This window comes from Sabethes cyaneus, chromosome 3 (assembly GCF_943734655.1).
Source record: "Sabethes cyaneus chromosome 3, idSabCyanKW18_F2, whole genome shotgun sequence".
Classification (NCBI taxonomy): Eukaryota; Metazoa; Arthropoda; class Insecta; order Diptera; family Culicidae; genus Sabethes; species Sabethes cyaneus.
Window position 1 is genome coordinate 57804844 of NC_071355.1, and position 72089 is coordinate 57876932.

General features: G+C 40.7%; 1 protein-coding gene across 1 annotated transcript; it reads right to left on the minus strand.

Annotated features, from left to right (window-relative positions):
• Positions 1-19083: 19083 nt before the first annotated feature.
• Positions 19084-54403, minus strand: LOC128742259 (uncharacterized). The gene is made up of 13 exons (XM_053838559.1): positions 54290-54403; positions 53912-54217; positions 53708-53848; positions 53383-53535; positions 53136-53266; positions 43997-44150; positions 43534-43934; positions 43143-43472; positions 42818-43061; positions 41829-42056; positions 32622-34218; positions 22858-23171; positions 19084-19959 (listed from the first exon to the last, which is right to left on the minus strand). Exons 1-13 carry the CDS (start codon positions 54401-54403, stop codon positions 19084-19086), a joined length of 4989 nt encoding a protein of 1662 aa, XP_053694534.1.
• Positions 54404-72089: the final 17686 nt, after the last annotated feature.

Consider the following 72089-nt stretch of genomic DNA (forward strand, 5'->3'; position numbering starts at 1 on the left):
AAGCCAGTTATTTAAAGTTGACTAGTGATACAGATCATGCAAAAATTGTCAAAATGCGAAATCATCACCAATCATTCAATTTTATCTGCAGCTACTACTTGGTGGTTTCTAAAAAGGTCGATTGATGGACGATATTCAGATTTGGTCTGAAACATTACTTGGAGCTTGTCATGATAATTATGTGCCTCTGTACCTTGTAGTTTTTACTTACCAAAACTTCACAACTGGTTAGAATTAATATTTAAAAAAAACATAATATTATTATTTGTGGCGAAAATCAATCTCTTACCTTAATTTAATTTTAAAATTACTTTTAGTTTTAACTTATGTGATAAAATGGGAGAAGTATCGAAATAGATCCGATTGACTCGCCATTTTTCTTCTGATGAGACTGCATCATGTATCTGATATATATTTCAATATCTAATGACAAGATTAAGGAAAGTAAAGAGCCGCCTTTCTTTTCTTTTTACAGAGTTTCTTTTACTAACTTTTACTTCACTGCCTGTCGATGGGGCTCGTAGACGTTAATCGTGCGATAATTTTAATGCATCATTTCCATTCGTGACAGTAGTGGTTAAAAACGGCAAGATTAAAGCCTTCCAGCAACTGAAAAGAGCCCGCTGGCTGCGTGTGACATCTGTTCAGGTAAGTTGGTATTGTAGAGAAACCGAACATGTGGGTTTCTTCCTACCAATTAAGTGTTTAACTGTCGTTTATCTGCTTTGAACAATCGATTTTTTTCCGTAAGTCGCTTCCTAGGCTGCAGCTTCTGCATTACCCGTCGTCGGGGACGGCTGTCTATTGGAATCTCTCCATTTGCTGGAAAACGTGCACTCATGCAGCCCTGTGCGGGTTCCAAAGTATCGGTTCAAGTTTAACCAGTTTTTCGTCGCCCTACCGCGCACTCCATAGCGTTCCGTTGGGATTTGAACTTGAAGTTCTGACGGCCGCGCGCCGTCTCGGTGGAAACGGGATTTTCCCGTAGAAGGTGCAGTCGGAGGCTGTCGTAGCGCAGCGATCGATGGACTAGGATGGCGGGAGGCTGCTATAACTGGTCGGTATAAATATTTCGCTTAACGCATTATTACATAAAAATGCCCATAAATAAATAAATATAAATAATGGTCACTGTAGGCAGTGGGAGCAGCGCGGCTCAGGAGGAGGCGTTGATATGAGGATTTGATATGACAGGTAGAAATTCAGGGTTTTTATTCATGTTGATTGGAAGCCATTACTTGACCTTTGATTTTTTTTATTATTATTAAGAATGAAGAACGAGCTGAACCTTAAGTTGGAACTAGTATTGAGTACAATTAGTTTTATTAATAAAAACCTTAATCCAGCTCTCAATTAAATCGAAAGCATCATCTAGCATATTCCTTACTTACTTCGTAGAGACTGCATTGCCAACCGACGCGCCGAAGATCCAGGTTGCACCGATAGATGCTTAAGCCTGACTGTGCGTGCAAGTTCAGACTGCTAGGTCTGATATGGGGATGACCGCGCATCCCATTGATGGTAGTTACAACCTGCCGCTGCAGTTTACGATTGAATGTTTTTTTCCACGCCGCACCGCCTTAAAGTAGTTTTTATCTCGCTAGTTCGCAGCAAACTGCAAATTTCTGGAACAAGTTGTGGAATAGTTTAGCACACTCATAACCCTCATTAAAGTACAGAAAAATAATAATTCATTACGATTGCTAGCAGTATCGGAGCGCTCAAGAATGGGCAAAGTGGAGGGAAATTCCTATAATTCTTTTTTAATTACAGCTAACAGTTTGAATCCGTGTGTGAACAACGCTTATACTAGCGTTTGTTTCATGCTTGGCCTGATCAATGAAGGCAGAGCATAAATAATGTTTATCTTGAATGATATAGCTTGAATTGTCGCCAGCAGTAAACTATAATAACACATTTTCTTCATTCAATAACTATACACACTCGTCGTCCTGTCAGGTAAAATTTGTTATTATAAGCATCATCTAAATTATCAATGCCATTTATAAGACCAAAAGACAGTATTCTATTTGATACTAAAAAAAGAAATTTTAAAAGATTCTAACGATTCTAAGGATTTATTTGCTGTTAATTAATTTTGGCTTTAATTGTTAGAGGTTCATATCTCTAGAGTAAATGAATGTAAAGTTGATAAAATTGATTAATTAATACATTATGTTTTCAATCGACTGCATTTAGTTTTTAATTATTGATATTCAGAGAGGTAATCTTCAGAGGAATTCACCGAGACGAAAACTTGATGTTTTCCCGGCGTTTCGAAATTTTGTTGGTGTCTTTTTCAAACGATACTGTGGTGAAATACTTTTTTAATGTTAGTGTGATGTTGCTTACATTCATATTCATTGCTTACATATCGTTTACATCTTTTGTCTTACCAATATATTATTGTGTTAAGGTAATACATTTTGTTATTGGTAGAAATATGACTTTAATACCTGATTGTGTTGTCATATCGCATTCTTCTATATCTAACAGCCGTATGAAGAATTTGTATCCAGTGTACTCGGTCCTGAGCTACTCGTCCCCAATTTGTTAAGCGTCTTGATACACGCAAATCGGCTTCAACCTGGTCGAGCCATCTAGCACGTTGAGCTCCTCTATTCCTGGTGCCGGTGTGGTTCTTGAAGAGAACGGATATCACTGTACACTATGGCTACCATAGTTTTCAGCTTCAGAAACGGTTGGCTTCATGGTAACTTTTCTCAGATGTTCCACAGTGTTCCGTCCTAAGTTGTACATGATAGGATACAGCATAAATTGATTCACAAAAAATAAGTGAGATTAGCTGCTCATAGCTGCTCTCGCCCGAGTTACACCCCCTTAAAGATTACATGTAAAAATTAAAAAACCAGTGACAGCTGCTAAAGGGAGAAGATAGAGCTCTACTGTCTTCGACGAAAATATGCAATTTAATGTGATTAATAATTTCTTAGAACACTTGAAAAGCATACGAAGCATTATTAAAGAGCTAGATCGTAAAAACTGTTTTGAAGGGTGTCCCTAAGAGTTTGGCTCTATAACTTTTTTCATGTAAGAGATAGAAATCAGTAGTATTCAACAAAGTTTCTCAAAAATAGTTTTGCTACAGCTTTTCTGTAGGTAGCAATCATTTCTGACTTAAAATAGGGAAAATATTTTTTGTATCTGATTAGGGACACCCTAATGTCCGAATATTTTTTCACCACTAGAAAGTGCTTTATCAATGAAGAAACTTTTCTGAAGTAACTATTATGCTATGTCTTAAGGTTTCGATGCTATTACACAGAGAACAGATTAACAGGCTCGAAGGAAGTAATCGAATTTTTGTGTGTAAAATCTGTCGGTAGCGCCCTCCAGAAATAGTTTGCCAAACGCATCAAAAAACATCCATGTACCTTTATCAATATTTCTTTGTGCTGGATTTACATAGCAGCGATGGCAGCGACATCAAGATTTAGTTTGCCACTTACTGCTCGAGGGGTGCTCTATTGAAGGATTACTCGTAGATTAAATAGAAACCTTTTACACACTTTTTGTCGATTACCTGGTAGTCTGTTCTCTGTGGCTATTACTTATGTCTCACTGTTTTGAAGCCGTCCCACTGTGCACTGTGTGTCCCAACAACACAAAAGACAGCTTTTTCAATAATTTTCGAAGATTTTCTCAGTGATTTAATAAAGCAACGATGTGTTTCAATGTTATTTGCTTTGACAACACTGTTCTGATCGTTTGTACTCGGATCGTTTGTACTGCTATATGTTTACCTCTTTTGTTCTCCCACCATCCTTATGAACAGCGAGTGAGACGTCAAACTCGCAGTTTCCCATAAGAACACCAGAGAATAAAAGAGACGACGAATACCGTTTGCCGAACGGTGCGGTGAGTGTATGCCCCGATAAACAATTTAGACAGATGGCATTTTACGCATCTATGCCGATACGCTATGCCGATTACGCATCAGATGCCGATTAGTAGGTCGCGGATAGGAACGCGAACTTACTGAATAGGGGGAAAAGTTCGAGGGATTTTTTAACGGGACGTAAAAAATTCAGATTTCAGGATTGCTTAAAATAGCACCTTGCGGGTGAAAATGGGTTCGGTGTGTTCAAAATTAGTTCTGCCGCTCCAACGTTTAAAGCGAAAAATCAAAAGTTTAGCTCAACAATAGTGTCTTCCAATGGTAACAGCTTGAAGAACTAAAGATAGCAAGAAGGTTGGTATGCTGATATCCCCCACTTAGTCAACCCATCGCTTGTAATATGGTAAAACAATCAGTGACCCGCTTAGACTGCTTAAAACTAGTTCTTTACCCTATATGAGACTAACCTGGATATTCGAAAATTTTCTTGTAAAGCCAGTAATATCGAAAATTAAGATATAAAAAATACCTTTTTAGCAAATTTAATATAATGCCAATGGTGCTCATATACAACCATAATTTAATTTATATCGAAAAATACTATGAAAATACGAGATTTATGGCTCGAAAACTACGTGACAACTTGAACTTATTATACCTGAAAATAAAAATCAGGGATAATGAAACGAGCCAACGCTCCTCTTACTAAGCATTTCCTCTTACCAACGCCAATATGCAGAGATTTAGCGCCCTACACGCTTAGTATTTAAAACATATTTTTGTAGCATAAAAACATTAATTCAATAAGAAACATCCTACAATTTATTATTGTTTAATAATATATCAATTAAGGGTCGATTGTATTCAATGTATGTATAATGAATCACAATAGATCAGAATAATGGTCGCGGTGGTAAGTCCCCAACACGGGAATAAATGTATGATGTACGTGTGTGTATATACATATTTATGTATGTGTAATATATGTCTGTATGTATGTATGAACGTATGTATGCGTGTAATCTATAAGGTTTTGCACGGGCGAGCATAACCTCACTTCTTTGACGTCTATCAGTGGTTTGTTTACATGGACTTAGAACATGGGTTAACATCTTGAAGCTGAATATTGCTTAAGGCCTTAACGGCAAGTCAGAAAAGCACAAAAACTGCCATTCCGAGTAGTTTGGAGGGCGACACTGCTGGATAATACGCTTTTAAAACGTTTAACTCCAATTTATGCATATCGCGTTCGCCTAACAAATAGTAAACAAACCACGAGTGGATGTCAAATGGGTGAATTGAGTTCATTCCGGTTCATTCGTGACGTCACCTTGCAAAACCTTATTTCGCGTGTCTATGTATTTGAATTTCAACTTGCTATATCGTGCAAGATGTACTTTGCGACGGCAGAGCCATCTACGGCAGAAAAGAAGAGGCTCAAAGGAAATAATCGCGCACCTCTCACGGATGGTAAGCGTTGACGGCGACGTGCTGGAAGTGGTAAAGGTAGATGAATTCGTGAATTTGGGATCACTTATGACCGCAGACAACAACGCTAGTAAGGATATCCAGCGACGCATTCAAGCGGGAAATCAAACCTTCGGAAAGCGGAGAGTAGCGGAATGAATCATAAGTTACAGGCACTACTTTGAGAGATTTCCATTGTACTTCTGGCAAAAGCCGGTTGGCTACCAGTCGGTTCGGTAGGAACTTTTCAAATATTTTTTTTTCTGAGGTTGCTTTGGAGATCTCTTGACGAAAATTTGATTTTTTTGTAGACAAATATAGTACTTTCTTTTTAAAGTTGTTTTGTTTGCCCTGAAATTAAAAAAAATGGCACTATTCCATTTCCAATTTTTTCTTAAATATTTAGTAACTGAAATATATGAAATATACATCCTAGCGACAAACAGTCTTTAGAGACAAGTATTTCAACTTACTGAATAACTTTGTAAAACATTTGAATTTTAACAATTTGAATTTAACAATAAACAATTTGATTTTGAATGAACATTTTACGCCAGACTGAAAGCGAAGTCTAGGAGAATTGGGCTAAAAATAAATGCGTCGAAGACCAAATACATGAAAGGAAGAGGCTCAAAGGAAACAAACGCGCGCCTCACACGAACGGTAACCGTCCTGAAAGCGGAGAGTGGCGGAGGCGTATGAATCACGAGCTACAGGCACTGCTTGGAGAGACTCCCGTCGTACATCTAGCGAAAGTTAGCAGGCTACGGTGGGCCGGACACGTCGTAAGCATGCCGGACGACAGTGTGACGAAAATAGTCCTCTTCAAAAACCCCACCGACACCAGACAGGGGGGCCCAACGTGCACGATGGCTTGACCAGATCGAAAGCGATTTGCGACTTCTGAGACGAGTAGGGAATTAGCGACGAGTGGCCCAAGACCGAGTTGAATGGAGACGAATGCTTGAAACAGCACGAGCCACCCCGGCTCTATGCTGCTGAAGAAGAAGATGCTCTTTTTAAACAAATCATTACCTTTCGCAACAAATATTCAGCATTCAACCAAGTTGCCTATTTTAGTGTGTTACCTTTCGTTTGTTACCAAAATCGTTAAAATCGGTTCAGTCGTTCAAAAGTGATTTTAAAAATACTTTGGCAATACGACGCATTTTTGGGCTTCTCTATCTCATAAAGCGGCGCCCCAAATGCCAAATACAAAAATACAGGTCTTCATTTCTGCTCGCTAACTAGCTAACTAGTGGCCATGATGACACTGGGCGAGTTGGCAATCAGCTCACAAACTCACTTGCTAGCAACCAGTAACCTCGCCTAATGTAATTGAGGCTTGAACTGTAACTCAACAGGCTGCTAAACGTGAAAAGAAAAATAGTATACCTATACCTAGAATATAGAAGCCGAATAATATTGTTGAAAACCTTTGCAAGACAGCTTCGCGTCACTTTGTCACCTCATAAAACCGAATGTCAACACACTTTGGCATGTCCATCTTGTGAAGGACACTCGATTGGCAGTCAACGTACACATTTTTCCTTTCCGTCCTTGTACCCTTTCGGGAAGTAGCCACCGTTGGTTGTCACTAGAATTGGCTGGCCTCAGAAAGTCATCTCGTTGCAAGCAACGAGTACACTTCCAGAACGTAGTAACTATAGCGTCACTCAAAAGGGGCTGCAGATTTTTTTTGCTACTGTTTTGAGTTGACATCAATTTGCGGTAGGGCTGCTCACAACTAAATAATTGATTTTGTTGCTGGTCAACAACCAAACAGCAACATTTCAAGGAGCCAACATCTCTAGCGTCACGTTCATCAGTTGTTCGGCATATTTGATTCTTCGGAGGATGTTCATCACGCTGAAAGATCAAAGTACGCATCAACGATAGCAAATCGATACGCATCCGCACGGTCGCAACCCGCTGCGCTGAAGCATGATTTATAAGGAAAAATTTTAATTAATCACCATCAACGATCGAGAACGGCAATGACGATCGCGACGTCTTCGCGGACATGTCATTTGGCTGGCTGCTTCCCAATACTGGATTTACCCTCGGAGACAGGATAGGACATTCCCATCTGGAGAACTTGTCTACGCACGACATTTTTTCATGTTGTGCCTTATGTACGAGATTTGTTGATCGATGTCCATTTCAGGATCGGCACGGTTGAAGTACATCTCGAGAGAAACTTGTAAACGATCGAACCATTAATAATACATGCATTCTGAGCTGGTCGAAGCTACTGGAATTGCATTCCGGTGGGTAGCTTTTCCGAGAATAGTGTTGAACGTTAGGTAAACAGCATCAGTGCTCTTGTGGAACTGGATTATGCAAGTATTTGCAGTACAGGTCCACTGACCTTCACCGCTCAATTCGTCGAATGAACAAAAAAGGGGCGCAGTCTGTTAAAGAAACTATTTATTTCTAGTTTCTTTGGAATGAAAATGTTAGGTTTGTATTTTATATTTCTAAAGTGATGGAACAGTCATTACTGTAACCGTATTTCGGTACTCAAAATTATAATCCTACAGTTATGGAAATACGATATTACACATATTTTTATTAAAGGGTATTAGACTTGCAAAGTCAAAACGAATTCTTTATTCAGTTGAAAACATTCTTTATAAAAAGAAAACCCAAAAATATTATTTCTGCAAATGACTGAATATTCAGATCAAAAAGGACTTCCCTTTAGCACGTGATTCGCATTCGTGGTTGAACGGGTGTACGGAAGAGAATGGGCTCAACAGGTTGCACTGGCACTGGCTGTATTCACTATGCGGTGCGATGGACAAGATTCAGTAATGAACCATAATGATAGCCTTGCTGAGCATTAATTCATTGAGTTCAAGAAGTGCGGAACGGAGAAATCACAATAAAAAAAATATACGGCGTGATGAGAATGCAAGGCACACCAAGTGTCAGTCCTTGTTGCAGCATCCCCCGTCAGTTAGGGTGATTCACAAAGCTGGTTTCTGTTTAAAGTCGAAACACCTCCATACTAAATTGTTTTTCGAGTTTGCTTTTCGAAACAGCCTACGGCCAGTTGGTTACTATGCAGAACGCATCATGTCAACAGAATTCTCCACTGTCTGGCGCAAGACGTCGATTTTGTACGTTGATTTTTTTGCCTCTCCATCATGCTTTTTAACACTAATGCCAATGTCTTAGCTCAACTGATATCTCGATGCCGTTGCGTGTATCTATGCGATTTCCATTGACTATGCATCTAAAAACTTGTTTGCACTGCCATCCATCCTGCGCATTAAAGAAAATGGCTATAAGGAATCGGTGCAGGTACATGGGAACAGGTTTCTCTTGATGCTTAACATTTTCTTCCTGGGAGAGAGATCATCGTCGCCATCGTCGAAGATCGTGTTCATCTCATCAACAAGGTCTTGTTCGCTCATCAGCTTACTGAAAATTGATGTGCAGCCAGGAATAAATCACTCAGTCGTAGACTGAATACATTGTTTTGTGAGAATCACTTCTAAAAGTTTCCGAAGAAGTTAAGACGTAGAGGGTGGAAATGTACCTACTCAGGAAAATGAGAGTGACATTAGCAACGAGCTCATGTATCAAGCTCCATTAAAATTTAGCGAGTCAATCAATAGACTGTTTTCATCATTGGCCACAGCAAAACTTAGTTTAAGATGAATGCTAGAATGACGCCAGCTTTTATTCCGTTGCAAAGCCGATTGTGGACGAGCGGCTGCAGGATAATTTAAATTTGACATTTTAACTGTACTTACCATAATAGGTTTTACATAAATTACGGCGACAGCAGCCACTCGAGTGCCCCAATTGATCTTTGTAATTGAAGTGTAGGATAAAACGGTTCAGAAAACAGCAAAATACGAAATAGCAACTACAGTTTCTGTTTTTGGTTATTAAATCTTTATTTGACGTTAGACGTTTATCGTTTTCTTTTTACACAAATAAAGGGAGACAATTTTCCATTTCAAAAAGTTGTCTTATATCCAAATTGTCTGATACCGAAGTAAGATTTTCATCTACTCCACGAATCAAACAAATGTATCTTCTGCTTAATAATGCATACCGTCGCACAGTGGGACGGATTCAAAGGTTTTAAAAACGGTTGCCTTTATGATAACTTTTTTCAAATGTTCCACCCTAGGTTGAACATGGCGGTGAACCAGGTGAGATTAGCTGCTCATAGCTGCTCTCCCCTAGACACACCTCCTTAAAGATTACATGTAAAAATAAAATAAAATAAAAAAAAAACCGTGATAGCTGTCAAAAGGAAAAAGATAGAGATCTACTATATTCGACGAAAATGCGTAATTTAATTTGAATTATAATTTCTTAAAACATTTGAAAGGCGTACGAAGCCTTGTTAAAAAGCTTGATCGAAAAAACAGTTGTTAAGGGTGTCCCTAAGAATTTTGGTCTATAACTTCTTTCATGTAAGAGATAGAAATCTTCAATATTCAACAATGTTTCTTAAAACTAGTTTAACTACAAGTTTTCTGAAGATGGTAACCATTTTTAACTTAAAATTAAAAAAAATATTTTTTGTATCTCCTTAGGGACACCCTAATGTTCAAATATTTTTTCACCACTACAATGTGCTTTTTGAATGAAGAAACTTTTCTGAAGCAACTAATATGCTATGTCTTAAGGTTTCGATGCTATTATTAATGTCTCATTATTTTTGAATCCGTCCCACTGCACTGTGCGTCGGTGCCTTGCTCACCTGTAGGAATAAAATAGACCCTACAGTGGTTTACATCCTCTTACACAGCAATTCCTATCCCTACCTCCTCCCGTTGCCAACCGAACTACGAGCTACCTTGCTGGAGCTGGAGAACTTCGGTGACAGCCAAAGTCGTATGCTGGGGCTGCGAATTTTCAATTTCAATATCAAAATTCCGATGAAAATGAATGCAACTATTTGTCAAAATCGACATCATAGCACACCAATCGAAAAAGAAAACAACGTACTGTATCCGAGTGAAGATTTATGTCAGATCAATCCGTCAAAATTATTTTGGTAGTGACGAGATCATTCACTAGGTTCTATCACGTATTGAGTGGTGCTGTCAATATCAATATCATTAAGACGCTGATGATAATGAATGCCTGAAACTAAAAAGTCAAATATTATCATTTTCAATGATATAGTTAGATAGTTAGATACTCAATTATATGATCATACAATAATTTTTCAGCATTTAATATTAGACATTCATGATATTCTCAGCATCTCAATGATATGGATATTTCAATATCAACAGGATCTTAATGATATTGATATTGTATATCAATCACTGCTCAATATATAGGAATGAAAGCTATGTTCATACACAAAGCCGTGTAAGTGAAACAGATGCAAGCAGTCGAGAGGGAACAAATATAAATGAGAGCGAAAAAGCTTTCTGTCAACCGTAATCTTTTACACTGAGGTTAAAAAGTTTTCGGCGTTTAAATTTTCAGTCGAAAAATTGCAGCACTGATGCTGACAGAGAAGGAGGGCTCCTTCAAGCTTCGTTGATCCTCCGGCGAAACAAAGGGTTGGTGTTGCAGGCGTTGCAAGCCGCCACTACGAAAAAAGAACTTAAGCACTGAACGAAGAACAAGGAAATTCAGACTGGAACAATCGGATAGACTCACGCGACGAAAAAGGACTAAAAGGAAACTCGGGACGTGGAACTGCCGATCTCTCAACTTCCAAGGAAGCACTCGAGTGCTCTCTGACGTATCGAAGAGCCGTAAGTTCCACTCTGTAGCACTGCAGAAGGTGTGCTGGAAGAGCTCAACGGTACGTACGTTCAGAGATGGACATACTATTTATCAAAGTTGCGGCAACACACACGAGCTTGGAACAGCTTTCATAGTGATGGGCGAGATGCGGAAACGGGTAATTGGGTGGTGGCCAATGAACCATTGAAATGGGCCTACGACTTATTGACTTTGTCGCTTCCAAGAACGTGGCCGTGCGTAATTCCTTCTTCCCGCACAAGTACGCCTGGAGTTCACCTAATCAGACTGAATCACATGTCGACCACGTTTTGATCGAGTATCGGAACTTCTCAGACATTATCGTCGTCAGATTCTATCAAATCGCTTACGTTAACTCGGACCACTACCTAGTGATGATTAGGAAAACACTCCGTTGTGAACAACATTCGGTACCGACTCTAATTGTTGTACTCTAATTGTTTTAATTGTTAGAATTTGGGTTACCGAATAGCTACCGGAGGAGTGAAAATATGGGATTATCTGCCCGATTTATAAAAAGGGCGACAAGTTGGGTTTGTCTATTTACACTGCGGCAGATCCTCTAAAAGGGCCGTGAATATCAGAGTTCCTACGCACCATTTGTTCGTTGACTTCAAAGCCGTATATGATACCATTGACCGGAAAGAGCAATGAAAAATCATGGACGAGAACAGCTTTCCCAGGAAGCCCATCAAACTGCTTAACGGGAAATTAGCAGTCATTAACTTTTCGTCGGAGAGCCCAATTTCGGAAGCAGCTTTTGGGCCCAAAAGCGGGTTTCTGTTTATACAAATATAAATACTGCATTCTTCTTGCCAATCTGAACATAGCGAATATATTTTCATGAGCAGAATTTTTGTTTCAAACACAAAAACTGTTTTTAAAATTGTCAGAATCGATGACGACTCATTTCACCTTAAATCTACGATGGCTGGTGCACAGTGCTGTGTCCGGATTTTGGGTGGATTGTCAAGTTCATACGAACCACAAGAGGGTATCGTCAAGGTGATAGTCTCTGATGTCTGCAGAACATTTGTGGCGTTAGCTGAACAGTATACAAGACTAAAGATTGGTTTAAAGGTAAATACGTCTAGAACAAGTACATGCTTGCCAGCGGTAGTATATTGATCGACGGCGATGAGGTTGATATAGTCGACGAATTTATCAGCGGAAGTCGTACTTACTATGGGCATCACAAGTAACTGCGGTCGAGAAGACTAAGCCTTCGTACAAAGTGTACCCTGTACAAGACGCTCATTATACCGGTTGTTCTCTACGGGTATGAAACATGGACAATGCTTGAGGAGGACCTACGAGTGCCCTGAGTTTTCGAGCGACGAGTGCTAAGAACGATCTTTGGCGGTGTACAGGAAAACGGAGTATGGAGACGGAGGATGAACCATGAACTTGCACAGCTCTATGGCGAACCCAGCATCCAAAAGGTGGCTAAAGCTGGACGGATACGATGGGCAGGGCATGTTGGAAGAATGCCGGATAACTATACCCTGCAAAGATGGTGTTTGCCTCAAATCCAGCAGGAACAAAACGACCAGGAACGCAGCGAGCAAGATAGTTAGACCAGGTGAAGCGAGTTCTGACGGAGAGCACTCGGTGTCTGGGAAATTGGAGAGAGGTAGCACAGAACCGAGTTAGCTGGAGAAACCTTGTTCAACAAGCAACAGTTCAACAAGTTGTTTTAGGACAGCAAGCCACTTAAGTAAGTAAGTAAGTACAAAGTTTATTTGAATCGGTGTGCTGTTGTCGTGCCTGTTGAAATGCATGGCACGTTCAAAACAAAGCACTCCTGACCGGTGTCGGTGCCGTGTTTTAGAGGTATCGGTTTTCAATACTTCGCTAACACCTAGTATCGCGTACGCTAGCTTAGTAAAAGTACATCGGAAATACGCTGGATGATCGGCGTGAACCCGTGTCGTTTTGCTAGCGTTGTTTTTTCGTATTCCCTTTTCTTTTTCACTTGGTTACACGGCCAGTTCGAATACATTTGAGGCGCCTTTATGAGTGCTTTTTCAAGCATGAAAATATTCGTGTACGGTGGATGTCGACGGCAGTTAACACTCGAACTGGTGCTGAAAATATTATAATTTACAAATCCAATAAAATGCCGCAGCTGATAATTCCTTAGATTTTTGTAGATTTCTGCCGGGTGTTTGTTCTTTTCGGTCGCTCTTTTAGTTTTCAGGTGTCCGTAGCTCTTGAAGATCGGGGGCTGCAGCGCTATTTTCGATTGTGGGTGTCCCCACCCAAGTAACCAGTAAGCACTTAACAGTAGTCCTTGGACAACATTATATAAGCATACAGAACTATGATTAAAAGCATATTTTTCTTTATATACTTCTGTAGAACTCACATAATGCTAAAAAGGCGAAATAGCGGGTTATTAAAATGCTACACCGCAAGCATCAAATAAACATTATCAGTGTTTGCTTGAGGCTTAATCGAAATGACATTTTGTCTACATTATCGACGTATCGAAAAAGTATCGACGGCATATCGTTTGCTTGGCATGGAAAATAAAAATAGATTCGGTCGGGATTTAAAAAACTAAAAAAGCAAGCGATTTTTTTGCTGCATCTCAAGGGGAGCAGGATAAACTGAACCATTTTTTGAAATGTTGAATAATGTTACCACCTAGACAGGGCTCGAACCGGGAGTTAGTCATGCAACCTCATTCGTTTCCTTGCACCTTTGCTATCTAAACCATAGCGGATGTGATTGAGTGAGTTGAAATTAGACGTATTTAAATCTTGGTGATATTCCCTCTCATATCATAGTTACTTGTCCTGCATTACCAATAGGGTAGAAAAAGACGGCATTCGTTAGGTGGAAGAGGACACGAATAGTGGCCGTAGAATAGCAAAATAAGAAGTCAAGTACAAGCCGTTTATCAACACTTACGGCTCATTTTAATGCAATTGACTAAATGCATTTTATTGTTACGTTATATGCGCATATATTGCTTTCTTTAATGCTGATTTACGTTAATGCTTCTATGCATCAACAATGTTATTATACGTTTTATAAGCATTAAGATTGCTAATATACAAAAGTTTGGCACTAGGGATGCGGAATTATTTTCAATATACGATTTTAGATTAATGCTTATGGTTACTTGGCAGGTTAACTACTACGCCTTCTCCCAACCTTCGGTACAGCTTCAACCTATCAAACAACCCGCGTTTGCTGTATAGGCTTCCTTCCTTGTCCCTATACATTTCAGGCTTTAAATTTAAATGTCCACGGTAAAATTGCAACACATAAAATTAATTCGCAAAATTCGAGTTTTTATCCGATTGCTATTAAACTTTCAGGGTATCAAATGAAACAATTAAACTTAGTTTTAACGTTAAGTTATCAAATTTCGCCTTCGAATCCGAATGCATGTACTTTGGCCAAAACCCCACCCATGAGATTTTTCACAACCTCAAAATCGACATGTTTTTGCATATTTACCGATACTTTCTTAATATTTTCAACTGTTTTGACTATTTTAGGATGTTTCAGAAGATTCTGCCTCATAATAGCCCAGACATCAAACTTATCCTTGGTAGTGAAATACTGGTTCCCCGGAATCTGTTTGTAGTCCGCTTTCACGTAGGTCTCGTTGTCCATAACCCATTTTCTATGTACTTGTGCAGATTTTTTTCGCGAACGATCTGTTCTTTTGACGCCATTTTTCAGATCTCAGCACACGTGATGAAAAGACTCACACAGTGTAAACAATGCATTTTGAATTTTCTCCATGCAAAATTTCAATTAATTTTGCCCAATGGTTCAAAAGTTATAGCAACTTGAGTTGAGAGTGTTGTAATTTTACAGTGGACACCCTTTAATGTGTATTCTTTGCAGCATTGCACAATGGGCAAAAACGAGCTCGTAATCCCAAGAATTAGAAGCCGCTGATTTGGAATCTTACAAGATACCTATTTTTATGTAAAAAAAATCAGGAAATCGATTGGTGATGGTTTCATCCTGTGCAGACTTCGGGAAGTGGTCCATATTGCCCTATTTTACCTAACAATCATGTTAAAAGCTAATTAAACAGTATAAAAACTTTTTTGCCGCCCGTGAAACGAACTCAAATAGCTTCCAAATTTTGTCAAAACATTAGAAGAATCAAATCCCATCCATTCCATACTGTGCGAAATGCAGGTATAGTCCATTTTGCCCAATTCACCCCTAAATACATAGTAAGACCTAATTAGAGCGATTAAAACTAATTCAAAGATAGCGGAATGACCTCGAATAGTCCCAATTTACTCGAAAGACATCAGGAGAGTTGATTGTCATCGATTTAGTACAGTGATGAATTCACAATCGGTTCGTTTTGCCTGATTCTCTCCTAGATCTACAAAAACACGTTAATTTGCTATTGCGTAAAAAATCGCAATTTTTCAACGAAGGTGTCTTTGAAGAAGTTTATCAATAAAATACAGCGCATCTTTTCAAACTATCAAGGTGATCTTATATTCATCTATCAGGGTGATACAAGCTTTTGTTTTTCGAATACGTGCAAAAACAAAATTTTTTTCTTCAGAAAAATTATAGAATAATGATAGAATAGAATTATAGAATAAAATGAGCAACTTTGCTGAATATAGTAACTATTATCTTTTGCTAGTTGCGAGATATAATGATTTATTTAAAAAGTTCACATAAAAATCAATTCTGCTCAATAATCCGCATCCAATTAATTTGTTGCTTTTAACTGTTCTCCAAAGTTATTCAGTATGATAAACTACATTTTTTTGAAGACTGTTTTTGCCTTTGAGTTAGTTTTAATCGCTTTAATTAGGTTATCTATGTATATGGGATTGATTTGGGTAAAATGGACTATTCTTGCATTTCGCACAGTATAGAATGGATAAAATTTGATTCTTCTGATGTTTTGACAAAATTTGGAAGCTATTTGAGTTCGTTTCACGAGCGGCAAATAAGTTTTTATACTGTTTAATTAACTTTTAACATGATTTTTGGGTAAAATAGGGCAAAATGTACCACTTGCCGAAGTCTGCACAGGATGAAACCATCACCAAACGATTTCTTGGGATTACGAGCTAGTTTTGGCCCATTGGTTCACTTCCTCATAGAACTTACGTGTTACATTAGTTATTCCAAACTCTTTTTACTTCTTCATCACTTGCTGGCATTCTCTGTTAAACCAGCATCGCGATTGCGGTCTCAATGACGGCCCGGCGTATTCTACTCCATCCGTCTTCCAGGGCCTTTTCAACAAGGATCTTCCACTCCCTCTCACCTTTGTCACAGTTCTCCTGCAGTACCACGATACCAAACACCCGGGGTTCTAGCTGTTCGAGCAGCGTGCTGTCACAATTCATAAAACTCAGCGATCTGCAGTTGCCGATACGTTCTTGAGCTTACGCAATAATTTTGTTTAGGTAGGTTGCCTTACTAGGGTCACGCAACCGAGTCTCGTAGTGGGGATGCGATCTAAGCTGTAGTGCCGAGATAACATGTTTCTTAATTTAACCGCTTGTTCCTAATCAGACGCTGTCGTCAGCCGCTCCTAACTTACAGTGCAGGCACACCCCGTGCTAAGGAAACGTCAAATCGTCAAGAGTCAGGAGCCGCTAGTTTGGTGTTGAGCGCTCAGAGCCTTTGCGTGCATTGCTGTAACAGCTAGCAAAGCGTGGTGAATGACCAATTGGTTAAAACCACATAAATAATATAAAAAAATGCAAGCAAAGCAAAGTCGTGGGCTTAAACTGTCATTAGACATTACCCTTCTTTACCGACAGACTTCGCAGCCGGCTGTTTAGAGTACAAGAAAATGTTCTCAATGGGTTCATATAAATCGGGGTTAGTATCAAACATTCACTTTTTTTATCGGCCTGAAAATTCGTACTTAGAACTGCACATGTTCCACTCTTTTCCCACGTACACACGTAATTCAGTCATCAATAAGTTTTCTTTCGAAGCAATCAAACACAGCCAGGCATAGTCAACGGTTATTATTGAATATAATTTATTTTGTTGTCCCTAGGTAGAATTCTAATCATAAAAAATTTAATTGATTTATTATAATCTGTTTCCGTATCATCTTCTATTCACCCGTGCTCTCAATCTAGGTTCCATCTAAACCAGTTTTGTCGTGTAACAAAAGTCGTACTAAAATCAACGTCTTTTCGGATGAATACTTTGTGTGGCTCATGTGTATACGAGGGTTGGTATTTTTCTTATCGAATGATTCGTTAAAAGTGGATTGGTACAACAACTCATGGACGTGTGAAGTTTGATGTTTTCTTCGTATTTTACGGGAGTTTTTGAAGGCGCAACGCAGCATAGCACTGAGGCGTCCTTGGCTTTATGCTATCACATTGCTTTGGTGCTTTTTCGAAAGTTATGGGAACTTTAAATTTGAAATAAATTTCAAACGTAATGCCATTCGTCACTAAGCAGAAAAAAACTACAACGTTTGTTAAGTACTTATCACAATGTTGCAAAGAAAAGTTTTAGCTTTGCACGCTATGAGTGATACAATCGGGTGTGTGTGTGAATATGCGCGCTCTCTTACTGTGGTTAGTCCATTGTTTTTTGAATGGATTTAATGTAAATCTAGTTGATCTAAAACTCTACCGTAGCTTAGAAAGTTTGGTCGTTTGCCGTTCGGTTGAATATTCTATTTGTATGTTTTCGATTACATTTTGTGTTTAGTTTGTATTCGTTAATGGTAGAAACTTTGATATCAAATTGTGACCCATGCCAATTAGTACCTGCTTCCTGCCACCAGCAACTGCATCCTGCATAGCCTCGAATGTAGAGTTTGTCATAGAACTATTGTGGATAGGCTGGAGCTAAAACCGAGTTTGATACAACACACTGATTTGTGCTAAGTTAGTACTTTTTTGCTTTCGATATTTTTATTATAATATGCCGGATGTTGAATAGTTTCTAAATTCGGTTTTCTGAGAAACAATCAATGTAGTTGTTAATTGCTCCTTTAGAGACTGTAAGCTTTAGGTGCACAGTTTCAGCATAGAAAATGCGTAACCCAATCCTTCAGAGCAATCATAGTTTGGAGGGTTTAGTCCAAGGTTTAATGATAGATAGCTAGATACTGTTTAAGATTGTTTAATTGCCATAATTTTAGGTTGAAATTTTATGAAGAATTGAGTGCCTTGTAATCATTTAACCTGTAACTGAACCATAATTTTAAACAATTTTCAAGTTTCGTTTTGCTTGTCAACGAAAGCGGAAATGTTCATACGCATGGACGATGATGGATGGTGGAGTCGTTTTTTTTTCTTCATGGCAATACTGAATAAAGTTTCGATCATTTAATGATTGTTGAAACTAATCGTAATTGTTTTGGACGGGATTTAATGCTCTTTAGTAACAGTTTAAAAATTCTTTTTAGTGCTATAATCGGTAACTAATGAAAGTTATTACATAGTGATGTTTACGTTGCTAGATGTCGTATGTAGTAGTAACTTTAATTTTATTATAAAACTCTTCACTAGTTGGGAATACTTGTTTTGCCTGCTGCTTACTGGCCTCACTCAGCTACCAAACCATGATAACAATCGATATTTGTTCGAAATATGAAAAAGACTAGATTTGTAACGACTTAGTAAGTAAATGCTTTATAGTTTGACGTTTGTTACTGTGTGCTAAACGTGCGATAAAAGTTCTCTGTTTTCATTGCAACGAACACTCGCTTCAAGCTCAAACTGGTATAACAAACTCTCGTAAACTCACCCTAAAAATGTTGCCGCTATTCCACAAGGATTTGGTTGATCGTGGGTTCTAAACTAAATATACTCTAGTAGCTGTTTCATGTCAACAGTTGATTTTTCTTTTTTATTATTTTCTAATAGTGCGTTTTTCATATACGTTGGTTCTTGCAGTTGGGTTTTCACACAAACTCGTTCACACTTACTTATTGTTTATCGCTTGCTCCACTCGATGATCACCACGTTGGTGATGCTGGTGAACATGCACACTTCACATTTGAGCCTTAATTCTCAGAGACGATCTTTGTCTCGATCGAAGCTCATTGCCTTGAAGATCGAACTGCGCCGCCTGCCGGTACCGTGACTGACACTGGCTACTCGCCTTAAATTGTGCTGATCTAGGCTGGATGCTCGGGGTCTTCTCAAACCTTCCAACTCCATGCCACTTACTTCGGTGTCTGATTCACTTGGCTTTCGCCGTCTGCGTAGCTGTCCTGCTCTGTCCTCCGGGTCGCTAGGCAACTCGGTGCTTACACTTTCCCGTTTTTTCAATTCTGCTGCCAGCATTCTCACCTCCCAGTCACTGTGATCCATCGGTTCATCATCGTCGTCATCATCATCGTCCCCATCGAAGTCATCTTCACTACTGCAATTACCTTGATTGTGTACCAACCTCCCTGACTCACTGATGAACTCATCCTCGTCTTCGGCTTCTTCTTCTTCAAGACCTTCTTCAGCATTCATTTCCTCCTCGGCTTCTTCCTCCCCATAATTACCATCATTTTCCGAATGTGATTGTTCCGAACTAGAGCTCGTTTCAATGTTCACAACTACACTGTCGGAAATGATGTTTCCAGTGAGCTGCGATATCACAATATCCCGGTAGGGGCTTTGAATTCGCTCCCCACCGGAGGAAGTAGACATTCGTCTCGGAGGGACGGGAGGTGGCTGTTGGTAACTGCTGGAAGACACGGTGGCATATCCGGGTGGGGAATCCTTACGGTCGAAGCTATCCTGATCGGTACTTTCGTCCCAGGTTGGACGATTCCGTAGCGGCCGGTGGCGTGGCGATCCACGAGGTTTTCGATTACGCGTCTTTTGCGCTCGCGGTCCATCCGACTCCGAGTGAGGCGACGACGCGAAGATCGTATCGAGGGAATCTCCACGCTGGAATGAGAAAAATTATACATGCTGTAGTATTAATCAGGTTATGTTTCTTTATATAGTATGTATATGCACCATTTTGTTTCATTAAAGTCTCATTACGCATATTTTCGTCATTTTGGCCACGTTCGGGTCAAGTTCGTACGCGCTAAAAATGTTCTATTTGTGTGTGTAGAAAAGCTAGACAACAACAACAATCAAACAACAATAATACCACAGAATAGAAGTGGAAGTCCGAACGATTCAGCGATCAAAACTGGTGACAGGGAACTTTTTGTTTTTATTTTTCTTTGGGAAGGTTTTCATATAGAATATAAGCAGAACGCTCGCTGCCAATCGCATAGCAGCGTTCACATGCTTTCGTGTGCATTCGTATGCGTTCGTGTGTATTCGTGGAAAAAAGTGACTCACTACCGTCAGGTTCGCTAGTAGGGGAATTATGTATAACGTGCCCCCCGTGGCCAATGTGCCCCCCCTTCGTTTTTCGCTAAACAAGCGAAATTAAAATGCAAAACCACCCAGAAACCATAGTATTTGATGGAACTAGCCTACTATGCAAGTATGACAGTTGTCACATGCTGTAAAAACAAAACAAAAATAAATTTGTTTTTGAGCAGCTTCCGATGTAACTTTTGGCGTCATTTCCATAAGCTATTTTCTTGTCAAAATCTGTAAATAACCGGTTGTTGCGATTCGATTGCGTAAAGTGAACTTCAAAATGACATCCCTGCTAAAAATAACGGTATGAAACGCTTGACTTGCTTTAACATTTAATACTTTTTCAAATAAGTAAAAGCAGGCCAAAATGCCCCACTTGCGGTGGTGCAATTTGCCCCCCTTGCAAATGTGGCTTTAAAACTATGTAAACAGATCTAAGTTGAAGTCGATTGCCATTATTTAATTCAATTAGTATTGTAGAGTAACCGTGGTGGGAATAATTTATTACCAACGTCCAAATTCTAGGTAATTCAACTACCCGGTACAAAACGCCACAGCTGCGTATAATGTGCCCCATGCAGAAAAGAAAAAGTGCACCAGAAGGCCGAAACTAGGTTTATTTTACATAAAATAACGATATTTTGCAAAACAAAGGAAATAGTTTTACTTTCTACAAAATAGAGTTGGTCTGTCACTGGTAGAAATACTCAAATTACCGCATTGGGCATATTATACCGCAGGTGGGGCATTTTACCCCGCGCAGACGAGAAACACAACATTTAGGTGCTTTTATTAAATAATTCCTAGCATGTTTATTCCACAATACTAAATGAAATAAACAATTGCAATTGGTTGTCAGCTTAAGTACCAACATATACACGTAGTTGTAACGTTAATTTGGGGAAGTATAACGGAGATATATCCATTTATTCTTAGGGGGGGCACATTATACACTTTTCCCCTATCTGTAGAAAGTAGCACGTACGTGTTTGGATTTATGCTTCCACTTCTGTTCTGTGATAATACGCTTCGCAATGTCAGCATGTGATGTAAGAAAATCTCAGCTGTCATATAAAAATATGCCGAAAATGATGGGTCTTTTTGGTCCTTAAACAATGACAACGGATATTTTTCATGTTTTACTAATATAAAAAGTTGAGCTTCAAACAAATATTTTTGTGTATTTTGAAATGTTGATTTTTGAGACCACCCTCACTGAGAAGGGGACAACCGGAAATGAAAATTACGGATCTGAAATTTTCTGAAAGCATGTAAAATTTAAGTTCACGGAATTGCTGTATAAATAGTATATAGTCTTCTATACCTATAAAAATGGATTTCTGACTGTCTGTCTGTCTGATCCTATGTTCCTTATAGAATCGAAAACTACTGAACCGATCAGCGTGAAAATTTGCATGTAGGGGTTATTGGGGCCAGACAAGGTTCTCTCGACGGAAAAAGACCCCTCCCCCCACTAAGAGGGGGGGCTCCCATACAAATCTATGCCTATAAAAATGGATTTCTGTCTGCCCTATGTTCCTTATAGAATCGAAAACTACTGAACCAATCGGAGTGAAAATTTGCATGTGGGAGTTTTTGGTGCCAGGGAAGGTTCTTATGATGGATAGAGATCCCTCCCCTCACTAAGAGGGGGGCTTCCATATAAATCTATGCCTATAAAAATGCATTTCTGTCTGTCTGCCCGAATGTTCATTATAGAATCGAAAACTACTGAACCGATCGGTGTGAAAATTTGCATATAGGGGTTTTATATAGGGTTTTTGGGGCCAGTGGGGCTCCCCCCACTAAGAGGGGGAGCTCACACACAAATGAAACACAAATTTCCTCATAACTCGAGAACTAATCAAGCAAATGGAACAAAATTTTACATGTGGGTGATTTTGGAGACAAGAATTTTTTCAATGGTGAATTGAGACCCCTCCCCATTTTAGGAGGGGAATAATGACCCCTCTCCCTTTTAAGAGGGAGGGCTTCCATGTAAATGAAAGACAAATTTCGTCATAACTCGAGAACTAATTAATCAAATGGAACCATATTTGGCATGTGGGTGTTTTTGGAGGCATGATTTTTTTCTATGATGAATTAGGACCCCTCTCCCTTTTTAGGAGGGAACAAATAAAACAGAAATTTTTGCGTAACTCAAAAACTAATCGCACTCGAGAAATTTTAGACTCTTTCATAAAACATTAATCAATAACAAGACCACCAAAAACTATCAATAGTAACATTAGATAATTCAGCGCGAGACGGCCACAGGCCGCGAGTGTTGCCGGCGACCTGCCGTAGGAAGCGCCGGCCACTGCGGGGGCCACCCCCCGTTTCAATAACAGCTAGTAGATTATATAAATAAATTCATGGTAGTTTCGACCTAAGTCAACGTATTCATAAATTTGCGTAAGCTGAGTGTGCGAGTTAACAGGCACTAATACATTCACCACTCACCATAAATGGCAGCTCGTCGGAAGACCTGGACGTGCCGCTGCCGGAAGAACCAGACTGACGCTGATGATGATGATGATGCTGGTGTTGCAGCGACATGTCGTCGTCGTCGTTGTCGTCCAGCTCGTGTTGCTCCCGTTCCAGTTCGTGGATTCGGTTCTGCAGCTTTGATATGATGTCGTCACGTTTTTTGACCTCCAGCTCTAGGTTGAAAAATTTGTCCTGAAATTTGACCTGTATTTCCTTCATATGCGTCTGGATGACCTGCTTGATGCCGAGCAGCACCTCGCCGAAGAACTCCTGTTCCTCCAGGGAACCTGTGAATGTGTGTTTGTGCGGTACCGTGTTTGGGTAAACAAAATACGTACATTTCGGAAGGATGTTCGGGTTAATTGGGCGGTTCAGGAGGGAATAATCATGATTTGGAACAGCAATTGAGAAGAAGTAAACGTGAAGAAAGATGAAAAGATAAAACAAAACATTAGATTCGGTGTTCACTTGTGCCACAGGACTGAAACTCGATGACCGATTTGTGACGATTGCCCTTCAGTGCTTGCTTGTGTCCGAAACATGCTGTTTCCGCAACAATAACTCTAGACTACTCATTTATTCCGGAAAGGATTCCGGATAGTACCACTTGTCCGTGCTTAGTGCAACTGTTACGAAAAGCAATTTTGAATTTTTTTCAATTTTGGCTGCCTTCCGTCGTTACGCCATGCTGGAGTCAACATTTCACCCGTACTGCAAGCTTTGGCGCAACTAACGGAAGGACTTTGAACAATGAATCATGCCAATCGACAAATCGTTTCGAATTAATCTATCAACTGCACATCGCGAGGGTTGTTGTGATAGCTTCGGGCGAGTGATGTTATTGCGTGTGTTAGCAGGTCTGAAAAGATTGGTAGCAGGGCTTAGAAAAAATGTTGTGCAAGCCTGTTCAGTATGTTATTTTTTTTTGTTTCGGTTCGTTCTGAACAAGCTTCCGACCAATTTTTTCTAACAAATCTACAGAGCATGAGTGTTGGAGCCTCTCTAGTGAGTGATTATACTACGAAAGGATAGAATGACCGATAGATCGGTTCTCGTTTCTTGGCCAGCTTTGGAGAAGGATGATTGATGAACCGTTCATTAGCATGCAAATATTGGCCACTTGGGTTAGCAGCAGGATGGAGAGGCGGAATCTACTAGCAATGCAAATTTACGTGAAAGCTTGAAACTCTCTACTGGATAGGCAATGGCTATGATATAAGTGATTTTGGGTTAGCTAGCTGTGCTTGTGCGACTGGTGGTAAGCGATACAATCTATTGGATCAGTAAACTTTGCCAGACAGGCGGGTAATTAGCAATTGTTATCTACAGTATGTATGGAGGATTGCCGTTCAAGAGGCTGACTAAGTCAAACCAGTGTGTTTCGTTGAGAAGAGCAAATATTTGGTAAAGTATAAAGCCAAAGGATGTAGCGATCGGTATCGATGATTGTAGTACGTTTGGCATCTATGGTGCAGAGCGAGGATGAATAATACCATTTAACGTTCGTTGGGATAACGACGGGAAGCTGAATTAATTATTTTAAACCAACATCCAATGATTAGAGTTTTCACGTTCAAGTGCGTTAGTAAGAACTTGATATCAGCGTGTTTTCATACCGTTAATATGCAGAATGGGTTACAATGAACATATCACTTTACTGTTTGTTGGGTAAAACAACATTTTGTTGTTAAAGGCGGGGAAAATTTACTTACAAAACAAAACACATTATATAATCATCTACCAGTTTCAACTTCCTTACAGTGTACTCCCTCCCAAAGAAAAGCTCCCACGTCCCACATGTATTAGTTTTGTCTAAGGCCATTACAAATATTTTAAAAAGTTTTTGTTCCTCCGGTGTTGGGCCACTGAAGGGGGTGCGAAAAAAAACAGAGAATTTTTTAATCGAGCAAAAAAATATGGATTTTAGACATTTTTATTTTAAGTTTAAACGTGAAAACCAAATATCTTCTTGATTTAAATATATTCGTTGTTAATTACCATGCAAAAATCTGCGAAAAAGAGACAAAAACGAAAGAAAATTTTTTTGGCCGATTTTCGGAAATTCCGCTGTTTGAATTTCCTTTTCCATTTCATGCTAGAAGCGTTAACTCAACTCGTACACTCGTTTTTCAAGTTTTTCAGGCTGTAGAGCCCAAAGACAATTGATTTTATTAAAAAAAATTCGACTAATATCCTACAAATTATTTTTTTGCCCTCCGACTTTTCAAGCCAATTTCCGAGGTGGGGTGGTGACAAAAACTTTTGAAATGATTTGCAATGGCCTTATTTGAAAGAAATAAAAATTGCAGTCGCTAAGCTATCGATTGATAAATCTAAAATAATGACCATGAAATATTTACTTGTCTCTTGACAGAATGCGAAATAAATGAGGCAAACAACATCAGAGAGTTACTTGACTAAAAATTGATTTTTACAACTTTTAGAAAATTACTTCTAGTACTTCGATGTTTTGAGAATTACATTCAAAAAATCAGTCCGACAGTCCTAATGATTTTTTATGTGACTGTGACAAGATTAATGTTACAACTACGAATAAAGTGATGTATGACCATTTGGGTTAAATCCACACAAAAAACTACAAAACTACGAGTATATGTTAGTTATTGAACTGAAAATCAATTGCAGTCAGTATTTGCTTCCTTTAATATTGTATGCTAAGAATTATCTTCTATACCTATAAAAATGGATTTCTGTCTGTCTGTATGTACTTAATAGAGTCGAAAACTACTAAACCGATCGGCGTGAAAATTTGCATATAGGGTTTTTTGAGGCCGGGGAAGATTCTTATGATGGTTAGAGACCCCTCCCCCCACTGAGAGGGAGGGCTCCCATACAAATGAAACATAAATTCGGAATAATTTTCTATCAACCAGCGGCATTGGGATTTCAACGTCGGAATCTGTTCCTCAGTGTACTCCGGGGCTCTTGTCTTCTTTTGGCATATTATTCGAACTCTTTTTAATGTTTTGTAGATGTACTGTTGGGAACAGTTGAACTGTTTTGCGGCATCCCGTTGGCTCATGGAATCATTGTTGTTGAAGGTAGGAGAAAAATAACGTCCAAAATTTTCCACAAGTAGTTATTGAGACTCTTAGGGCATGGTAAACAGTCGAAGCCGCAAGCTTTTCGGTTTTAAAATGTTGTACCGTATACTTTTTGCCGAGATCTTTGTGCAATTTTGCAATAGAAGTGTACAACGCGCTCTCAAAATGCTTCTTGTTTCGACGCCATTTTAAGCAAAAGTGGGTAAGTATAAACAAAACAAAAAATACTGACAGAAAGAGGAGAGAGAGCTAACACATACACACTCTCATTTCTCTCTGAGTCCGTTTGTTGTTGTGCAATTCCAAAATTTTAGTTGTCACCCGTTAGCTAGCTATAAAACCACAATAAAAATGTTAATAAATCAAATTTATTGAGGTTTCTTAGATTACCACGATAAAACTAATTAGATGTACCACGCCTCTTATGATTTCTTATTACGGTTGCTTGTCAAGCCGTAATACATAAATCTGTTAGTTCTATAGAGCTATGAAAACGGTAACAATCTGATCAATCAGATTTATTGTTGCTATTATCGACCCCCCGGCACATCGCCATTTTTCTATGACTAAAATCTAAATGTCAAAAGCGCAGAGCGGGAAATCACTTCATAGAAGTTCTATGGAGCGGCCATTGTTGTTTGGGGCCCAACGTCGAGGGGCAGATGAAATATCAGGGTTGGTATATTCCATTGACTTTTAACCCTTTATAAGGCCGTGGCAATTATTTTGCCACCAACGAAAAATATTTGTTTTGCGTCTATAATGACATCATTATAATTATAGAAGCAAAATAAAAATTTTTTGTTAGTGGCAATATAGTTGCCACTGCCTTATAAAGGGTTAAAGTAATAAAACCTTGCAATATTTTGTTATCAAAACATCCTTGAAACCTTGAAGAATATTATAAAGTCATCACGAATAGTGCGGTTAATTATAAAACGAATAAATTTAAATATACGAGCTCTCTCTGAAATTCTACCGATACAGTAACCCGAACAGCAGTTGTGCGGTACCTGAAAGGTGTTCCAAGAGTAGTTTTAGAGTTCGTAGGTAGTAAAGTTTGCAATTTTACCGCTACAGCAATTCGACAGCAGCAGGCTGGTTCTAGAACTGCGACAAAATCTTCTTTCTTCACCAATTCCTCATCGCTTAAGTAAAGCGTATCGTTGTTTCTCAGATCGGACTGAAACGATCGAAGCGATGATTGAAGCCCGCAGAATTGTCTCAGCCCTGCCAACAGGTTATTCTAACTAAACATAAAGTTATTTCTATTCCAGTTTGTTCTAGCAACCGAAAGAATTTCTTTTCCCTGTTGTGTTCTGACATTTCTCTAGAGTTAACAGAGTATTTTCACTGAAGATTTTCTGAACAGCTTCTCTGATATTTCTTCTATTGCGCAATATTCTTAATTATTTGGCGTATATAAGCAAGAAATCGGACCTACTTTGCTCTTCGCAAAACGCTACGATCAAGAAGCATACGCCGCCGTACCAAGCAGACAATGTACCAACCCAAGCAACCAAAAGTTCGAATTTCACTTAAGAAACAAACTTGAAAGTTCATAATTGGTTCAAATTTAGTTCCGCAGAACTTTCTTGCTGAACAACTAGACACTACATTTGTAAACCGAACTTCATTCTCATTAAAGTACCGTTAATATCTATAGCAACTTGAAAGTCCAATATGCAGCTTGGAAGTTCAACATATAACTTCAAAGTAACTTAGAGTTCGGATAATGGTGTCTAAGGAAGGTTAGCAAGCTTTATGTCTATGGATCTATAGCTGGCTAAGCAGCTTTACTTGTAATTAACCGAACTCAAAGTTGCCTTAAGTTCGCTGCATAGAGCGCTAAGCAGCTTCTAAAGAAACTTCGGCAAGAGTTTATAAAACAGCACTTTTAGTTCTATTTTTATACTTTTCTATTTTCTTCCTCCGCCTCATCCTAACTTTTGTAAAGTCGGTTGCGTCGGTCATGCGATTAAGATAGACCATATAAAAAAGCCTAACTAACACCGACCGCTGCTGGATTTGAACCTGAGCGTTCCGCGTTGCAAGCCTATCCTAATGCATTGCACCATCTCTGACGCCGCTAGTGACATGAATTTTGCCGATGAGTTGTTATTAAGTGTAAGTTAGTTTCGGGGCTGTGATAAATGAGAAATTAGCAAATCGAGTAAAACGATGCAAATCACATATTCCAGCAACGGAGCAGTGGTATGCGTCTAAGTCACCGAAAAGAAGTACTCGAGTTCAAATCCCCGAGATTTTGGTTGGTGGTGTGTGGTAAGTTACAATAAATTAATATTAAAAAAAAAAACAGTCGGCTATTAACCGAAATTAAATGCCTTAGTTAATGAGAAATGTCATGAATCTGCAAAACAAAAAGAAGTGGGAAAATATTCCCCCAATCTTTTTTTTATTTCTAAAATTATTGGAGTTTCTTTTTGGGCTGAACAGTGTTCTATATAGCGACTTAAGTATACTTTTTGCGAGCTTTCTAGTTCTGTTAGAAGTTACTTTGTATTCCCTTCGAAGTTTAATCATCTAATACGAACTTGAAAGTACGGTTAATTACTTAAAAATGAAGTTGAATAGAGTTCTATTCATAATCATTTCGTTGGCTGATTAAGCCAAAGAATCCCCTTTTATCGGAACATTTGGTTACTTGGGAAACCCTTATTTAACCGGTAGTTCTTTACGGACTTGAAGCTGTGACATCGCTCACGGTGGAAATACGCGACCTTGCCGTGTTTGACCGAAAGATGCTGTAGATGATATTTGGTGGAGTACAAACTGAAGGCAGAGAGTGGCAGAGGCGTATAAATCACGAACTAAAGGCATTGCTCGGGGAGATTCATCGTACAGCTGACGAAAATCGGTAAGCTACGGTGGGGTGGAAACGTCGAAGACGCCGGAAGACAGTTCTCTTCAACGACCCCATCGGCACCAGGAACAGAGGGACTCAACATGCAAGATGGCTCGATCAAATTTATGACTTCTGAGACAAATGGGAAATTGGCGACGAGTAACCCATGGAGTGCAAAAAAATTACGAAAATACCGGTTTTTGATCGTGGAAAAACCGGTAATTCGGTATTGGAAAATAGCCCGGTAATACCGGTAAAACCGGTTTCAGTAAAACCGGTATAGCATCCCTACCAGGCTCTCTACAGGCTGCGGATATCGACTCAGACCATAACCTAGTAGCAGTACATGTGAGGTCAACACTCTTGACGGTTTAAATCTCGCGGCAAAGCCTCCCTCCTTGGTTAAACATTCCTCAATTAGACATCCCGCGAGTTGCCGAAAACTTCGCGCATGCTGGATGAAGCTCTGTCTTACTTTGCAGAGCTAGGTGTTTCGACTTTTGAAAACAGATGAAATATGGTACACTCGAAGGAAAAAAGAGCTTGGAAAAACTTGGAATTTGGCCAAGTTTCGACGAGCGCGGAATGAGTTGACCACGACCCTGAGCAGAAAAGGAGGACAGGGATTGTGAGGAGCTGGAACTATTATTACGGGCTTATGACACGCGCAAGTTTTATGAGAAGGTGAACCAAATTCGTAAGGGCTATACGCACCTAAACCTGACATGTGTTCTGTTGGGACGAGGGAGTGGATCTAATCACAAACGAGATGGTCGACAGGTGGAAGCAGTTCTTCGATCAGCACATCAACGACGATATAGCAGAAGGAGACGCAACGGAAGTTAACCTACGAATGCCTACAAACGACAACAGCATGCCGGCTTCCGAACTCGAAGAGATTCTGCGAGAAATCGGTCAGCAGAAGAACAATAGAGCTTCCGGAAAGGACTGACTCCCGGCAGAACTCTACAAAAATGGTCAAGAACCGCTAGGAATGGCACTTTATTGGATAATTTCAAAGATTTGGGAGGACGAGAAACTACTGGAGGAGTGGATTGAAGGTGTAGTTTGTCCCATCTACAAAAAGGGCAACCGGCTAGATTGCTGTACAAGGTGCTCTCTTAGTTTTTGTTACGTCGTCTATCCCCAATAGCATGAGAACTCGTGGGACAATATCAGACGGGCTTTATGGGGCTCTCGTGTTTCTAAGGATCCAATTTTTACTCTCCGACACGTCGTCCAGAAATGAACACAATGTGTCCACGCATCATTTTTCCGTGGATTTTAGAGCAGCATACGATACAGTTGAAGACGAACAGCTATGGCAGATAATGCACGAGTATGGTTTTCCGGACAAATTGACGCGGCTAATCAAAGTCACCCTGGAGCGAGTGATGTGCTACGTGCGCGATTCGGGGACACTCTCGAGTCCTTTCGAATTGCGCAGAGGGTTGCGGTAAGGTGATGGATTATCCTGTATGTTATTTAATACCCCCATTGAAGGTGTAATCTGGCGAGCGGGCATCGAAACGAGAGGATCGATCTTCAGCAAGAGTAGCCAACTCGTAGCCTTTGCAGACGAACTCAACATCATTACTAGAAACCTTGGGACGGCGGAGGCAATCTACGCTAAACTAAAAGGAGGCTAGGAGGATAGGGTTACAAATTAGTGCGTCGAAAACCACATATATGGTAGGAAGAGGCTACAGAGAAAGCAACACTTGCCTCCTGGAAGTGGTTGATGAATTCGTATATTTGGTCTCTGGTCACCGCCAACAATAATACAAGTAAAGAGATTCAACGACGCATTCAAGCTGGATATCGAGCTTACTTTTCCATCCACAAGACACTTCGATCAAGGAGCATACATCACCGCACAAAGCTGACGTTGAACGAAATGCTAATCAGACCGGTAGTCCTTTACGGACTTGAGACAGTAAGTTTGTTTACGGAAATATAGGATCGTAGTAACTGGCCCTGTAATTGTCCTGTACTCTAACAGCTGACTGCGAAGTCTGTCATACAAAAACAGAAGGTCAAGTTTAGATAACGGAATGTAGCACCCAGGCTTTACTTTTTACAAACGAATAGCGGAGAGTGACGTAGACGTATGACCCACGAGTTACAGGCACTACTTGGAAAGATTCCCATTGTATACCTGGCGAAAATTGACTACGGTGGGCCGGCCACGTCGCAAGGATGCCGGACAAATGTGCAGTGAATTCCGTTCTCTTTAAGAACCTAGCGTGTAAGATAGCTCGTCGAGGTTGAAGCTGACTCGCGTGTGTCGAGATTGGTTGGTTATCAGTATAAGTTCTGGAAAGTCGAAAAATCGTCGAGTAAAACGTTATTGGGGTTAACGTTATTAATCGTCCAGTTCATGGTTGCTAGAGACGTTACGGGATCAGTTCGATTTTTGCTAAAGCCGACATTCGAAGATCTGTTATGAAGCTGGGAAGCGGCAGAGCTGGAATAAAGAACCTTGCAGAGTTTACTGAAAATCGGGGTTCTGCATCGGAAGATGCCACCAAAAGGGTCCAAAAAACAGGAGAAGCAATTTAAGCTAGTTCCGGATCATCGTTTTGAAAGAAATCACAGTCCGGGATCGCACCTGATCAAGTTATGGATTTGCTTCGCGTGTGGTAAGGCCGGCCATGTGTCAACGATGTATCAGGGAGAATCGCGGTGACTTTGGAAGTGATGGATAGTCAGCAATACAAGACACAGAATATCAAGTATAGTACGTATACGTATTACGTCGCTAGTGCGACACGTAACCGAAAAATGTTTTCTTTATAGACAAGGTGTTAATCTGCTTAAAACTTTGCCGATGACTCGAGTTATTCTATATGGAAACTATTTAGCTCATTTCCAATATGTAGCTAGCTAGTGGACATGATGACACCGGGTGAGTTTATTTTTTTTTAATTCTATATTAGAGAGGTTTTCAGCCTGCGGCTGGTTCGCCTCTTTGGGGTGAGTTTACAATTAACTCGCAAACTCACTAACAAACAACCAGCAAACTCGGTTGATTTAATTGAGGCTTTAGATTGCAGTAAGGGAGGAGATGGGATTATTAAGCAGATATCTGCATATTCGTCTTTTGTCATTTGTGTCAAATGTTTTCCGAAAATTGTGAATAACTGTAAAATGAGTATGTATTACACATTTTAATAAAATTTTCATATTTCTGCCATTTCGTAACACCATTTGCTCCACGTGCAATGAAGAAATTTACAATGTAGAATCCAATCAGGAGGACGTAACAACATTTCAATAATCTATGCTATTTTGTTATCAATTTTACAAACAAGTATTATTAATATTTTGAGATATTTTAGAAATGCTATAGGTACAAATGAATAATGTCAATCAATACAAAAACTGTGACGTAACGCACTTAATTAACTTTGGAAATTATGGGGGTAATTTGACTATATTATTCTAAAATAACATGGGTTGTAAGAATTGTTTTGTGGCAAATGTATTAAAAGCGGAATAGTTTCTTGTTATGAACTCCTGATCGGGTAACGAGTCAGATTTCTGAACAGATGAACCATCCAACGAAGAAGAGCAACAAGCAGCAACTAACCTGCAAATAAAGAGTTAATATACAGACGAACGATTCTGGTTTGTAGGCCAGAGTGTGGTAGTGTGACAGAGCAGTATAAAAGACTACTTCATAGTTTTAATCTATTCTACTGGTAAACAAGCTGAATGGATACAAATTTACAAACGATTTATGAGTGACTCGTGGATTTCGAAGCGCACAAAAGCGTTCCTAGTGACAACTGGGCCATACGTACCTTTGATGATCTTCCGCTGAGGACCAAAGGCGGACAGTGAACCCTTCGATGGTGAGTCATCTATCGGTAGCTGATGGTCCCCGTTAGTGTGGTATCGCTGGTCGTAACCATTGTTGCTGATGACCAATGCCTGAAGATCATGCGGTTCGTCGGGCACGGGTTCCGTGATTACCGTTGGTGGCGATGACACCAAAACCGGAGCCTGCGAGGAAAACTGTACATTTTCCGTGACGGTCGCTACCGAGCTTTCTTCGCTGGTCGAATTGGTTGTGGTGGTCACCGCAGTGGCGGCAATACTTTGTGCGCTAGGGATGGGAAAAAGAGTGCGTTCTTCAATAGGTTCACCTAAGTTAGCACTGCTTGGGGGACTAGAGAGTGTGTTTCTATTGAAGGTCACGCTCTTTGTAAACTTGCTGTGTCTAGCAACGTACCCTTCCACCGTTTGGGCACGGAGCAGCTTCCGCATATCCCGAGTCTGAATGCCATGCCGTTGATCCAAGGCCAGTTTGTCTTCGGAGAGTCTTTTGAGGATACTTTTCAGTTGACGCCGTTCTGGCGTTTCATTCGATTCCGGACTAAGCGGAGTGTTTTCGCAGAATGGTTCCTCACTGGTACCTCTTGGTCGTTTCCCTGCAATGCCGGAACCTTCACTTTTACTACGAGACAGCTGATCCGCAGGATCACTTTTGCTACTGTTGGAATCGGTGCAGTCTAGACTAAGGCTACGGGTTTGCATTGCCGACTCGAGCTCAGCTAGCTTTTGTCGTTCGTTTAATATTTTGAGCCGCTTGACAAACGGAAGGCCACTGTATTCTGGCGAGAGGTCATCGATGGACACATAACTTTTGTAGCTTTTCGGTTCTTTGGTCAACTTGAGCGGTTTCGGTTTCATCCGAACGCGAGCTGGTGGAGGCGGCGGTTGCTTTTTCCTCGTCACTTCGCTATCGCTAACGCAGACCTTTTCGATGGCGGTACTACTTCGGCTGAACACATTGATCGGTGGCTGGAACATCGACCCGCTGGTGGTGGTCGTCGGCGGGGCGGAGAAAATCGGAGGTGAAGCGGTAGATACCAGCGAGTTCAAGTTCAAGTCGGCCGGAACCGATGTCTTCAGTCGAGCGGCTTTCTTCGTTTGCTCCAAAATCGGAGAGTCTTCATTCAGGCTATTGCTTAAGCTAGAGTAACTTCCTCCTACGCTAACTACGGTTGCTAGTTTAAGCTTGGACCATGGTTTAAGCTGATCATCGGATCGTTGCAGGTGCCCCAGGGATCGGATTTTGTCTTTCAATGCTTGTGCCGCAGATTGCCGGGTGTGAGCTTTCACGGTCCCACTCGTGAGTAGGTGTTGCTTCACGTCTGTTGCATCCGAGCCGGCTGCCACGCGTGACTCTACTTTCGATTCCTGCCGCTGCATACTCCTGATGCGATCTTTGAATGAAACTCGCATAGAAGTTCTGCCGTGAGCATGGTGGTGACCCCCCGCAGTTGACGTAGCCAGAATTGGGCTCGGTGGTGCCTTTTGCTGCGTGGGAGACGTAGGACTTAGGCTCTGGATCAGCGAAGGCGAACTGGAAGTTTGGTTCGATATCACCTGCAACTGGAGAAAGGAATAAGGACAATATTAGTCTGACAAGTTTTCTGAGGTTTTTGAGTTCCGAGGCATTCGATACTATGTGGTTCGCGTAGATGGTGCTTAGAGGGTCGTTACTTGAATGGTGGCTCTCTTAAACATGTACAATACTCGGAGGAATGTTGGTAGCAATAGCCGAATGCCATCCGACATTAGTAGTGGTTGGAACGAGAGATACGCATACAATAATCTACATTGTGATAGGGCTGGGCCATTCAGATTGAGTTTTGTTATATACACTTAATATGTAGTGCTTTCAGGATTCCTAGAAATGGTGTGTATCCTAATATTATACAAAATTTTGTCTGCAAAATAGACATGAAGACGTTTTAAAACATGTTTTATAAGAGAAATGTACCATTTCAACTTTAACATGTCTGAAAAGTGTATCAACATTAATAATATTACTTTTAAAATTACTGTAATCTTAACCTTCATTTTTGTTTGTCTTCAGATAAGATACGTACAAGTCATGGAGATTTGAAATATAACTATTAATGTTGCATCACTTTGTACCTACACTTGATATTTCGTGTGTATTAATATGTAAAAGAAAATATATATCTGACTGTCCCTTATAGACTCCAAAACCACTGAACCGATCGTCACGAAAATTTTCATTTAAACCATTTCTTCCCAACTTTGCGAAAACGCTACGCACTGTTCTCTCAATTACAGGGGAGGTTAGGTTAGTGATACCAACTTGGACCCTAAGAAACAAAGAGAGATTGGGTAAAAATAAAAATTACAACCATGTACACATAACAGATCTAGCCAATTTTCCAATGCTTAAAATTGTAATTTTGCACCCGGAATACCGGGGTGAAACGGAGGAAACCGATGCCAGTATTTTTGGAGGTTTTGAATCTGGACTAAATTCTGGACCGCATTTTTTCGGATGTTGTTCCATATTTTGGAACAGATTTGAATTAGATTTTGGACCAGCTTTTGGATTACATTATTGGGTCAATTTTGGACCCGATATTGGACCACATTCTAAACTAACACCAGATTTTGGACCACATTTTCTTTCAGCAGATTTCGGACTAGATTTTGTATTAAATTTTGACCCAGATTTTGGAATTGGACCAAGTTAGAAACCAAATTTGGGACCTCATTCTTGATCAGATTTATTGTGGCAGATTATGGACCTAAAGTAGCTTTGGGTTTTTTGATCAGTTTTTAAACAACCAACTAGATTTTCTATCAGGTTTTGAACCAGATTCCGCACCTAGACTACATTGTGGACCACATTTTTGATCAATTTTCGGAACCGCTTTGGACTAGATTCTGGACGAAAGTTCAAACCACCTCATTTTTGACCATATTTTGGATCAGATTCTGGATCCTAATCAGATATTGGAGCAGTATCAGATTTTAGACCAGTTTTTGGACCACATTTTTATCAGATTTGGACTAGATTTTGGATACTTTGGACCGTATCAGAATGTGGACCTTGCCCTAATTTTGGATTTTGGGGCTTGAACCGTCATTAGACATTACCCTTCTTTATCGACAGACTTCGCAGCCGGCTGTTAGAGTACGAGAAAATTACGGGACCAGTGTAACGATCCTACTGACTCTGTCTAGCAAGCACTGCCTAGCCGAGATTCGAACATACGACGACTAGCTTGTTAGACTAGCATCGTACCTCGAAGCTAACTGGGCGGACAACAAATAAATTCTGGATCACCTATTCTATCAAATTTTTGACCAAATTATGAAACAAATTTGGATCTAAATTCTAGAACTGGACCAGAGTAAAAATTACAATTTAAACTACTAACCAGATTTTGGAACCGGTTTTGAACCAGATTCTTGACTTGGACCAGAACTAGATCGCGAACCACATTTTTCTATCAAATTTTGTTGTGTTTTGATAAAATTGTTTGTTCAAATTTTGTTGTTTTGTAACAAATTTTGGAACAGATTTTACCTTAATTCTAGACTAGATTAGATTTTGACCGTATTTTGGACCAGATTTTGGACAACACTTTGAATAAATTTGGACCATGTTTTATGTTATATTTTTGACCACATTTTTGATCAGATGTGGGACCAGGGGTGATATTGCGATTCTCGTTTCGAGTTATTTTGGTTCGTTTCGATCACGTTAAACAAATGGGCGAAACGAACCAAAATCACTCGAAATGAGAATCGCAATGTCACCCCAGATTTTGAACTACATTATGGGCCAAATTCGAATTTTAGACCTGGACCACATTCTGGACACATTTTTCAAATCAAATTTTGGACCAGATTCTCAAACTGGGTCAGATTATGAACCAGATTTTTGACCACATTTTGGATCAGATTTTGTTTTGGACTACATCTTTTGTCAGGTCAGGTCAGGACCCACATTCTAGAGCCATAACATGATATTGTGGCGACCCTGACGATGGCCCGATTTGGCGCACCTTTGTTTCTTAAATCAGTGTTCTCTCAAAGTTAATTTTTTAGTCGTACATGATTCGTTCAATCCCTATATCTAGTACTTCGCTACACTCGAAAGTACCTTGCTCAGGTTCAGGCCGTTTTTTGGCGCCACCTAGAGCTAGTGCCCTTGGCGGGAGCCAGTGTGGCCAACTGCAAGCTACAAGGCCAACTGCAAGTCCAATGCCAAGTAATGGTGGGACACTAAGGAAAAGTTCGAAAGTTTGCCACATGGAGTTTTTTTCTTGTTTGTCAATTCTTTATCTTTTAACGATAAAGTTTTGATTACATTACATTTTATTGTTCCTGAGTTATGACCGGAAAATTCGCTTTTGCTGCATATTTACCTATTAGAAAAATTCATTTCTCATGAACCAAACAGTTTCTAATAAGAATGTAAGTAAATTTTCTTAGCATATTCACAAATGGATTACCGATAGGTCAAGTGGCAGTCCGTCTCCTGCTGTTGTCTAAAAAAAGAAGCAAGAAAATAAAAATGAGACAGCAGGAGAAAAAACGAACAGAGCACAAAGAAAAACGAATCTAAAACTGGACAAACGGGATTAAAAAAGAGGAAAACGCGAGAGAGAAAAGAAGAAGAAAAATTGGACTAACAAGAAAACAAAAACCAAAAGAAAAACGTGACAGAATGAGAGAAAATACAAGGCATAAAAAGAGGAAAAGAGTAAATCGGAGAAAAGAAAGGGAAAAAAGAGAAGACTGGACAAAAAATAAGAAACAACTGAAGAGAAAAGACAGAAAATGAGAGAAAAAGAAAATAAACGATAAAATGAGGAAAACGGAAAAGAAAATGGTCAAAAATGGAGTAGAAAAGGAGGAAAAGAAAAAATAAAATACTAGAGCAAGACAAACGAGAAGAGAAAGAGAAAAAAATTTCGAGAAAAAATTAAAACGAACACAAAAGGGAACAAAAAAGAAAAGCAGAACATGAGAAGGCGGACATAATAAGAGGAAGAACAGACGAAGATAAAAAATGGAAGAGGAGTTAAAAGAGAAAAAAATGAAACGGGACTGAAAATGACAAAAAACGAAAAGGATAGTAGGAAAATGGGATGAAACAGCAAACAGGAAAAAAGAAAACGAGTGGAAAGGAGAGAGACAAATAGAAGGGTGACGGGATAGAAAGAAAAAAGAAAAAAAACGTGATGCAAAAAGGTGAGAAAATAAGGGAGAGAGAGAGAGGCAAAACGATGGGAAAGGGAAAACGAAACAGAAAACTAATGTAACCAAATAAAAAAAAAGAATAACGTGAGAGAAAAAAGAAACTTGAAAGAGGAAGCGAGGAATACGAAGAAAAAGAATCAAACGAATGGGAAATATGGAACAAAAACCAGGAAACGGGATAGAAAAAGAAGATACAAATAGTATTGTTTTTCAAAGAAGGAAAGAAATAAAGATAAAAAAGGAAATCGGAGAGCAAAGGGATATAAGGGATCCAAAACAGAATAAATGTGACAGAAAAGAACGAAAAACAGAATGTATAAAAGAGGAAAAACAGAGCAGACGAAAACGAAAAACAACAAGGATAGGAAATGAAAAGAATAAGACAGAAATTGAAGGAAACGAAAAGAGCAAAATCAAATAATTAAGAGACAGCAATCGGGAAACAAAATAACAAAAAAAAAAACGAGTGGTGAAAAAAAACTGGATTAAAAAAACAATAAAACGGTAAGGACCGGACAGCAAACGGAAAACCGATAACAAAAAACGGATGGAAAAGGATGAAAAGTGAGAGCAAAAACATAAAAAAAGTTGCCGTTGAGGATACAAAAAAGGAGATAAAGCGGACCAAAAGGTTAAAAAACGGAACCGGAATAGAGAAAAAGCCGAATAGAAAAGAGAATGAGAGGTGGGAGAATAAGACGAAAAATTCCAGTCTTAATTTTAAGATTATTTAATTTCGTAACTAGGTTCAATTTCAAGTTTAATTTAATTCCAAATTCAATTTTAAATTAAATTTAAACTTTGATTTTAGGTCCAATTTCTAAGATAAATAAAATTCCGATTTCAAGTCTAATTTCAAATGTCCAAAGTCTAATCTAAAGTCCATTTGAGAACCAATTTACGTTTAATTTCAAGTCCAATTTCTATTCCAATGTTCCAATTCATTTTTAAGCTTAAGTTCAAGTCCATTTTCTTGTCCAATTTTGACTTTAATTTTAGTTTCAATTTCAATTCTAAATTCAAACTTCATTGTGCATTTTGTTTTAAGTTCAAATCCAATTTCCAGTTTAATTTGAAATACAACTTCAAGTCAAAATTGGTCCAAATTCAACTCTAATTTAATGCCCTATTTCAAGTCATGTGTCAACTTTAATTTCTAGTCCAGTTACACGTCTGATTTCTAGTCTAATTTCAACTTTGTTTTCAACATAATCGTCCGGTTTAATAATAGATTCGTCATCCCAGAAATGGTCAGTTTATCAGTCCAAAACATTCTTCAGGAACTATTTGATACAACTGATCAACAAGAAGCAAGCAGGAAAAATACAAGAAACTGACCTATTGTGCTAAGCTGACGCCCTTTCAAGTTTAGTTCCTTCTTGTTCGCTTTTACTGGGAGTAACGACCCTAAAACATGGTTGTATTCGGAAAAGAGGTTTTCAATGATTTTTGTGACGAGCGAATCACAAAGGAAAGCAATACTAAACTCCCGATGGAAAAATCACAATAGCTGACAACCTGGTACACACGGATAATTATTGACCGATGCGTTTGGGCGGGAGTGTCCATGACAGTGCTCAAAAAATTGGCAGCCCTGCAGGGGGGCGAATGTGAAACGCAGTCAGTGCAAAGTTTTACCCCTGGTATTATTCTTTTGTATATCAGCCCATGGACATGACTACTGAACTGCTGACAGTGTTTGTCTTTCTCAGCTTTCTACCCTTCAAAAACAATTCATTCGTGGATTGCAGTGGTGAGTGATTTCTCGACTAACCTGTCAGTCATTTTCTTGCTCGTGACCGATATTTTAGAAATCAGAGTTTAGGTTTTTAAGAGCCTGCTTTTTAAAAACAGCCAAAACTTGACTGAAGGAAATTGATTAAAACTTCGGAGCAATGTTTATAGTTATTGTAATTTCGTTACCGTTGTCGGCAGTTCAAAATAAATGAATGATTCACATTTGATTGCATTCACTGTTGTCTAGAATGAATGAATGTAGGGAACAACAGGAACATGAACGCAAGTGATTCGCTCGAACCGTTGGTTTCAGGTTGGCAAACCTGAGTTTATTTCCTCTGTACTAGAAACAGCAAAGAATGAGCAGTATATTTCATCAATCCAGACGTAATAAATTGAACATGAGATTTCTAATCACTGATTGTGGAGCTGTCAGGAAGTTTTTGAATAGATTCAGTATACAGCCGTTTCACAATTTTGGGTCACACACAATTCCGGCTATTAGGCCGGCACGCCCGTCAACAGACCGCCTGTTTCTATCGCACTGGGCGAGTAGATGACAGTCTACCTTTTCGGCAGCAGAAGAAAAGAGCAATCATACTTAAATAATTATCGTCGCTAAGGCGAGCGTGCGGTGCTTGTGTGGAATGATGAGTTTGGGAGAATAAAACTGGGCATTAGACTACCTAATATAAGAGTGCGGCAGTAGTTTAGTCAGTAAAACTTTCGGCAGGCAACCGAAAGCAGCACCTGCCATTGCAAAATTCATTATACTATTGGCCTACATCTACTAGGTGTTGGGTAACTCGATGCAAATATTTCATGGAGTGATAGAGGACCACATTTGACAAAAAAATCCTTCTACGCACATGAACAAATCTGAATCGTTACAGAGCTATTAAACATTTTTAGTATCCGGTTCTGTTTGCCTTAAATTGACTGACTAACTCAATTCTGTTACACTCATTCGAAAGCTGAAAATTGTACTGAAAATTGCCTTTTAATCTTCTACTTTATGAAATTTAGTAACTTTTCAGAAACAAAAAGCTTTAAAATTTACTGTAATTTACTGTTTATGCAGGTATACAAGAAACAGCCGGCGGTGCTGTGAGCAGACATTTTGCTACATACACACTCGCGCACGCACATCCTCACATCGTCTTCCTGCATAGCTTACTCGCATGTTAAAAAACTCCTGAGGAATCAGCTGCCCGTGAGGTCCACAAATTTGCAATTACTTTTTCTTTTCTTCTTCATCTTCGCCCTCGATTCTACTCACGGGCGGGAGTGCGAGCCATGCGAGTAATCGGTATCAGCAGATCGGGCTGCAACGACGAACGAAGTGCGACGATTGTAGCTGTTAGCTAAACGCACACTCGCAAGAAATCGTTGCAGTGTATGAAGAAATAAGAGTGAAAGTCCGAAAGGGAAGCATCCCTTTATGGCGGCATGTTCGTTAGAATGAGTACGCCTACGGTGGTGAGAAAATTAGACCACACGAGTGTGGGCTTCGTAACACTAACGGAAAATGCGATGTGGATCACGTCGTTAAACTGCCCTATTCTTGAGTAATCAAAAAAAAAAAGAAACCAATTATAAAATCGTGCAAAACCGGTTTCAGTTTACGTTTAAAAATTTCATAAGATTCGGTTCAGTAGTTATGGAGATATTGAACGATAGTTGACGTCGCATTTGTTGTAGATTGAATGACGAAAAAAATGAGTTTCGTGTCTTAGTATAAATTATATCAATGGAAAAAATACTGTTCAAACACAACAGTAGGTTGGAAAGCTAAAGTGTCCTTCGAAATTGACCATTTGCCGGTAGTATGCGGATTTCAACGCAGTCAAAATTATTCGAGCTGACCTTAATGGTAGGACATGTTTTTTGTTGTTGGAGATGCTAAATTAATGCTGTATAGTTTAAATCAAATCTTCTACGACTAATCATGCAAAATTTATACATAATGTTCACTTTGAATGCTCCAAAAGTATAGTCAGTAAATAAACATGCAACGAGCCTAGTTTTGTTTCCTTGATTTGTTCCGCCCGTATCAGTTTTCACAGCAGCAGTAGTTCTTCGTTTAAGATTCACGTAGTAAAAATCGTGGATTAATAAATTCATAAGAGGCCCGACCAATGTAACTGATCCACACCCACTTTGCCCCCCTCTTGATTGTAGCGTCACGCATCACGTGATTTACCGTATCGCAATTCATTTACCTTTGCTTGCGCTTCCTTAGCCTGGCGTTCCTCCTTTGCCTTGAGCAAACGCAGTCGCTGAAACAGCGGCAGGCCGGCCCCGATCACTTCCGGTTCCGGTTCTTCCTGAATCGATTCCTGCGGTGATATGGCAGAGGTTACGTGAGTATGCGGCGGGGAGATTATTTGTGCGGTAGTGGTCGTGGTGACTTGATTGGCGGTCGCTTTCGCGGCGCGCTCCTCGCGGTCCTAGATAGGGGGAGAGTCATGTGCGTGTTTTTTTTTTGTTGTTGTTGTCGGAAATCGTTTATTTGGGTACCGTGTACGCGTAGCACCGCCGAGCGTCGAGTTTTGATTTATTTTTTTTTGTTTTTATTTTTGTACAGGGGATTATGTTTGATAATTGATTGATTCAACATAATACAGTTTTGAATAGGCGTTTTTGGTGGTAATTATTGGGGCACACGTGCACAAAACACACATAGAAATAAAGAAAAAGAGAAAGCAAAAGAAACGTTCTAAAATCTAAAATCACTATCAATATATACAGTTCAAGGGTTAGCACACTGATCGGATGAGTGAAACGGAATGCATTGGATTTGTTTGTGTTACATATCTATTGTGTGAAAGAGAGATCTCGTTTGTTCGATGTGGAAATCCTAACTACGTCTATCGTGAGATTCGTGTAGGTGGTTGGTGTCATAGCTGGAGGAAATTGTTTAGCAAAGCAAAGGTAAGCAACCAATTTTCCAATGTGAAATCAATCATAACTAGCAATCGGGGCTATTTGACGATAACGAATTTTGCAATTCATAAATTTAACCGGCTATAGACACACGCACAAAGACAGAGTGTGGACGCTACGGTGACTGTGCCCTATCGGAAGGTGCGTACTTGGAAGTATTGGTGATGGAAAACTCCTACGCTAACGTCCTTTTCGCGAACGTGAGTGTACAGTGAATGGTAGCGATGCGTGATTGGTGGAATGCGTTTATCGTAAGGTAACTGACTTGTTTCTCCTTGAGGAGCCGCAACCGTTGCAGCAGCGGTAGTCCAGCCCCAATCGGGCTTGGCATTTTATCGTTGTCCTTTGCTTCGTCCTCCGTATGAATGTCATCCGATTTGACGCGAGCCATCCGCCGTAGCATAGTTTTTGGGGTTTTAGAGCCACCGCTTCCACCACTTCCACCACTGCTGGTACCCTGCAAAGGCTGAAGCTCGATCGACTCGTTACTACGTCTAGTTGTTGCCGTTCTGCGAAAAGATAACGATAAAATAATGTGAACTGTACTACTGAACTGCTCTGAAGTGGTCGACGGTAAACTTCTATCCTACCTTGACTTACGAAGAGCATTCTTCAATCCCTTAACATCACTTTTAAGCTTATCTACGATACGTTTTGAGGCACTATTATCACTACTATCACCTTGGGTATTGTTGTTATTGTTGTTGGTTGCGTTTGAGCTATGGTCCGTGCCGTGCTCCTTCGCGGCATGTTTGTTGGCGTGCTTCTTGTTTATGCAGCGCACCTCCATCAGTCTTTTGCGTCCCAGCGTCTGGAGAATCTCTTGTGCTTCTGGGTAGTCTTTCATAGCTGTCAAAACATCCTCGCGGGACAGCGAGAACAGTTCCGAGTAGCCAACGGAGCGGACATCTGCGGTCCGTCTGAAAAAAAAATCCAATCATAATTCGTTTTATGTCACTTCCGAGAATGGAAACCACTCACTTATTCAACCCATCCAGATTCAGTATCCCAATTTCCCCGAAAAAATCCCCTGCCTTCATCGTGGTCAGCACCTTTCCCGTTTCGCTTAGCACCTCCAGGATGCCATCGGCGATAATGAACATCTCCCGGGCTACCTCACCCTTCCGGCAAATGGAGTCACCCGGTGTGAAAATGTAGGCCTTCATTTTTAGCACCAGATCGTGCAGGAACTCCGGTTGGCACTCTTGGAAAATGGTGACCTTCTTGAGTACACTGAGGTTGACGTGCAACGCCAGTTCGGTCTTGAGCTTATCCGGTAAAAGCCCGAGTGCTGTGTTGATATCTCCGCCACCCTGTATCCGCCCTCGGGACCAACTGTAATCGTACCAGCGCAGTACGCGTCGTTTCATTCCACCCGGTACCTGTAACGATGGACGGCATCAGCTAATCCTCGTAACATTTTTCAAAACAACCGCAATCACACCTTATGATGCCTCATGTAGGTTTTAGCGCCGTCCAGCAGCCGCTCGAACTCTAGCCGATTCGCGTTTCTGTTGGTTATCACATTTCCAACCTGGCCTACGATGGTGGCGAAAATGAACACCCCTATCAGGTAGCTAACGATGGTGAACACGTATCTGCCGTAAGTGAAAAAAAACCACATCGAGTGCGCTTAGTTACAGAATTCGTTCAAAAATTTTGCCACCCTCACCAACAAATAAATCAAAGTTTTCGAATATAATGTTTCCGCAATTCGCCCAACAATATAAAAGCTCTTTGTTTGATATCCAATTGGTATAACTTGTTGACAAGAACGTAATAATTTGATGGAAAATCCATTATCAAACTTTATCATCTAGCTAATATTATTTAATGATCAAACTTTGTTCTGTGTACCGGCCTCGTATCCAAACTGGATTCTGTTTAATCACAGCCGACGTCATATATAAAAAGCTTACTCGCGATTGTATAGAATATAGACAAAAATACGCCTTAAGACGACACATCTTCTCCGAAACGGCTAAAGCCACTTTGCAGCGCCTTCCTTCCGTCAGAACGGAATCTTATAAATTTTGATTAAGTCATTTTCTACGAATAATGCTGTGAAAAATTTGCCCATCTAACTTTAATACGACCTCGATAGGAATGGTATGCAATAATAATGGCACCAGGCTTGGTCTGTATCTTTAAAGCAATTTCCCTTCATTCATCTGCAGCACCCCCTCAGGGAAGCAGGAAGTGAAAAATTTAAATGCATATATAAAATAAACATTTTCAATATGGAAAGTAATTACGGCAACCGACCAATAATGCGTAGTGAACTTACACATAAATAAATTTCAATTAACGATTCATTGGCCTTCCAGGAATTTCCTGTCAAGAGTTTGCACACCATTCGAAAGGTCACAGCCCAAAGAGTGGCATAGTGGAGTTGAAATGCGATTCTGCTAATTAGACCGTCTCAGGCGAGTAAAATTTAAAAAAAAATTGTATACAACCTACCGTTTCCGTTACAGTAGAGGTAATCAAATAGGTTCCTTAATTTTCCCATGCATTTCATGATGAAGGGCTATGTCTTATGGTGAGGTAAGGTGAGCGTATGATTTCAAGAAATCTACACATGCGAGCGTCACAAAAAGTTGTTAGTTGTGTTAAAAGCTCAGAAATTTTCTACGCATTGACAACGGCGCAACAAGCGCCAGGAATTGGATAATTTAAAAGGGCCTAAATCTAAAATGCAAACAAATTATATTAGAGCTCATTTCTCCTTGCTAATACAGCAATTTCATTTGAGTATATTTTTCGTTTTGTAAACTTATCCACGGTGCCTAATTCTACGCACTTTCTTGCGTATGTTCCTAATTGTGCGCAAGTTTGTTCCTAATTCTGCGCACCTAAAAAGTAACAGAAAATGCTTATGTCATGTTGTTTATGCCTTTAAACGCTGAAATTGGAGACATGCTTGGAAATCAGTTCACTACCTTGTTCAACGATGCCAGCAGCAGAATATCGACACCTAATGCAGTGAAAACTAAAGCGAGTTTTTCTTCGAGCACATCGAGAGCCCATCCGAGAAATTTGCAGCGTTGGATGGCTGATATAACCGTTTCGTAACCGTCATGGATTTAGGCATCTGCCAATATTGCAGCATTTGAGAAGTTTCAAGGGTTCTTTCTTGAGCTTCTTGATGGACTTGGTCTCATTCCATCGCAAATTTACAACGCAGACGAATCGGTTTTATTTTTAAAGTTGCTTCCAAATTACATAATTGCACTGCAGGATGAAGATATCGCTGTCGGTAGTAAAGTAATCAAAACTCGTTGCACTTTTATGCCCTGTGCTGTGCAGTGATGGCACCCAGAAACTAATGTGTTTGGGTCTCAGGGAACAGCAGAGAACCCTAGATGAAGCCCAGAACAAAGCTCAATTACTCAGCTATAATCGTATTGAAGAAGCCTAGAGATGAATAGATCACCGAAAGCCCTGCTTTTACTAAACAATTGCACGGCGCACCATGAGGGGGTCTAAGGTTTTGGAGTATGACGACGTATTGATCACTAGTATTTCTTAAACCGAATTGCACCTCAGGAGGTCAACCGATGGACCACGGAGATATCAATTCATTTGAAAAAGGTATAAGAAGAAGCTGTTGCTGAACGTTGTTTTGACGAACGAGGATTTGTCAATGGAAGGTCGTCTAAAAAAATTACGTTGGCGGAGTGCATTGAATGGGTGGCCAAAACTTGGGAAGTGCCGGCAAGTAGGGGAAGACGGGGTAAGACGGGCCCCCTAAGCGAATAAATTGCTAGCGTAAAATGTGTACGAAAATTCACCTTTTCTTGTTCCACACATGGAAAAGCATTCATTTATCTACCATTAAAAATTATACAAAGAATTAATTAGTCTATTTTTCCGTGATTTTTCATCAATTTTCGAAACGTCTAAAAATTACTCGTTCACAACCAGGCGGGGTAAGAAGGACCACCAAAGGGGTAAGACGGACCATGGCGGAGTAAGGCGGATTGTGGCAGATTTGAAGGTTTCTTTGAGTTGTAAACACAATTTCAATATTATTAACTAAGTAAGAACAAGTTCTTAAGGGGTTTTAAGTACATGCTAAAAGAAGGTATAGTTTAATTTAGAGACCTGCTAAAAGAAGCATTTTTACTACTAGTTCAATTTTGAAAATAAGAGTAGACGGTATTTTACTCCGCTGGTTTTTATTTACTCTTTTCTTGGCGTTATTTTGTTGATTTATCAGCAGGACTTTTACTCTTTGAATACGATTCACTTTAGGGCAAGGCAAAGAAGGCAACACATTAAATGAGCCGTTAAGTGACTTGACATCATCGAATTTTGATTCCGTTAGATCCAAATTTACATTGATTTTGTTATTCGAATGGCACTTGTTGGCTTCTTTTGACGTGGGAGGGTCTGTGTTAGACAGGATGATTCTATTTCAGTGTCTTACTGATGTAGCCTGCAAGTCGTAAATGAAATGCGTATCTGTCAGAATAATAAAAAAGTTAGTCAAATTCAACAGGAAAAAAGTTGGTTTTTTCATTCAATATTTTTACAATCTATTAAGATACTAAACAGAAGAACTTTAGGCAATTATGAGCACTATGACGTATGGCCCTTTACCCCGTGAAAAATGGCCCGTCTTACCCCTAGTTAACAATTTACATGATTTTGCTTTTATCTCTCATTCCGTACTATTTTATATACCTTTTCCGCCACACACAAAACAAGAATTGCCCAATTAAAGTCAGTGGTAAGAGAAACGACAAAATACATAGCTTTTTTTGCTGAATAACCTTAAATTTGTTGCTGCTGAAATTATATCGCATGAAGACACTGCGAACGAAAAGTTTGTTTTGATTCTAGTTTTGACGTTGGATACGGCCGAGTGCCACAGGTTGTCTCGAAAGTGTTTAGATAGTCTAATAAACAAAACATACTGGGGCATTTGTAGAAAATTTAAGGATTTCATGACGAAATCGATGTGGTCCCTCTTACCCCGCCGGGCCTTCTTACCCCTTGTTACCCTACGTTTTATTATTGTTGGATAAAGATGTCTGAATCGCAGTACTATCGGAGTGTATCCCGTTAGGCATAATGGACGTTAAGCATAATGGACAGCCGGCATAAAGGACGATGGGCATAAAGTACGATGGGCATAATAGACGATATGCATAATGGATAATAGGCATAATGGAAGATGGGTATAATCAAAAACACTCCACTATGGGGAAAAACGAACGCAATTAAGATACGGCTTGCAGGCTGATAAAATATGGGAGATCTTATGCCAATCTTACTTCCCAATATCAAATAGGAAAGTGGTGGGCACCACGCGTTTCTCTGGAATATTTTATATAAGATTACCTACATTTTATCAGCCTGCAGGCCGTATCTCAATTGCGTCTGTTATTTGGCTCGTTTTTGCCTATAGTGCTCTCCATCAAGGAGACTCGGCCAAAGAAAACCTGGCAACTCGGCCAAAAGTCAAGAGACAGTAACAGCAATGCTATCTGCCGAGTTAAAGTTGAACTAACACATGCTAGGGTGTGTGTGTGTGTGTGTGTGTGTGTGTGTGTGTGTGTGTATAAGAATATGGTTGTACATAAACACGTATGCAATTTATTGCTACGCACTTGTACCAAAATCTGCAAAAATAATGGAATAATTCAAGTTTCCATCACTACTGGTACTACCACCACTAATGGTGCGCCTGCCCTAGTGGAAAAAATGCCTATAATAGTGGAATTTTATTTACCGCCCCTAGTAACGCTTGCAGTGAGCATGACAGCAGGTGGATAACAACGTAGGCTTGTTAAACTGCTATGATTTGTTACGAATTTCTTAAGTAATTGCACCGTTTTGGTCTACTCAAGAGGAATTTGTAATTTTTGTCCAACATAAATTACAACATAAACTAAATTATAACAATGTACCTTGGATAAAACTATTAACAAATATATAATTTACTATCGAAAATTGATATTCTATCGAAATCATTCTAAAATCCGCCAAAATTATGAAATGTTTCGAGTTTCCGCTATTACTGGTACACCCACAATCACTGGTACGTCTACCCTACGATGATTCGTATTACCTAAGAGTGGAGGAAACACAAATAGCCGAATCATGAATGACCGGAAGTCAATTGGAAAAAAGAACAAAGTAGACGAATAGCATAGTAGATATAATGGAATCACAATGGGTATGTACTTTTGTTACTGACTCTCCCTGAATCATTTGTGAAAAGTCATAAGATATTGTTTACGGAATTATGTCAAAAGGTCATTATGCCAAATGTTTTTCTTCCAGGAGGTCGCTTTTGTTTATGCCATTATTTCTATGCCAAACGATGTTATGCTACACGGATGGAAATTCATCCTCAAAAATGTGCAAAATGACTCATGAAATCCGATTTTTAGCTCATGTTTTATGAATTTACACCATGAATAATAGTCATGATATCACGAACTTCCTACGGTAGAACCCAACACAAGTTCATGGATTATTTTTCATGATTTTGACCTGCCTTATATGCCAGTTCATTGATGATTTCACAGCAATTCAAACTTTATGGTTTCACGATTTTATACATGATATTGTAATCGGATTTCTTTCCGTGTAAATAGCATTATGCGAAATGAATTTATGTTAAATAGGCGGCCCTGGTTTTCATTGTATTGTAAAGGAGCGATGATTGGCAGTCCGTATTCATAGAAAAGCGAAATTTTGTAAATTATGCTAAACGACCCTTAAGCCCAACGTCCATTATGCCTAATGTCCGTCTGTCTGACGTCGCGCACCCATACTATCGGACGGTTCTCCAAACGAATCGATCACTCTTGGCAATCTTGTTAAATCTATTGGAAAGTTGGGTGGTTTGAAATATACGGAGGATGAAATGAGATGCTAGGTAAGGTAACCAACCTATTTTAAACACCATCAGCTGCTGTTCATAATTTGGACACTACCATTTGATTTTGCTGTACACACTTAATCCTCTCGGTAATTTTTCTTACAGTTTTTGAATTGTAAATCCAGCATTCGCCAGAAAAATTACTGATGCTCAATATTAACCGTTAGGATTTACTGAGTTCGCCAAACTAGACCGCTGAGATTTTTGTAAAACTATAACTTTACCGAACTAAGCCCAATATCGGTATAACGAACAACGAGTTTTCAGTAACTATAAGATTTTACAAATCTGTCCGCAATAGCATTTCAAAATTCACTGGGCATTCGGTAAATTAAATATTTTTCACCGAAACAGTTGTAAAAAATACCGAGTCTATCGTCACTTTTTACCGAGAAAGTCGGTGCATTTTGACAGCTTCAGAGTTTTGCTGAGTTTTCTGTAATCTTGAGTCGATTACGAAACAGTCAGCTGTTTCAATACTCAGTAAAATTTTACCAACATCAGTAGTTTAAACTAAGTGAAGTGTCCAAATTATGTATAGCTGCTGATGGGGTCCAAAATACGGTAGTTAGCCTACGAGAGATAAAAACGGACTACATTATATTGCGTGAAAAAACGGTATATTCAAACAATCATCGAAGAAGCAAGAAGCTATCGCTAACGCGTATCCGCTATTGAAGACGGTTTGGAAAACACACAATTATGATCACGTTTACTTATTCTAGAAACTAAACAGCTGTGAATCAACTCTTTTATCGTGGTGACATAGCTAGTATTTGAGTGCTTGCTTCTGGTGCGAGTGTATATGGACGATTCAATGATACACTAGCGCCAGCAGCAAGCTGGCTGTCATTGCAAAACTAGTTATCTTCAATGAGCCGATATGTAGGCAATACCGACACGTTATCCATCTGTCTCTCTTTTGATCTATTTTTGAAAAACAGTAATCCCCGTGCAGGCTTTTTTAACCTGCCGGATATTAAAGCAACACAGACACTACTATAGAAAATGTGCCCAATTTAACCGCAGCAACTTCATCATTTCTTGCAACTATAACTCAAATTCAGTAGCGGTTCATTAAGATCAAAATGCACGCCGATGTTCAGTAAATATTATTCTATCCACTGGTATAAAAATCCTGTCTCGAATAAATATAGTTTCAACGTAATCCCTGAATATTGTCCAGGCTATCGCTTAATATGTTGAAAATACCCTCCCGTACTCTACTGTCGATATTTACCGTAACAAATTTACACATTAACAGTTTAATCTGTTAAACGGTTTTCTCTAGAAAAATCAAATTTTTTATGTATCCCAGCTGTATATTACCTCTTAAAGATGTTTTTGATCCTTTGCTTTGCGGTAAATCATAATAACGAGTCGGTGTGAATTCCGCTTGCTATTAGGAAAACATTACAGCCGTTTTTGCAATCCACTAAAGTCTCTTTTGGATTATCGCATATGTTAGCCTAACTTTCCCCACAACAACAATTAACAAATTGAGTAGTTTTAAAGTTTAAACATCCGCTTACACCAACGATACGATGGGATAACTAGTCTCCGTCCCATGGGTCTAAATTTAATACTAATTGGAGGGAAAAATTACAACAACCATTATAGACGAAAAAGGGAAACATGGAAACAGGGATGGTGCGCCCTAAGAGCGGAAAAAGAAAACCATAAGAAAGCAGGTGTCGGTTCGTGTTTTGGGTTCAGTGAATTAATGAATTTCGTCGGATGCTAGACCATCTAAACGTGCCCCAACAAGGGGTTAAGCTCATAATATAAATTCTGTAATATGGTTAATAGAAACCGTGCCCCAGGGAACGGTGGATAGACGATGTACATGTACTGCTAGTCCTTCTAGCTCTTGCCTACACAATTTTGAGGTTGAAGCTTTTGGTAAAACACATATAGAAGATATAATCTTTGAAAAAATGTTAAGAGTATAATCATTTGCCTGTTCCGTGAATGCTGTAAAAAGTCTAATAAACTTATTCTTCCAACCAACTGTAACTATTCAGTAAGTTTATAGTAGGAATACAGGAAATAAAATACGTGTTCTTCGAAACCGCCTTGTAAAGTTACTTTGAAAGCCATTTCCATTCTCGCGTGTTCCGTCAATAACAAATTTCAGCACCGATGAAGTTCGAGTTCCTATGCAATTTTACGTTCATAACACTCTTATTTATAAATAAATGCGCGATAGTCAGCATAACTCAAACACATCATAATTTTGCATTTCGCCTTTGACTACATATTCAAGTTGTTTCGTTCATCATTACGGGAAAAAAGTTTGTCGTTCAGTTCAGTCGTGGATAGCGACGTGCGGGTTCTTTGCTTTAAAGCGCCTAAAGTTATGCCGCCGGCATACGAACGTAACTTTTTAACGAACGTGTTCTGAGCACCGCTTGGAAAGCTTTAGAATACACACGTGAGAACGCGCCCTAATGGCGCGTTGATCATATTACATTCGAAAACTTTGATTTATTTGTTTGGACGGATGAATTTGCTGCTTATTTTTATTTTGCTTCCTAGACAGATACGAACGCGAAGGGTGCCGCTTTGTGGGGGAAACATTTCGGGACTGATTTCCGTCTAGATGATAAAGAACTGAACAAGTCATATTTTCGCGGTAAAGAAAGTTCCTATTACATGGACAGATAAACCACGAAATATATAAATTTACATAACAGAAAGTTGTTTACGACAATTTGATAGCGCAAATATTTTGTGTCCAACAGTTTTCGCCATAAATTATCGTACAAAAAAGAGGAACGGGGAAGTGGCACTCCTGTTGGTGGCTGTATTTTCTCGCCAGGCAGCCTCCAATCCAATCTATCTGTAGCAATTTTATTATTTATTTAGGAAACGATTCGGTAGGAACAAAATAAAAGAACATAAGAAAAACAAACATTGCAATTTAATCCGATTTGCGAGCCCACTCGGACGATTGCTCTTACTTCATATTGTTCGAGAAACACCCAACGGAAGCGGGAAATATTATATTCGAAACTTTGACTTCGCAACGCGGCAAGGGCGGGTTCCGTAGGTTTCGTCCTGCCTAAGCCCGTCCTGCGTCAACATGTGGTATGTAATTTACTACCCGTGCAACAGGTTGACCAAGCACTCAACTCAACGGCCAAAGGAAGGACGAAAGCAGGAAAATTATTAGCATACCCGTGGCTCGAGTTGAATTGTAGCAATCGTGATTTGAGTCCCCGTCGCGGAATGGACCTCGGACCGTCTGCTGAATCGGACGGTCTGCATGCACGTGCACAAGAATTTATTTGCCCAGGAAATGAGTCACAGACGAGCGGAAATGAAAATTAAAACAGAATTCATTAGGGTTGCGCAGGGCATCGGGTAATTTCAGAACGACAAAATAGTTTTTCTTTCTTATAAATATTAGCCTTTAACAAGGAAGTTAACAGGAATCGGATACGTTTCATTTAATCGATAAGGAAACATCAATAAGAAGCAATCTGGAGAGGAGGAAAATGAAAATATTTAGAAGTTGTCACAAAAGGATGAAGACCCTTGCTCTCGGTGGACAATAGGATTAACATAATAATTTTTATTTGAGCGAAGAGGCTTACTCACTTGGAAACCGCCCACGGAAAAAGGGTTCCGTAACCTTCGTAGAATGCAGGTTGCTAGAAGAAGGAAGAAGAAAAAAACTTACTCTGCGTTCGTTTCCGGCGTCGGTAGATCTCCGATTGTGGTCAGCGTCAGCGTCGACCAGTACAGGCTGCCTAGGTACTTTCGGGTTAGGGTGGCATAATCACCCGGCCGGTACGGATAAACCCAGTCACCCTGCAAAAAATACCGATTTCGAAAGGTCAGTTTCTATCGTGTTGCAAGGATGTTGAACTGTCTAGTGAGCTGGCAGGCAGGCTTTCCTTTCGGTTTGCCTCTCACGCCAAACGTACCTGGAAGCCTTCCGCCTCGGATAGCAGATAGTAGAAACACCCGAACCAGTGAGCCAGAATGAGCAGGATGTGAATCAAGTTAACCACCCGCCACAGATTGGGCCAAACCGTTCGGCTTTCGACGATGTAGTAATACTTTATTGCGCGATAAACCTTCGATGGTGCGAAGGCAACGACGGTGACAGCAATCGGGTGGAAAGATTAAAAAATGGAAAAGGGTCATATTTCTACTATGTAGACGCTAGTATCTTTGCTACAATGCTCCGTTTGTGGCAGGACGGAACGGTGGAATTAAATCTTTTTTACTGTATGAAGCTTAAAGTACCTTGAAAAAGCGAGGAAATCGCAGCAGAGGCTGGGTACCGAGGCGAATTTGTAAAATATCTAAAGGTACTAAAGTTGCTAAGTCTAATAAAAATTCACTCGAGTGAAGATAGTGGCCCGCCAGTTTCTTCGCGTCGTAGACCTGTTGTGCAATAAAGGCAATAAATAAAGCAAACGGTTACACCCCATATCTGTCCGAACGAACCATTAGTCCTTGCTCCAGATAGCCGGTTCTCAGTTGCACAATTACGTCTAGTATAAAAACAAGGTCAGTAAGACAATCACAGCTCAGCCAGAATTTGGAAGCGTTCGACTGCAACTCCGGGAAGCTCTGGCGCACGATCAGCGTCCAAAGGTTGTACAGAATACCGATCGTCACCACCATCAGCCAGTAGAAGTAGAAGTTCTCGTCCGGATTGACGACCGACTTGGGAATTTTCAGGCGCCGCCGACGTCGGGCAGTTTTGTCCGGATCGGTGGCGCCCTCGGAGCCGGTGTCTTCCACAGTTTCCTACAATCGAAAACAAAAAGTTTGAATTTAGTTTTCAACGACGGACTTTTTTCGCAAAATCCGGATACCAACCTGCGTTTCCGGTATCTGTCGGGTGGAGAACCTCTTCAGGAACGAATCTTCCCGTTTGAGCGGCGGCTTCTTGGCCATGGCAGACGATATTTGCACCGTTGTTCGTAGCTTCATCCATCGCTGATTTGACTTTGTCCTGTTGGTGGGGAAAGTGGAACGCGCGAGAAAAATAAAACAAAACAAAGCGAAGAATTCATTAATCTTCAAACGGAAGTGCTGTTTTATACCGGACTCAGGGGATGACGCCAATAAACGAATTATTATTCACAACAACTAGATTTATGGAAGGTTAGTGTTTTGTTCTTAAGTTGGAGTGGAAGATGCTTCAATTTGTTTACAATATTTAGCCAATTGGTGAGCGAACAGACGTTAAAGATTGTTAGTAGCAAACAGGACGAACATTGGTTAGTTACGGAATGCTTTCATGTAGGAAAACGGGCCATATCAAGGAGAAGTACTCCATCCAATAGTGAAAGAGGAAGATGCGAGAGTGAGAAGAGAGAGACATGGTTACTATATTGATAGCTAAACAACACGACACACGGGAATATATGAAATTTAGAGTAAGTGAATGGATAGAACCACTGAACAAGTTAAAACATTGTTGGTTTGTGTTATTTATTTTTGTTGAAAATCTATTGTACAAAATCGTTTTGATATCTAAATTAGAGCCATCCTTTACCTGTAATCATAATCTCTAGTCTAAAATAATAACAGAATATGCCACTAATCTGTTCTACAATTTCAACTATTCTCACTAAGAACATTGTCTGAACTTTAATTCTATTTGGTTGTTTTTCTATCATACCTTCATTCATAGATTATTCAAGACTGTAGGAAACGTATGAATCTGAAAAGCACTTGTGGTTCAAAAGAAGAGCAATTCGTTAGTTTGTGTCTACGATGCAGAAAATGGCTACGACCAGATTGGTCGACCGTATAATATGAATTTCAGCTCACGTTCTACTCTCAGCTTGCATCCACAGAATAATTCTACAGGGTTTCTTCATGGTTGGTTGTTTCATTCAACTACAATGAAGTGGACGTTCATTTTACCGCTGAATTGTCATTTAAGTTAGGTAGAAACCTTTGGCGGGCGCAAGGTGGACCACGGAGGTGAACGTCTCCTCGTTTTTTGTTCTGACTTTAATTTAATGCATGTTAAATTCCGGCTGATTATTCTTTCAATCATTTTTAATTATTTTTTAAGTAGTGAAAGCTTAGTCACACAAGCTTCAAGCTTAGTTATCATTGCAACTTAAACATTCAATAACATTCAATAACGTATGAATAATTAAATTCAATTATTGCGAACAAATCGTTTCATTTTACTTGCCTCTTCAGCTCAACCGAAGAAAATACTTTCAATTGCACCTCGGAGTTCGAAGCAAACGAAAACAGTGGGAATTTATCGAGCACGCTCTGTTAGGAATTGCCGAAAAGCTTCCTAAGTTTCCTTATTTGAAACAATAAATAACTATCGATTCGAAAAGGATTTAGTTATCGGTAGCTCTGGTAACCAGTCTTTTAGTCCAAACACTCGATTGATTAAGCGATGTCTATAAAAACCAAGGGGAACGCTGAGAACATTGTGCTAGGTACTAGAGATGGTCGGGTAGCGGAAAATTTACCCGAAGCCCGCACCCGTACCCATACCCGCCGGGTACGCTAACGATTGTCGGGTATCCGGACCCGTACCCGTGCCCGACGGGTTGCGGTCGGGTATGGGTATCAAAAAAAAAAAAACTTGCGGTTTCGGGTCGGGCACGGGTTTTTATTTTTTTTTTCTTAATCAAGTACGGGTCGGGTTCGGGTATTCAAATTTTCATACCTGACCATCTCTACTAGGCCCCATCGAGGGAACGGTACATTTATTGCAAAATTTGTTGCACACTGTGGCATCCAAGTGGCACCTTTTTGACAACCAAACTTAAAAAAATATTGGACTGGGGCAGTTCTGCCAATTTTTGGACATTGTCAGACTGATCAAATTAGCACATCAGATAGGCGTCATCGGTGCCTTGCCGGTACAATAAAGTACACACTGACCTAAATTAGCACGTATAAAGTGCATACTGTATTAACTCATAGCATAGAGCCGGGATAGCTCGTGCTGTATTCAGCGCCGTAGCGTGCAATGGACTAACGTCAAAAAAAAAGTCGTCACTTCAAACCCACCTATCTTCAATGACCCATTGGCCAAGAGTGCCAAAAAGAACTTGATTCCATTAAACTCGGTCCTGAACTACAGGGTGTTCAATAAGTTCGAATACAACTTTTCAACTTTTTGTGTAAGTGCGCATTATGTGCTTTCTGTGTATTGGTATTGGTGTCAGCTTTAGCCTTATATATAGGCGTACCGACGCGAAATGTGTCGACTTGATATTATTTGTTTACCACGCGCGATGAAGCAGTACCGCAACGTCATAGTAAAGTTGTTTACGAGAGGTGAGCGACCCGGCGACATATTTCGGCGGTTGAAATCCCACGGGGTGAAGCGGAATTTCATCTATAACACCATCCGTCGGTACCGGGAGTCAGGCTCGGTCAAGAACCATGCTAGATCCAGGCGGCCGCGTTCGGCGAGGACGCCAGCGAGTAACGGGGTAACGGAGGCTACAACGAAAAAGTGGCTGGATAGAGCAAAACTGATACTTTCGCGGCACGCAGGTCAGGAGTTCGTGTTTTCTGATGAGAAACTCTTCATCTTGCTACAGCCGCACAATGCCCAAAATGATCGGCTATGGGCGCCCACGTTGGGCAGCATTCCCCCGTCCCACATAAACATCCCGCGGTGCCAGAGCGCCGCATCGGTGATGGTTTGGGGGGCCGTATCCAAGCGTGGGAAGCTTCCACTGGTGTTTATCGAGAAAAACGTGAAAATTAATGCCGTGTACTATAAGACCGAGGTTCTGGAGAAGGTTGTGGCCCCGGCATTCCGTGACCTCTACGGGAAAGATCATTACGTCTTTCAACAGGACGGCGTACTGGCCCACACGGCGAATATCGTCCAAGCGTGGTGGCGGGAGAATTTGACTGATTTTCTCGATAAGACATTGTGGCCTTCCAGCTCCTCGGATCTTAATCCCCTGGACTTTTATGTATGGTCGTACATGCTGGCCAAGCAGAGCGAACATGAAGTGACCACCATGGACCAATTTAAGAAGCTCATTTCCAAGATCTGGGACGAGATGCCCATGGACCAGATGAGTGCCGCGTGTGATTCTTTTGAGAAACGTCTCAAGCTCGTCATAAAGCACAAAGGGGGGGTTCTTCCACCAAATATGTCATAAAGGTTCCCAATAAACATTTCTTCAATGAAAATTGCCTCAGAAAAGAATATTTTCGTTTTTTAAACACATTTTTAAAGGGTATTCGAACTTATTGAACACCCTGTACTCGCCACCATTTCGTTGAACGTCTCGACACACACATCGGCTTCAGCCTGGTCGGTCCCTCTAGCACGTCCAGCGCTTTATTTCTGATGCCGGTGGGGTTCTTGAAGAGAACAGATTTGACTGCACAGTCATCCGGCTTCGACGCGACCGGCACTCGTAACCTCCCGTCTTTCGTCAGATGTACGAAAGGAATCTCTCCAAGTAGTGCCTGTAGCTCGTGATCCATACGCTTGCGCCACACTCTGCCTACCGGTTATACTCCTCCAATGTGCGGTACTTCCGTGGGTCAAACGTTGACTCGGCTCACTATCTCATTGCATGTAAAATACGGGCGCGGTTGTCCAACGAATTTAAATAGAAGCCAGCGTGGAAGATATAGTAGTTATCAGCGGAGAAAATCACTGCCGAGTATTCACGGGAAGTTGATGCGTAAATTGATGAATAGATTAGAGAGAACCTGAACGAGTAGTGGGAGCACATGTTCTGTATGAGGTTGGTAAACGGCCGGATAATGCGGAATATAGACCCCATAGTGGTCGGTAGCCTCTTATCTAGCAACTCCGATCCCGACCTCCTCGTGGTACCAGCCGGAATACGAGCAACCTTAGCGGAGATCGGGTAACCAACCCCGGTGGAAACTAAGGTCGTATACTAACCGGGAAGGAGGTAGTGAGTCTCGGCACTATAAGATGGCAGCCCCATCACGAGACTCGGTAGTGTTGCCCCAGTACGGCTACACACCTAAACAACACAAACTAACAACATTCAAGCATATTCGGAGCGGAATATTCGGCATCGACCTAGGCGACGGAATAAGGACGACGAATGGAGACTCGGGACTTGGAACTGCAGATCGCTAAATTTCGCAGGTTGCGAGCGGGTGCTGTTTGAACAGCTGGAACCCCGCAAACTCGGTATCGTAGCTCTGCAGGAAATCTGTCGCAAAGGAGAGAAGGTATGGAAGATACGTGGCGGAAAGGCCCAGTTTTACCAGAGCGGTGGCGCTACCAACGAACTGGGAACGGGCTTTGTAGTGCTGGGCGGAATGCAGGATCGCGTGATAGATTGGAAGGCGATCAACGAGAGAATGTGTGTATTGAGGATAAAGGGTCGTTTCTTCAATTATAGCATCATTAACGTGCACTGCCCGCACGAAGGTAGACCCGACGATGAGAAAGAAGCGTTCTACGCGAGGCTGGAGGCAACGTACGACAGCTGCTCGTCACGGGACATCAAGATCGTCATCGGGGATATGAACGCCCAGGTCGGTAGGGAAGAAATGTATAGACCGGTGGTAGGACCCCATAGCCTGCACATCGACACAAACGATAACGGCCAACGATGTATAAACTTCGCAGCTTCCCGAGGCCTGGTGATCCGAAGCACCTTTTTCCCGCGCAAGGATATCCACAAAGCCACCTGGAGATCACCTGACCAACGTACAATGAACCAAATTGACCACGTTCTCATAGAGGGCCGGTTCTTCTCTAACATCACGAACGTACGCTCCCGTCGGGGTGCGGATATCGATTCTGACCATTACCTAGTAGCAGTACATGTGCGCTCAAAGCTGTCCACCGTATACCGGACACGTCAAAGCCGCCCTCCTCGGCTGAACATCAGGCAGCTAGATAACCCACAAGCTGCCGAGAACTACGCGCGAGTACTGAATGAGGCACTGCCTTCTTCCGAGGAGTTAGGTGCTTCAAACCTCGAAGACGGTTGGGGCAGAATACGCTCGGCCATCGGAGAGGCCGCTACCACGGCACTAGGTATTGAGCCTCGGAGTACACAAAATGATTGAGTACACAAATTTGATGGGGAATGCCAACAAGCGGTGGAGGAGAAAAAAAATGCTTGGAAAAATTATCTAAGTATTGCCACTAGAGAGAACCTGGCCAAGTACCGACGAGCTAGGAACAAGTTGACCACGATCCTGAGGAGAAAAAAGCGCCAAAAGGAGGACAGAGTTCGTGAAGAATTGGAGCAACTATTCCGAGCTAATGACACGCGCAAGTTTTATGAGAAGGTGAACCAAACTCGGAAGGGCTACACACCGAAACCTGACGTGTGTAGGGACGAGGGAGGGAATCTAATTACAAACGAGCGCGAGGTGGTCGACAGGTGGAAGCAGTTCTTCGATGAACACCTCAATGGCGAAGTCGCAGAAGGAGGCGGAACGGAAATTAACCTAGGAGCGCCCATGGAAGATAGTGATGTCCTAGCACCTGATCTCCAAGAAGTCAAACGAGAAATCAGGTTGCTGAAGACCAATAAAGCCGCTGGGAAGGACCGCTTACCGGCAGAGCTTTATAAACATGGCGGAGAAACGCTAGCAAAGGCTCTACACTGGGTTATTTCGAGGATTTGGGAGGAGGAAAAGCTACCGGAGGAATGGATGGAAGGAGTGGTTTGTCCCATCTACAAAAAGGGTGATCGGCTAGACTGCTGCAACTATCGCGGTATTACGCTGGTAAATGCCGCCTACAAGGTACTCTCCCAGATCCTGTTACGCCGGCTGTCACCGATAGCACAAGGTTTCGTAGGGAATTATCAGGCGGGTTTCATGGGGGCTCGCGCAACTACGGACCAAATTTTTACTCTCCGACAGATCTTGCAGAAATGTCGGGAGTACAACGTGCCCACGCATCACATCTTTATTGATTTCAAAGCAGCATACGATACAGTCGATCGAGACAAGCTATGGCAGATAATGCACGAATACGGTTTTCCGGACAAACTGACGCGACTGATCAGAGCTACATTGGATCGAGTGATGTGTTTCGTACGCATCTCGGGGACACTCTCGAGTCCCTTCGAGACGCGACGAGGGTTGAGACAAGGTGACGGTCTATCCTGCATGCTGTTCAACATCGCTCTTGAGGGGGTGATCCGACGAGCGGGCATCGAAACGAGAGGCACGATTTTTACCAAGAGTAGCCAACTTCTAGGCTTTGCAGATGACTTCGATATCATTGCCAGGAACTTTGCGACGGCGGAGGCAATCTACGCCAGACTGAAAGCGGAGTCTAGGAGAATTGGGCTAAAAATAAATGCGTCGAAGACCAAATACATGAAAGGAAGAGGCTCAAAGGAAACAAATGTGCGCCTCCCACGGACGGTAACCGTTGACGGCGACGAACTAGAAGTGGTAGAAGAGTTCGTGTATTTGGGATCGCTGGTGACCGCGGACAACAACACTAGTAAGGAGATCCAGCGGCGCATCCAAGCGGGAAATCGGGCCTACTTTGCCCTTCGTAAAACGCTACGATCAGGAAGCATACGCCGCCGCACGAAGCTAACAATGTACAAAACCATTATTAGACCAGTAGTTCTTTATGGACTTGAAGCCGTGACGCTGCTTACGGAGGACATACGCGCCCTTGCCGTGTTTGAGCGGAAAGTGCTGCGGACGATATTTGGCGGAGTACAAACTGAAAGCGGAGAGTGGCGGAGGCGTATGAATCACGAGCTACAGGCACTGCTTGGGGAGACTCCCATCGTACATCTAGCGAAAGTTAGCAGGCTACGGTGAGCCGGACACGTCGTAAGGATGCCGGACGACTGTGCGACGAAAATAGTCCTCTTCAACAACCCCACCGGCACCAGGAACAGGGGGGCCCAACGTGCACGATGGCTCGACCAGGTCGAGAGCGATTTGCGACTTCTGAGACGACTAGGAAATTGGCGACGAGTGGCCCAAGACCGAGTTGAATGGAGACGAGTGCTTGAAACAGCACGAGCCACCCCGGCTCTATGCTGCTGAAGAAGAAGAAGATGTTCTGTATGATCAGGATCATACCCCATGCAGACAGGTTACAGACGAGAAAAACAACGCCTGAGCCTATACGTCGGCTTTACACGTCAGAGTAGAGAGCGACATTGAGAAGCTAAAGATGTCGAGACTTCACCGGTCACTGTAAGAAACGTCAACACTAGAACTCATGGGTTGGTGAACTGCTGGGTAATGCGCAATACATTACCCCGTAGCGCTCTTTAGCCTCTTATCCCCCCATATAAACTCAGGTCTTATACTGACAGGGCGGGCGACACTGCGTTGTCTCGGCACTATAAGGTGACAGTCTCATCACGAGACTCAGTAGCGTGGTTCTAGTATGGCATCCTGTCTAAATCTAACACACTACGGACAATCAAGCATGGACAAAGGCGACAAAATATGGACATGGAATGGATACTTGGTACCTAGAACTGCAGATCGCTAAATTTGATAGGAAGCGACAAGGTGCTACACGATAAGTTCTAACCCCAAAAGTTCTTCATCGTGGAATTGCAGGAGATGTGTCGCAAAGATAAGAACGTGTGGAGGATCCATGGTGGTAAAGCTCAATTTTACCAGAGTAGTGGAGCGACCAACAAACTGGGAACGGCTTCGTAGTGATGGGTAAAATGAAGGATCGCGTAATGAACTGGAAAGCAGTAAACGAGAGGTTGTGCATGTTGAGGATAAAGGGCCGTTTCTTAAACTACACCATCACAAACGTGCATTGCTCACACGAAGATAGACTCGACGATGAGAAGGAAGCGTTATATGGGCAGCTGGAGGCTACGTACGATAACTGCTCGCCACGGAACATCAATATCGTCATCGGATATATGAACACACAGGTCGGCAGGGAAGCAATGTATAGACCAGGGACCGAAGTGGTTACACTTTTTCTATACATTCACCAGCAGGTAGTGCCATGTAAGACTCTAAACTAGTATCATCGCTTTGTATTGTTTCTGTATCTATCGACAGTGATAATAAGCTAAAATTTCCGGACGTGTGCTGACCATTCGCACCAAATGTCGTGCAGAAACGACAATCATTTGCCGCATTTGGCTTACAGTTGGAGTTAGAATAGTATGGAGAAGTGATTGAGAATAAGGTGTATGGGGAACCTTCTTATTTAAAACCGTGTTGTTTGTGGGAAAGCTGTATGTTTGGCTCACGTGCGTGACAGCAAAAGAGGATACAAAAAAGTCTCTCCAAGACTGGTGACGTTTTCTCCACCATACCGAAAAGTGTATAACACGTAGAACAGAAGATGTTTTCGTTGTTCTTGCATTTCTTTTCGGTGCTTGTGTACCAGTAACATGTCGCAAGACTGGTAGCAAGAAAAACTGGTAAATGTCTTCAAATTTTTGTCAGCAACCAGTACATCTAACGACTCTGGTATAAACCGACGATCGGACCCATAGCCTGCACACCGACACGGATGATGTCGGCCAGTGATACATCAACATTGCATCTTCCCCATGCCTAGTGATCTGAAATATTTTCTTTCCCCGTAAAAATATCCACAAAACCACCTGAAGATCCCCTGACTAACTTTCGACGGTTTAACATTCGGAAATTACACAACCCGCGAGTTACCGAGAACTACGCGCGCGTATTGGATGAGGCTCTACCTTCCTCTGGGGAGCTAGGTGCTTCATCCCTCGAAGACGAATGGAGTATGATATGCTAGGCCACCAGTGAGGCCACAACCGCGGTGCTAGTTGAGGCCCAACGCCCAACGACAATAGCGTGCCGGCTTCCGATCTCGAAGAGATCCGGCGAGAAATCGGTCTGCTGAAGATAATAGATAATAGTAGATAATAGAGCCGCCGGAAAGGACCGACAACCGGCAGAACTTTACAAAAATGGCATAGAACCGCTAACGACGGTACTTTACTGGATAATTTCAAGGTTGGAAGGTATAGTCTGTCCTATCTACAAAAAGGGCGATCAGCTGGATTGCTGTAACTACTAAGGTGCTCTATCAGATTTTATTGCGTCGTCTATCCCCAAAAGCAAGAGAATGCTTTATGGGGGCCCGTGCTACTACGGATCAAATTTTTACTCTCCGGACAAATCCTCCAGAAATGTCGGGAGTACAACGTGCCCACGCATCATATTTTCGTGGATTTCAGAGCAGCATACGATGCAATTGAACGCGAACAGCTATGACAAATAATGCACGAGTACGGTATTCCGAACAAACCGACGCAGTTGATCAAAACTATCCTAGAGCAAGTGATGTACGACGTGCGTGATTCGGGGGTACTCTCGAGTCCTTTCGAATCGCGCAGAGGCTGGACTGCCCTGTATGTAATTCAACATCGCTATTGAATGGGAAATCTGGCGAGTGAGCATCGCAACGAAGTGAATGATTTTCAGCAAACGTAGCCAACTCCTGGCCTTCGCAGACAACCCCGACTAGAAGCCTTGGAACGGCGGAGGCAATTTACGCCAGACTTAAAGCGGAGGCGAGGAGAATTGGGTTACAAATCAATGCGTCGAAAACCAAACCAGTTTGCCTTCCACAGACGGTCTTACCCGTTAAAGAGTTAACTACGCCTCCGGTCCTCGCCTTGAAGTGCACAGTGGTCCAAACAGGCGAAAAGAGGAACTTTTTTCCTAGCGTCTTTTGTTTCCTCTTTAGCAATATTGTGTCTTCGAAGCTTTTGTTTGTAGGAATACTAACCATAACCTGAAAGTGTCAAAAGTTAGTCGTCGCTTACTATAATAAAAATAGAAGGATAACTTTTTTGTGCTAGGAAATATACACATAGTTTCTTTGGAAAAGCTGTAAATTAAGTAAAACCAAACAACTTTGCTGAAAAATAAAATTTCTGTCTACACCAAATGCAGAATTATGGAACATTTACTTTAAAAGTTCTTTAAAATTAGTTTTTCATACTTGACTTTTGTTTGTTGCATTTTACAAGAATACATTGTTCTAGGCAATTATTGAAGTAGGGGTCAGTCCCGGCGTAGTGGTCAGCATTCATGTATTTATATACTTCAAGGCAGCGTATGAAGCGACATGGGTTATGGTAGATTATGTGATGCAAACAGGGTCTTTCACAGATTGCGCTGCCAGGTAAAGTCCCACAATTTGCAAATTCGCATAAAATCTACAAGACGGTGGTTTCTTCGGTGGTACTCTACGGCAACGAAGCATGAACCGTGAACATTGAAGGAGAATGACTGATGAGCTCATGACGTCAGCCACGTAGCTAGAGGGGAAGGGGGCCAGGGGCCCTATTTCGAATCCAATTGTTTAATATGCATATTTTTCATTTAGAACAATATTATAATGTATTGAAGTTCTAAGTGGCAAACATATAAACACCCCTCTGGCATTCTGTCATATCTCGACGGACAGGGTCAGTACGCCCTCTACGGATGAAGGCGGTAACTTTTGAGTTGTATATGTATATGTGCCGTCAATCTAGCATCACAACTATACTGACATCATTGTATGACATCGTACTTCAACAACGCACGCATACATTCTTTCAGATGGTTGCGATCACTAACACTTATAAGCAGTAGTAACTCCCTTGGAATAAAAGATGGCGTTAGTAGTATCATCCTTTGCTGTGTATATGCGAACCTCCTTCTGTGCCCAGTCTTGAGTTCTGGAGTCTTCGATATAAAGCAACTGGAGTCGAAATAGGGTCCCAGCCCTTCCCTCGCCCCGCTGGCTACGTTGGTGCATGGAGTCTTTAAGTGAATGGTCCTTCGATCACTTTTTGGTGGAAATCTGAAAGATGAAATCTTGAACAGGTTCATGAACCAAGGGTTGTACAAGGGTCTAAAAATACGGAGATTGTTGAGCGAGTAAAATACAGCAGGCTTCAAAGAGTTGGCCGCGTAGCGAGAATGCAGGATAAACGACTAGTGAAGACATTTTTCACCAGGGAACCTGAAAAAGACTAACGGCTTCAAGGGCAGATCCCCGCATTCATTCGATGTGCGTTGTCCAGAAAGATGGTCAAGGCTTGGGTCGAGGTATTTTGGAGTGGAGAATGGCAGTCCAAAACCGAGTAATGTAGAGGTGACTTTTGGATTTGAGAATAGATCGATATACGGATTGCACCTTAAAAGCAAAGGAAGTACGGTCTTTCCATACTGGATAAGGAATTGAAAGGTAACTTCTAAACAAGCAGTGCTTATGTTATGTAAATGTGCTGAACGTTTTTGGTCTGAATTACAAAAGTGAAAGAATGTGCCGCTTGAGCCAAATGTTTCTGATTTTTGATACATAATTGGCAAGTGTTAACTTCTCCGATACTCTTTGAATAATAAACAGTGGGACAATTCTCCGGTGAAGGGGCCTTTTGGGCTTCGAAAACCAAAGCGTTTTGTTGACTTTGTATAATATCGATCTGCATTGAGGAGAAACCGAAAGTGGATAACATTAATGTGTTAGAGCGACAAACACTGTACTGTACATATCATGTGTTCGTTAAAAACCTAAACATTTATTTGAATGTTGCATTAGTATTAATAATATATATCAAATAGCAGAGCTTGCAAACATAAACACAGCTGATCCGCAGCCAACCGCACCGACTACAAACATCCCGAAATATGGTTTGTTTTCTTTATCAAGACATTCCGATTCATTTAAGATTTACAGCAGCAACTGAATAATGCATAGGATCAATAGGATGGTTAATTAATCTGTTTGCTTTGAAGGCCAGTTTTTGATGCCTGGTCAGCTGATCGTTTGTTTACTTCACTGTAAGCTTATCGATGCGGCAAAAGATGAAAGCTCTTTAACAGCTCATTGATGTGGTGAATCTTTGAGAGCGTGGTGATGTTTTTTTCGGAAATCGCTAGTGCAACGAAATATGTGCGCAACCAAATATCTATTAACTAAATCCAGAGCATACGTTTTATGAACACGTAATGATCTATATGATCAGTTAAATTTATTTTCTATTAGCAGTTATGTTTGGCTGAGCGTTTGTTGATACATAGAGTATCGATCGATACATGGAATGACAAGCTTTAGGAGATTATAACAACACTAATTACGTGGCGAAAGCATCTTCTGCCAATACAGATGCATTTTCAAGGCACAAAACAATACATGCATCGAACGGTAGCCATTTATCCAGCCATCTTTGAGCCATTTTCGGTTTCCCCTTAAGGTAATTAGTTGTACATTATTTATAGATCATGAAAAAGTTCTATCCGGATGCTCGGTTTTGCACAACCAACACACAAACTCGACCAGCGATTAAGGCTTGCTGGGCCGGAAGTCGAAGACGGACGGTTTATTTTGGGTTCATGTCTACTTACCCTGGGTTTAGGTTTTCTTTTGTGGGTTGTATGCCCCATAACTTTTTTTTTAAATATGAACACGATATTGGCAGAATTAATTATTACAACAGCAACAGCTATAGTGCAGCGAATGCAGACTATCTGTTCTACTGTGGAACTTTTTTCTGCAAGCTTCCGTAACTAGCTTTTCAAGCCAGGCTTCCGTTCTGTTAAACTTTCACATCCATACATTGATGACCAGCGTCCACTGGGTGTTCTGCGGGAACAAACTCATGCTTTTAATTATTTAACGAGTTTCCTACGAACCCTTTCTAATCGGTTACGGATCGGTCAAGTCTACAGCTATGTAAGAGGTAGTTGGGCTGTAGTTTGTTATTCTAGTTGTTGTTGTTGTTGTAACGAGTGTATAAATGTTTTGTTGTGGGAAACAAGGCACAATGTGCCTAATTAGGGAAATGTTGTGTTTAATTACAGTGCCAGCTAACTTGTGTTGCTTTGAGGTAGATGTTCGTTGCAATTAGTGAATGATGACTAGATTTGTTCTCGGATATTGCGAGACGTAAAGAGAGTTTTTAAGTTATAAAACGTGTTAGGACGGTGTCGAATAATTTACACGAATTTTATTAAAAATCGAAAGGTTTAAAAGTATTGTGAACCAACATGTGCATTACTTAAAAATAAATTATCGTTCAATTATCTAGTTTAGAACAAAAATATTACTCTCCTTTTGAACCATGGTTTTTCGTCAAAAATACGTTTCATTCATTAAATGTCGTTTCAATATTACCTTGTCAGTCAAGTGTGTACTGCAGTAGAGCAGAACATATCACAACACTTCACACAACTTGCCCCAACCGGCGGAGCTGCCAAGCCGCAACCGGACTTCCTAAATAGATTACGGGTGGCCTGATGCTAGAACATGTTTCAATGGCTAAAGTTTATTTCACGGTATGTCGGTATGCTCCGAAACAATTTTTTCCAACTTTTGAACAGTGTGTAAAACCATAAATGAATGGGGTTGGAAATGTTCTTTTTTTTTCATTTGGTTAGCAGTGAACAGTGTGCTCTTTGACTAATTTTTCCGCTACATTGACTCAGTGTGTGGTGTGTGAGCTCGGATGACACATATTTCTGCACCTTGTTGTTGTGGTTCCGTCACATTCACCCGCTACTGTACAAGGGGTGCTATAATGAGATCATATTTTAAAAGTCATAAACTGTAAGCTAATTAGTGGTTTATTTGTTATTGTTATACTGTAGTTATGAAAGCGATGACAGGTTTTTCATTCCAAAACTTTTTTTCTGTGCGACACACAGCGGAAACCGCGAAGCGGTGCTTCGGTTTGTCGCTACGTACACAGTAAAAGTGATGAAGGAAAAACGAAGAAAGTGCAAGTGTGTGAAAAGAGGGCAAAGGAAATGAGGTTATGAAAGGTAAGTAGTAGTAGTTAATGAACTAGCATCAGGCCACCCCCTTTTCAAGCTTAATATCACGGTTATACACTGTACTACCTCTTGCATACTGTATTCTATCATCTATAAAGACAACATTTTCGACTAAGCCACTTTTAAATGCTAGTACTGTTACTATAAACACTATTTCAAAAGTTTTATTATTTATTTGCACATGTTTACTTTTCTAATTATCTTTTCAAACCAAAATAAACAACTTTGTCTAAACAAAAGTCGAGTTTGTATCCTCCGAATAGCAACTAGCTTTTAAATTGGTTGCAAAATAAAAATTACTGTATGTGAAAAAATAAATAGAAATGAGACAAGGTATATGTACTTAGTTGCTTTTTGATCATATTTGACTCAGTGATATTTTTTCCTTTGTTTCTTTTTAATGGCGACTTTGTCAAACTTTTGCTGTAGTTCTGTAGCGGCTTACTTACACTGAACTGAATTTTGTTTAAACTAGATACTTAAATCTATTCAATTGAAATCTTATTGACTGAATATATTTCATATCATAGAGGGAAAACTATTCTTTACAATTTGATTTGCATAATAGCCAAGAAAATCACTTGTCGTTTTTTATTTCGTTTGCTAAGCATTTAACTTATTTCTGTAATTTGGTAATTCTATTTTGAAATTATCAGTCAAAATTTGCTTGTTATCTATCGCGAATACACACGGAACCCTTCCGCTTTGCGGGCTGTGAATCCCATCGATATTGATAGAGACAATCGCCTGTGGTCACCAGGTGACATGAACGGTACATAAAACATCACAACATACACACACACACACACACACATACACAATCGACCGGTACTGCCGGGAGGACATTTTTGTTCTGCTTCATCACAATATGTCACATGTCACATGAACGATAGCACAATCTCGCACAAACAGATAGCAAACAAACGACAGAAAACAGATCATTATCAGCTACCAGCAGCGGCTGCAGCCGCAGCCAGCCGCCAGGAGCAGGAACAGAAGCGAAATTAACATGGTCATGATCACCGACATCCGATAGCAGCAGCGCCGGAGATGTCACGTACCATTATGTTACAAAACCAGACAAACAATCAGTGGGTGCAGTGGATATTGTTCATTATAAAGTTTTTAGATTTGGTTCTCTGGTTTGGCGATAGAAATTGAATTGTTGATTATAGTAGTGTCGGGACACAATTTGGAATTTTGTAGACTAGAGGGCCGAATGTTTTGGTGAAACTGTATTTCATGCAAATTCAACAAAATTCCAAATTCTAACCCAGTGTAATGCATAAGTTACAATATTATCAGTACGACAAGTGATTTCATGGAAAGTGACACGCCCTTGGGGTGGGAAAGAATATACTCTTGTTTTGGTTAAGTGCATGTTTACGTGTGACAAACACAGGGAAAACGAGTGAAGTACAGACTATCGAATGAATAACAACCGAGCAAATTTATTAGTGTTATCACAACAGCAGATGCTAACCGAAACTGGGGTTGGTGTTTGTGTTAAATATCGATCAAAGAGAATACTGAATAGAAGGTTAAGAAATTATTCGAAATATTACTGTCATTATTGTTATCATTAGTGAAAATAGGAGAAGAAGACAAACGTGATCAAAAAACAACGTGAAATAATCGAGTATTTTGCTTCTTTCAATTGGAAACGTTTTACAGCCGAGACTGAGAGTGATTGAACTTTGATTTTTGCGGTGGGCATTGTTACCCCATATGGATAGGATTTTTCCCTGTGTACAGAAAAGTGTGGCTTTATGGGTAACCGTAAGCATCGCTTTGGTGAGGCTATTTCCATGGAATACTGCCTTCGGGTAGAGTGAACATTTCCTCCACTTTTTTACTGATAACAATCAAATAGAGCTTCACCCCTAGGCATCGTCCTGATGAATGGAATATGCCCGTTAGGTTGGTAAATGATTGTTGTACTGTTATCCATCCAATGCAGGCCGACTAGTTACGTGTTTAACCGTCCTAGAATGAGTGAAACACTTGACAGAAGTACTTTTAAAACGTGAAACCTTAATTGGAAGCTTGTTCAGGAATGATAATTCAACATTTATTATTGTTCGAAAGAATGCTTTTGAAATTAAAAATCTGCTGAAATCAAAGGAATTGTGAAGTATCATAAGTGACCATTAAATCATTTTCAATGGAGGCGCATGATGTTTATCAAGAGCACTCATATTTGTAGCATGTAGAACAGATTAATTACTCGATTTGATTGTTTCATGAGTGCACTTGAGAGCGAATTTATTTTAAAATGTTTTCAAATGAAAAAAATTGCCAGTAAATGGTTTTAAACAATGACAGAATGTAACACAAAATATTCGCATTTTCGGGCTGTTCACCAATAAATCATCCGTTCAATCACTCTCATTGCACGCTGTTTCCAAAAATAACCAGCAGAAAGTATAAGGAAAGACTATATATAAAACGGACAAAGTACGAAAGGACAAAAAAATGTGTACATGAAAAATAATATCGTTTAATAAATAATACTGCAACCGTTCCTCTTGATTTTTCGCAGCGAATAGTAGTACGCCATCACGGCTCGCAGCTTTTTCCAGCTTTGCGCTCCACCTTGAGTCATTCCGCTGGACGTTGACTTCCGCAGCAGCTGCTGTGGCCCCGTGGCCCCTGTCATCTCCGCCGTCAAACTACGACAGCTGTTCCCGGACGATAATTGATTGATCTCATTAATGCCTCCGACGCCGGCGGTGCACCCGCCACCATCATCGACGTCGTCATCCTCGATAGTGTCCTGATGCGAGAACTGACGTCGAAGCTGTCGCACACCCCGGCAGGACGAACCGGTCGAGGATTGACGTGAAAAGGAGGCCTCATTCCAGCGGACCGGGCCACGGCGCTGGTCAGCTTCGTTGAAGCTGTAACTTCGGTCCATCGACTGGTAGCAGCGACCGCTGGCGACCGTCGTCGATGAGCTGGACGCTGTCCGTACCGTCCGCATGGAATGGCAGCTGGGTTGGCGCAGCACCAGGGGACGACGGTAGCGACCGGTCGCATCCACCATGGCCAGATCGTGGCTGTTGGAGCGGGATGCCAGCCGGGCGGCTGGTCCCAGCAAGGTCCGTGAGGAAGACGAGCTAAAACTACACATACACACAGATAGATCATGGAGAATGCTTTCGAAGCCAAAAGTGGCTGCAGTTAGTGAAAGTTTCAGGATTGGTTTTCGTTTATTTCTGTTTAAATGGGGAACTTCCTTTCGTTGGCAGCATTTTGATAAAAGCCTTCAATCGGTTTATAACGTTTAGTCATTACCCATCAATGAAATGTGGTTTTTGGCAGTAATATGCGTTTTGTACCGTAAAGTTTGGATGAAGTTGATTAGTTTTATTACTGATCGTAAATGTAGTTATTAATTAAGCAGTAATAAGTAAAGTAGGTGGCAATACATCAGTTCGAAAATTTAATGCTCATTACATAATTGAGTATCTATCTAGCGGTTCTATTGTAATTTTATTAGAGAACGCTCTATTCATATGTGGTTTTGCTTTCTACTTTTTAATGTGTTTTAATTGATTGCCATTGGAATTAATTTGATCAGACACACCAGTTTAGTTGACAAATCATGTCAATGAAATGTGCACTATCAACTGAGTGCGAGTATTATTTATGAGATTAACATGGAATTTAATGATCTGGAAGCTTAATTAGCCATACTCTGAATAAAATCTAATATTTTAGGACAATATTAAATGCCTATATAAGGGACAAAATCGAACCAAGCCGAGCGTACCTGTACTATATTCCATGATGCATGATTAACTCGTTCAAACAAGAGCTCTCTCAATTTTGGGAGAACAATTGATTGTCTATTGAAACATTACTATCCCTATTTTTTATTTTTTATTTT

What these genes read in the sequence shown, in the direction of transcription:
- LOC128742259 (XM_053838559.1), bottom strand. Translation starts at nt 54,403, where the DNA reads ATGAAGCTACGAACAACGGTGCAAATATCGTCTGCCATGGCCAAGAAG. An exon ending in ATCTGGAGCAAGGACTAATG is followed by an intron (nt 53,849 to 53,911) that starts GTTCGTTCGGAC and finishes ATTGCACAACAG; the next exon opens with GTCTACGACGCGAAGAAACT. An exon ending in TCAGCGGAAGATCATCAAAG is followed by an intron (nt 23,172 to 32,621) that starts GTACGTATGGCC and finishes ACACATTCACAG; the next exon opens with GTTCCCTGGAGGAACAGGAG.